At 42.7% G+C, this 71,549-nt stretch overlaps 2 protein-coding genes and 1 pseudogene across 7 annotated transcripts in view; 1 reads left to right on the top strand and 2 right to left on the bottom strand.

Moving 5' to 3' along the window:
- RAB6A (RAB6A, member RAS oncogene family) overlaps window positions 1–24,514 on the top strand; it is an 85,942-nt gene extending 61,428 nt beyond the window's left edge. For both annotated transcript variants that reach the window (XM_040489291.1, XM_040489290.1), the window contains exons 6-8: window positions 3,195–3,288; window positions 20,675–20,741; window positions 22,451–24,514. In XM_040489291.1, the coding sequence (XP_040345225.1) occupies window positions 3,195–3,288; window positions 20,675–20,741; window positions 22,451–22,515 (226 nt within the window). In that variant the 3' untranslated portion in view covers window positions 22,516–24,514. The remainder of the gene's footprint in view (window positions 1–3,194; window positions 3,289–20,674; window positions 20,742–22,450) is intronic.
- Window positions 24,515–35,753: 11,239 nt separating this feature from the next.
- Window positions 35,754–51,000, bottom strand: PLEKHB1 (pleckstrin homology domain containing B1). Of its 5 annotated transcripts, none has more exons than XM_040489282.1 (8): window positions 50,888–51,000; window positions 48,100–48,175; window positions 46,805–46,957; window positions 46,122–46,224; window positions 44,989–45,028; window positions 42,270–42,374; window positions 37,669–37,768; window positions 35,754–37,095 (listed from the first exon to the last, which is right to left on the bottom strand). In XM_040489282.1, exons 1-8 carry the CDS (start codon window positions 50,903–50,905, stop codon window positions 36,959–36,961), a joined length of 732 nt encoding a protein of 243 aa, XP_040345216.1. In that variant the 5' UTR covers window positions 50,906–51,000; the 3' UTR covers window positions 35,754–36,958. The 5 variants fall into 5 exon arrangements, with proteins under 5 accessions (XP_040345216.1, XP_040345217.1, XP_040345214.1 ...); XM_040489283.1 differs by lacking the exon at window positions 50,888–51,000 and adding an exon at window positions 49,419–49,567; XM_040489280.1 differs by lacking the exon at window positions 50,888–51,000 and adding an exon at window positions 48,312–48,332.
- Window positions 51,001–66,613: 15,613 nt separating this feature from the next.
- Window positions 66,614–69,028, bottom strand: LOC121039254 (bifunctional purine biosynthesis protein ATIC-like; annotated as a pseudogene).
- Between the last annotated feature and the right edge of the window lie 2,521 nt (window positions 69,029–71,549).

Below are 71,549 nucleotides of genomic sequence, written 5' to 3'. Positions count from 1 at the left end.
TGGCTGCACCAGCTTGCATTCCCATGATTCCGACAAAATCAAACCACAGTTGGGACAATTGCTATAGCTGACCTTCAACCATTTGATTAGGGTGACTCCTAGTTTTAAAACTAGGAAGAATTTCTCTGGAATCCTTACATGTAGGATAGTCATTCACTCATAATAATCATTCATTCAGAAGTATTTATTGAGTACCACTTATGTTTCAGAAGATGCTACTCTAGGGTAGAATAGTAAACAAAAAAAGCCAAGTCTTCAAGGAACTTTTATTTCAGAAAATGAACCAGGCAAATAAATAAGTCAAAGAAACACATAGTGAAAAAAAAAAAAAAAGCATGGTATGTTTGATAATGATAACATGCTAAAAGTACAAAAGAAAGGGAAAAGAAATATGAAATGTCAGGTGTGAGTTTAAGATATTAGATGGAATAGAAATGGAAGACTTCATTGAGAAAATGGTGAGTTTTGAGTAAATATGCTAAGGAAGCAAGGGAGTCAACTATGCAGATATCCTGAGGAGGAAAAGGTTCTAAGCTGATGGCCCAGAAAATGCAAAATCCTTGAGTTGGGAATACATTTAGTTTATTTGAAGAACAGCAAGGAATCGTATATAGCTGGTGAGGAGAATGATGGAAAGTGTAGTAGGCAATGAGGTTAAAAAATAATAGTTTTTGAAAAAGACAATAAAGACCAGGTCAAGTAGGGCAAAGTAAAGACTCTGAATGAAATTGGAGGATTCATGGGGTGCCTGGGTGGCTCAGTCAGTTGAGCAACTGACTTCGGCTCAGGTCATGATCTCATGGTTTGTGGGTTCAAGCCCCCACATCAGGCTCTGTGCTGACAGCTCAGAGCCTGGAGCCTGCTTCACATTCTGTGTCTCCCTCTCTCTCTGCCCCTCCCCACTCATGCTCTGTCTCTCTCTGTCTCAGAAATAAACATTAAAAAAAAAAAATTGGAGGATTCAAGCAAAAGAGTAACTTTTCATAAATCACTGTTTGCTCTGTGGAAAATATGTAAGAGTAGAAGTGAAGAGAGTAATCCAGGCTGAAATCGAAGCAAGAAATGATGATGACTTGGACCAGGATAGTGGTAGCATGTGTAGTGATCAGTGGTCAAATTCAGATACATTTTGAAGGTAGAACTGTTGAAGATATACTCATGCAATGGATAGAATACATAATGATGGACAGAATATGGGGTGTCAAGAATGATGCCTAGATTCTTGGCCTGATTAACTGTCATTAACTGAGATAGGGAGACACTTCATAAAGAGGTGGTTTAGGATGGAATAAATATTATGACTTCAATTTTGGTCATTTTAAATTTAGAATTGCTATTAGATATTCTAATATGTAATTAGATGTCAGGTAGGCAATTGGATATATGAGCCTGGAGTTCAGAGCAGCAGTCCAGGCTAGATAAATAAGTTTGGGATTAATCAGCATGTAGATGGGTATTTAAAACCATAATACTGCCTGGGATCACCAAGGGAGTAATTATAAATAGAGAACAGGTCCAAAGAGTAAATTTTAGGGCGTCTGATAGAAGTGTTTTAAAGAAATGCACACTGTTGGGACACCTACATAGCTCAATCAGTTAAGCATCTGACTCTTGATTTTGGTTCAGGTCATGATCTCTCATGGTATGTGAGATTGAGCCCCATGTTGGGCTCTGCGCTGACAGCACGGAGCCTGCTTGGGATTCTCTCCCTCCCCCACTCTCTCAAAATAAGTAAACATTAAAAAAAAAACCCACATTGTTGATATATTTAGGGCTAAAGGTCTGCAAATTGTCAACTTACTCTCCAGTGTGTGTTTTTGTTTTTTTTTTTTTAATTTATACACACACACACATACACACACACATACATAAATACATAGAAATGAGAGGATAAAACAAGCAGATGTAGTAAAACATTATTAACAGGTGGATTGCTATATAAGAGAATTTCTGTGCTGTTGTTCTCTTTGCTTAAGAATACTCATTTTCTTCTTTCCTAACTTTTATAGAGAGTGGAGAATTTCTAGAATAATATCTTGTAGGCAAGAAGAGAGTGGAATCTAGTACAAAGGTGAAGTTTGGGGAGTAAGGACAGTTTCCTCCATAGTAGCAGGACTAGAAGTAGAATATAAGGGTACACACACATAGATTGGTGGATAGATGTGAGAGCTTGTGGAAATTCTCTTGCATTGCTTTGGTTTTCTGTGTTGTAGGAAGCTGAGTTTGTCAGCTGATATTTTAGATCCACTTAATTAGAATATTTGCATATTTATTACATATCTATATGCCAGCTAGGCACTAGGAACACCAAGATAAGTGACATAATCTTGTACTTAAAGAACATATTACAATTTGAGACACATTGCTGCTAATTATAATGTGTCACCAAATGCCCTATAAAATGTATCAAGAGAATTTAATATACATGCCTTTTGACTCCACTTAGAGAAATCCACAAAATCTATCCTAAAGAAAAGACCCACAGTGCATAAAATATTATGCACAAAGATATTTATAGCAACATTTTTCACAGTAGTATGAAATTTGAAAAAAAATTTTTTAGCATTTTTAACAGTTTGGGGGTGGTTACATAAATTATAGTAGCAAATTGACAAATTGTCCAGTAATAAAAAATTATTTTACATGAAGTTTTTAATCATAAGACTAAATGCTTATGATCTAATATTAAGAGAAAATAGCAGGCTATTAAGATTTTAAAAATAAAAAAATTACAGGATGAGGTCAGCCAAATAAAAGCAAATCATTAAAAAATGCCTTTTTAAAAAATTTTAGTAAGGTATAACATACACACAGAAGTACCCAAATTTTAAGTGTACTGCAGCTTGATGAATTTTCAAACTATTCTTATCTGTGTAACCAGCACACATACGAGGGAAGTTATTTTCATAGACATCTTGGTGGCTCAGTTGGTTAAGCATCCAGCTGTTGGTTTCAGCTCAAGTTATGACCTTGCAGTTTCATGGGTTCGAGCCCTACATCAGGCTCCATGCTGATGGCATGGAGTCTGCTTGTAATTCTCTGTCTCGCTCTCTCTCTGTCCATCCCCCACTCGTGCTGTCTCTCTCAAATAAATAAACTTAACAAAAAGAAAAGTTATTTTCAGAATCTTGTTTATATTCTTTACAATACCATCTTGCAAAAAGAGGAATTTATCTTTTGAATTTGTTTTACAGGCAAGTATCAATTGAGGAAGGAGAGAGGAAAGCCAAAGAGCTGAATGTTATGTTTATTGAAACAAGTGCAAAAGCAGGATACAATGTAAAACAGGTGAGTGTCCTTAGAGTATGGATAGAGGTTATCAAATTGAAAAGAGATGTTATAAAATAATTGTGGGAGTATTCTCTAGTGTAAGATTTTCTTTTGGTTGGACAGCAGACCTCATGAACTAGTAACATGATAAACAGTGAAAAAAGATAAATGTGACACAGTTTTTGGAAAAAGAGAAAAGGCTTGCCAAACTTTTCAGATTGTGCACAGGACAACTATTTCATTATGATCGCAAGGTTGTAAACTTAACCATACCCTGCCTCCTATTGCATTGTTTCAAGGTAAAAAGTTGTTTTTTTTTTTTTTTAAATTTTAGAGTTTAATGACAAAAGAAAGTACCATGAGAAAATGCCATGAGAATGGTATTTTGCTTGTGGTTGTGAAAGTATATTCTGGTTACTTTATCCTTAATAACTGCTGCTGTTTTAACAGTGTTTATAACAGCAGTGTTTTGGGGAAGCTGGAAAATATGAAGAGACCTCACATTATCAAACTTCTCTAAAAGATGGAGTAGCCAAAAACTGAACTGCTTAATTTTCTAGGGCTGCATATCATACAGAGTAGTGGTCCCAGATTTATAGGATTTTCAAACCAATAAATTATTTTTTTTATTTCTAGGTGATCAGTAGAAGGTTAAAATAAAATCCTATAAACTGAATAAGTTGAGCTTTAAGAAAAATTTTATATATTATTTTCAGTTTTGACACTTTCTTTCCCATCTCTCCTTGTCTTGAGATATATTTAAGTAATTTTGAACTGTTACTAATTCCCTCCTTGTAGCATACTCTTCCATGGCTCTAAATCTTTTTGTTCATGGTGTTCTCTTTGATTAGAATGTTCAGTTTCTTTCTTGACTGATAACGTATTCATCCTTTTAAGTTTCATTTTAGATGTCAGCTCTTCAAAGACATTTTTTTTTCCTGACATTCTTTACCATACTATATCTACACGCTATTCTGTTTAGCAGTAAATGAGTTTTCTGTGTTTTCTCAGGCCCCTGACCTTTGTGAAACCACTGTCATAGAAGTACCACGTTATACTGGAAGTATTTCTCCCATCAAAATTATGTACTCCCAGAGCCTGCCAATGTCTATGGAATTTAGAAAATGATATGTAGGGGCACCTGGGTGGTTCAGTTGGTTAAGTGTCTGACTTCAGCTCAGGTCATGATCTCGTGGTTCATGGATTCCATCACCATGTTGGGCTCTGTGCTGACAGCTCAGAGCCTGGAGCCTGCTTCAGATTCTGTGTCTCCCTTTCTCTCTGTCCCCCTCCCCCGCTCATGCTTTGTCTCTGTTTCTCTCTCTCTCACAAATAAACATTAAAAAATGTTTTAAAAAAAAGAAAGAAAGAAAATGATAAGTAAATGAACCCATTGGAACCACAGATAATTTAACATTTTGAGTAATATTTGGGTGCCTGGTTGGCTCAGTCAGTTAAGCATCCAACTTCGACTCAGGTCATGATCTCGCAGTCTGTGGGTTTGAGCCCTGCATCGGGCCCTGTGCTGACAGCGCAGAACCTGGAGCCTGCTTGAGATTCTGTCTCCCTCTCTGTCTCTGCCCCTCCCCCACTCATGCTCTTTCTCTCTCAAAAATAAATAAAACTTCAAAAAAATTTTTTGAGTAATAGAAGTAATTAGCACAATTATTATCATCTGTCACTGTTCTAGGACAAAGCAGTGGGTAGCCTCATCTAGCTTTTTCTATTACAGACATTTTGATAAGGATATGAGCTAGTTGCTTATATGTCAAAGTATGGCCTTTGGGACATCTTTCAGGCTGGGTTAATGTCTGAAGGGATTGCTGTGGCCCTCTAGTCCTAACCCTGAGAAGTCTCATAGGTTTGGAGGTCTAAAGTCCTCAGCATACATTGGTCACTAGTGACAGCTAGCATCTTGATGATATTTAATTGCTTCTAAGTTTAGATAACTCTCAGGATGTTGAGAAAATGAGGTATGTCATTCATTTGCTATTTTATAAGCACATTATTTCTTAATAGTTTTATTGAAGCATAATTTCCATACCACAAATCACTTGTTTTAAATGAATAATTCAGGGTTTTCTTGCTTTTTTTTCTTCTAATTTTTAAAATTTTATTTAAATCCAAGTTAGTTAACATGTAGTGTAATAATGATTTCAGGAGTAGTGTTTAGTGATTCATCAGTTACTTACCCAGTGCTCATCTCAACAAGTGCCCTTCTTAATGCCCATCACTCATTTAGCCCATCCCTCCACCCAGCAACCTTCCAGCAACCCTGTTTGTTCTCTGTATTTAAGAGTCTCTTATGGTTTGCCTCCCTCTCTTTATCTTATTTTCCTTTCCCTTCCCCTGTGTTCATCTGTTTTATTTCTTAAATTCCACATACGAGTGAAATCATATATTTATCTTTCTCTGACTGACTTATTTTACTTAGCATAATACATTCTGGTTCCATCCATGTTGTTGCAAATGGCAAGATTTCATTCTTTTTGATCGCCGAGTAATATTCCTGTGTGTGTGTGTGTGTGTGTGTGTGTGCGCGCGCGCGCGTGCGCGCGCATATACCACATCTTCTTTATCCATTTATCAATTGATGGACATTTGGGCTCTTTGTATAATCTGGCTATTGTTGATAGTGCTGCTATAAACATTGAGGTGCATGTGCCCCTTCAAATTAGCATTGTTGTATCCTTTGAATAAATACCTAGTTGTGCAGTTGCTGGGTTGTAGAATAGTTAATTTTAAAAGTGTGAGGTGGTATCTCATTGTGGTTTTGATTTGTATTTCCTTGATGATGAACGATGTTGAACATCTAGGGTTTTTTTAGGGAATTTATAGAATTGTGCAACCATTACCTCAATTTGATTTTAGAACTTTTTCAGCATTTGGCACATAATTTTTTCTAAAAGCCTGACCCATACAAACACTAGATATAGCTAGCCAGTGATAACGAAGGGAGAATTCTTTTACAAAGCAATCTTACTCTGAATTCAAAACCTATTTGCTACTTTATTATTTCTCCTTATTTATTTGTTTTATTTTAATGTTTATTTACTTATTTTGAGAAAGAGAGAAAGAATGTGCAAGCATGAACAGGGAAGGGGCAGAGAGAAAGAGAGGGAGAGAGAGAATCCCAAGCAGGCTCCATACTGTCAGTAAGGAGCCTGACCTGGGGATCGATTCCACAAACTGCAAGGTCATGACCTGAGCCAAAATCAGGAGTCAGATGCTCAACTGACGGAGCCACGCAGGTGCCCCTATTTCTCCTTATTTAGATATATCTGAATATGTGATCTTGCTGAAGTGCCTAATTCTACTGGGACTTGATTTTATTGTCTTTTAAATACAAATATGATTAAAATTAATGTTTTCAAATTTGGAAGAGAGCTAGCTGCCTTCGGTTTTGGGTTTTTTTTGTAGCTTCTTTCTTAACTCATGAAAACCATTACTTTGCATTTTATAAGGACTACCATAGTAATAGAATTTTATTTCAATATTTATAGACCTTTGCTTTGTAATCTTGCATAATTTAGTTAAGACAAAAATCCTGGAACCACTCTCCCTCTCCCCCACCAATTAAGACAATGAAACCAAAAAATGAATTTAAATCTTACGTTAATAAGCACATTTAAATAATAGGTTCAGATCTTCCCCTTTGTCAGTGATTAATCATATGGAGTATATTTCTGTCATGTGGGAAAATTACTGGTTGATTTTAAATTTTAGCTAAAAAATACATCTCATTATAATGGGTTGTCTTTTCCTTGAATTCGTTTTTATAAAGGACCTTAAAACTAAACAAATAGGGTATCATTTAAAGTGTTAATTATTTAAATGACTAGAAATGGAAGAAATGTTTTTTTTTTCTTGTGGTTGCACTCACAAACTACCCCGAAGTTTAAAAGTCAAAAAACATATCCTTTGATATCACTTAATATATTGGCCATATGGAAATATTAAAAAAAATTTTTTTTTAATTTTATTTATTTTGAGAGAGAGAGAGAGAGAGAGTGAAGGCAGGGGAGGGCCAGAGGGAGAAGGAAAGAGGAATCCCAAGGAGGCTCCGCACTGTCAGCACAGAGCACTATGTGGGGTTCAAACTCACAAACCATGAGATCATGACCTGAGCCAAATTCAGCAGTGAGTGAGATGCTTAACCAACTGAGCCACCCAGGCAGCCCTGAAATATTCAGATTTTTTTAAAAATAAAGCCTAAGTCAAATCTACTTACTCCTGACTTTGGGCAGTAAACTTTGTGTGGCTGGAGTTCAGTGCCTATTTTGCAGATCTAATGTTTATCATGCCTTTGGAAACGTTGGCAGTAGGGGAAAAAACCTTAGTGACAAGTTTTCCCTAAGACAGATGTTTTTGAAACTCATATAGCATACTGTTGAGATTAGGAATGTGTTTTTCCTCCATCCTATTATCTTTGGTAGAGAGTAGAATACCTGATATCCAAACAAAGGTAAGAAAGTACAGAGGTTTTTAGAATGGCACATTGTCCCCAGGAAGATCTCCTACCATTAAAGAATTGCTTAATGGTCTTAAACTTTAATGTGGATAGTAGTTTCCTGGAAACCTATATAAAATAACAGGTTCCTGGGGCACAACTTCTGCATATTGATTCAGTAAGTCTAGGATAGTGCCCTAAAAATCTACATTTTTGGGGCACCTGGGTGGCGCAGTCGGTTAAGCGTCCGACTTCAGCCAGGTCACGATCTCGCAGTCCGTGAGTTCGAGCCCCGCGTCGGGCTCTGGGCGGATGGCTCAGAGCCTGGAGCCTGTTTCCGATTCTGTGTCTCCCTCTCTCTCTGCCCCTCCCCCGTTCATGCTCTGTCGCTCTCTGTCCCAAAAATAAACGTTGAAAAAAAAAAATTAAAAAAAAAATCTACATTTTTAACACGAATTTCAAGAAGTTTCTCATGCAAACTATACTTTGTAAGAAGATCTGTTAAGCCATGGAGATGGTTCAGCAGGTATGTCAAATTACTCATTTTGATAGGACAAATATTGATTCTCTAACCCTTGCTAGATACAAAAGACAGATTTCCCACACTTAAAAGGCCCTGTCTTGTATACAGCCAAAATAAGGAATTAAATACATATCCCGGTGCCAAAATGTGCCTCCATGCAGTAGGAGAACAAACCTGTGAAACTCATTTCTTTTGACTCATTTGTATTCAAGTCTTATAAGCAGTCATTTAGATACCTACTCTTGTTGATTCTCCTGTATTAAGGCCCTGTTGTCTATTGCCTTGCCTGCTGCCATAGCTTATTAACTGACATCTGCCTTCAGTCTTGCCCCACTTGAGATTACTCTCCATCCTGCTATCACGGTCTTCGTTTTTTGGGTTTTTTTTGTTTTTTTTTTTAATTTTTTTTCAATTTTTTTTTCAACGTTTTTTTTATTTATTTTTGGGACAGAGAGAGACAGAGCATGAACAGGGGTGGGGCAGAGAGAGAGGGAGACACAGAATCGGAAACAGGCTCCAGGCTCTGAGCCATCAGCCCAGAGCCTGACGCGGGGCTCGAACTCACGGAGCGCGAGATCGTGACCTGGCTGAAGTCGGACGCTTAACCGACTGTGCCACCCAGGCGCCCCTGGTCTTCGTTTTTAAATACACATTTGAGGGGCGCCTGGGTGGCGCAGTCGGTTGAGCGACCGACTTTGGCTCTGGTCATGATCTCATGGTTTGTGAGTTCGAGCCCTGTGTCAGGCTCTGTGCTGACGGCTTAGAGCTTGGAGCCTGCTTCTGATTCTGTATCTCCCTCTCTCTCTGCCCCTCCCCCACTCATGCTCTGTCTCTCTCTGTCTCAGAAATAAATAAACATAAAAAAAAATTTTTTTTAAGTACACATTTGAACAGGTTACTTATGAATTTTATCCTGAATTTTAAGCAAAGTCCTTAGTATGCTATGCCCTGCTATTCAAAATCTTGGCCCCCATATACATTGCTACCTTGATATTTGGCCACTATATACCCATACTACACTGCTCAAAGTCTCCTGGGTTTACTGTGTTCCCATATTGCCATTGTATGTTACTGTCCCTCTGTAAAATACTATTTCTTCTCTACCTGCTATTTGTAATTTAAAAAGTCAGTTCAGACATAATCAAATTTAGATTTAATGCCTTTCCTAATAATTGAAGTAGCACTCCTTACTTTTAATATAGAAGTTTTCTTGTCAATTCTGCCTCCCACCATAATGAACTCAATAAATGTTCATTGAATAAGAGAATAATATGCTGTATTTTTTTAACAGATGCTTAGAGCTGCCATGTTATGCCATAAGAAAAAGATCTATTTAATGAGCTTGACTCTGTCTTAAGAATTTTCATAGACTGGACAAGTGTAGAGAATCTAGGTTACATGAGAAATTGTCCTTCATTCAGTATTTTGACTGCAACTTAGATGTAGATACTCCTACATCTTGAGTTTCTTTGAATTCAGGTAAACATATATTGAACTTTTTTCCCATTAATTTTTTTATTGAGCTAAACACTTGTATACAGTGAAATACACATATCTTAAGTTTACAATTAGATGAATTTTGATAAGTGTATATGTGGATGTAATGACTACATCAGTGAAGATACAGAAATATGTTATTTAATTTGCAAAAATTTGAAGCATTTCTAGATACTTATACTATTCCAGCTTCTGATTTAATTCTGTTGTGGTCAGAGAATATACTATGTAACATTTCAGTCATTCATAATTTATTGATATTTGTATTATGGCCTACCATATGGCCTGTCTTGGTGAAGGTTCCATGTATACTGGAAAATAATGTTTCTGTACAGTTGTCAGGTATAATGTTTTTAGATCTCAGTTATATCAAGATGGTTGATAGCATTGTTCAAATCTTGAAGAGTTTACTAATTTTTGTCTGTAGTTCTATCAGTTACTGAAGGGCGAGGTATTAAATGTACAACATTTGTATTTGCCTGTTTTGCCACTTAGTTCTGTCAGCTTTTATTTCATGTATTTTGAAGTTCTGTTATTCAGTGCATACATATTTAGGATTATTATTGTCTTCCTAATGCTTTAACTTTTTAAGTCTTCACAAATGTTCCTCTTTATCTCTAATAATACTCCCTTGTCTCCAATTTTTTTATCTGATCTTAATATAGCCACACTAGCTCTCTTATTGCTATTGTTTGCTTGGTATATCTTTTTCCTTGTAAAGTGGATTGCTTTTAAATGGCATATAGCTGCATCTCACTTTTTTAAAAAATCCAGTCTGAAAAATCTCTACTTCTTAATTGGAGTATTTGGCTTATTTAGATTTAATAAATAGTTGGGTTTATGTTTGTCATTTGCTCTTTGTTATCTACTTGCCCCTCTGTCATTTTTAGTTTAATCAAATATTTTTATATTGTAATTTAATTCCTCTTTATTTTTAGCTAAACCTTTCATAACTTTTTTTTAGTGGTTGCATTAGGGATTATACTAGAGGGTATATACCATTTCATCCTTTGCACCTATGCACCTATCCTTTGTGTTATTCTTGCCACACATTTTATATTTACATACATCATGGCCCCCATAATAAATGTCTTAATTTTTGCTTTAAACGATAATTAAGAGGGGCATCTAGGTGGCTCTGTTGGTTAAGTGTCTGACTTCAGCTCAGGTCATGATCTCACAGTTTGTAGGTTCCAGCCATGCATCAGGCTCTGTGGTAACCACTCAGAGCATGGAGCCTGCTTGGGATTCTGCGTCTCCCTCTCTCTCTCTGTCCCTCCCCCTCTTGAGCTCTGTGTCTCTATGTCTCTCAAAAATAAATAAAAACGCTAAAAATTTTTTAATTTTTTTAATGTTTATTTATTTTTGAGATAGAGACAGAGCATGAGAGGGGGAGGGGCAGAGAGTGAGGGAGACAGAATCTGAAGCAAGCTCCAGGCTCTGAGCTGTCAGCACAGAGCCCGATGCGGGGCTCGAACTCACAGGCTGTGAGATCATGACCTGAGCTGAAGTCGGACGCTCAACTGACTGAGCCACCCAGGCGCCCCTAAAAAATTTTTAAATAAATAAACAGTAATTAAGAGAAGAAAAGGACAGCTTTTTCTGTTTACCCATATATTTACCATTTCTAGTGCTCCTCATTCCTTCTTACAGATAGAAATTTCACCTGGTATCACTTTCCTTTAGCATATATAACTGTCTTTACTGTTTTTTCTTTTAATGTTTATTTATTTATTTTGAGAGAGAGAGTGTGAGTGGAGGGGCAGAGAGAGAGGGAGAGAGAATCCCATGCAGGCTCTACACTGCCATTTCAGAGCCCAGCATGGGGATTGATGTCATAATCCATGAGTTCATACCTGAGCCAAAATCAAGGAAACTTAACCTTATGGTTTTTGTGGGTTTTCTTTTTTTTTTTAACATTTATTTTTGAGAGACAGAGCACAAGCAGGGGAGGGGCAGAGAGAGAGAAGGAGATACAGAATTCAAAGGAGGCTCCAAGCTCTGAGCTGTCAGCACAGAGCCCGACATGGGACTCAAACCCATGAACCATGAGATCATGACCTGAGCCGAAGTCAGATGCTTAACCAACTCAGGCACCCCAACCTTACTGTTTTTTATTAAGGTCTCCTGGTGATGAATTTGCTCAGCTTTCACTTAGACTAAAAGGCCATTTTAAGAATAATTCTATAGGTAATATGTCATTTTTAAGTATTTTTCCTCCATTTTCTTCTTTCCTCTTCTTCTGGAATTCCAATGGCACATCTGTTAAATGGCTTGAGAGACATATTATCCCACTGGTCACTGAGGCTTTTGCTCATTGTTTTTATCCTGTTTTTACTCTTTCAGATTGGATAATATTCTTGATGTGTCTTCAAGTTCACCAATCCTTTTCTTCCGTATCCAAACTGCTATTGAGTCCATCCAGTGAATTTATTGTTTCAGATACCGTACTCAGTCATAGATTTGTCCTTTATTTCTTTATGTTTCCATATCTCTTTTGGAATACCCCAATGTTTGATAATTGTGGCATTGTTACCTTCAAGTCCTTGAACATACCTATAGTAGTTGCTTTGAAATTATTGTCTAATCCAACATATGAGTCATCTCTGAGTCTGTTTCTACTGGCAGTTTTTCTCTTGCCTTTAGGTTAAATTGTCCTGTTTCTTTATGTGTGTAATAAGTTTTGGTCGTATGCTCAGCATTGTGTATAATACATAGAGACTCTGCTTTCTGTTACTTTTCTCTGCAAAATGCTGAGTTTTATATGGCAGTGTTTTATATTGCTGACTGATCACCTTGAACTTGTGGGATCTTAATGTTATGTTTTGCTTTGATGGATCTGTAGAAAGCCTGTAGTATTTATCAAGCTTTTTCTGTTTTTGTGGGATTCAGACTCTAAACTTTATCCCTGAAGCAGGCAGTAACTAAAGTCTGCTCATTTCTTCCTGCCTTCTAGCTGTTGTTTTCAGATGGACTCCTTGTAGTCTCTCCTACATATGTACCATTAAAGAGTCAACTGAGATCTGCAGGAAATTTATATGTAGACTTTAGGGTTCCTCCTCTTGGCTTGTTCCTTTTTGTTATTTCCTTTCTCAGTCCAGCCACACTAGCAGTCCACTGGCACCTCAGACCTTTAAAATTCTAGTTTTCTGCATGAGCTCTCACCACCCCATTTTGTACAGGCCCAGTAGGAATAGCTCTTGGGAAAACCTGTATAAACATGGATCCTACCCAGTGAATGTGAGTTCCCTTCTTCCCAGGATTGAATTCCCCCTAATTCGTATCTGCTTTTTGTTGCTCTTAAGAACCTTTAAATAGTTGTTTTTTTTTTATAGTTTCTCCAGAGTTAATAATTGCTATCTGCAAGAGTGTTAGTCCTATACAAGCTAGACTGCTATTACCAAAACTGGAGTTAATATTAAATTTATGGGGGTAAAACTTAATATATCTGATCAATGTAACAACTATTTAGCATGTACATGCTTAGTTTTGTTTTGTTTTTTTAACATGGAAAGCTAGTTTATTCCTGAATTCTGTATGTTATCTAATAACAAAATAAATAGATTTATTACTTAAATTATATATTCAATAAGTAACACATATTGGCAGAAATTATTATGAAGAAATAATCTCAGACTCCTGAGTTTTTGTTGTGGGGCAGTCACAACTCAGAATTGGTCCTGGTGGTCAGAAATTCACCAGGTAAATTTCACAGTTCAGTCACTATCTTGGAAAACACTAGGGATCACAGTCTTACATGCCTGTTAAGTAAGCATTGTGTGTGTTTGTTCAGCCGTATATGTTTTCAAAAGCACAATTACTTTTGATGTTTGTGCATTGTACTGATTTTGACAAAATCATCATGTGTTTTCACAGGAAGGTACGTAATAGTCTTACCATATAGAGGATATGTTTATCAGTATTAAAGGTACCATCTGGTTGTATTTTCCATGCACAGAGATGTTTTCTAGCTTTCTGCTCATCTGCTAATTGGATTCCTTCTCCCTACTCCCTTATATACTGGATTATAATATGCATAATAAAAGCTGAAAATGGGCTTTCTCTGTTGCTCCATTTACTTTTTAAATAATTTGGGCACCTGGGTGGTTCAGTTGGTTAAGTGTCCAACTTCAGCTCAGCTCATGATCTCATGGTTTGTGAGTTCGAGCCCTGTGTCAGGCTCTGTGCTGACAGCTCAGAGCCTGGAGCCTACTTCAGATTCTGTTTCTCTCTTTCTCTGCCTTTCTCCCTCCCTCTCTACCCCTCCCCCACTTGTGCTCTGTCTCTCTCTCTCATAAATTTAAAAAATTTATAAATAATTCTGGGAGAGATTTTATTAATGCATCATTAGTGTCTGACCATGGTTCAAGTGATTGGGCCTTAATGCCTGTGAATTCTGGCTTAAAATAAAGCAAATTTATTCCTGCACAGTACTGCTCTTCTGTGCATAAGACTTGCTCTTTTTTTTTTTTTTTTTAATGTTTATTTTTGACAGAGCACGTGAGTGGCGGAAGGGCAGAGAGAGGGATACACAGAATCCGAAGCAGGCTCGAGGCTCCGAGCTGCCAGCACAGAGCCCGATGTGGGGTTCAAACTTAGGAACTGTGAGATCATGCTCTGGGCCAAAGTTGGCCACTTAACTGACTTGAGTCACCCATGTGCCCCAGCCCTTTGCTCTTTAACCTGGTTTAAGCATTCAACTCTAAGATCCTATTTATGTCTTAAAGAATATTGTCATAGTTGTTGTTTTTTTTTTTTTAATAAAAATACTATCAGGGCTAGAACTATAATAACTAATAATACCTCACATAATCATTTGTATTATATAAGATATTTAAGTAATATTTTTCATTGTATTCAATTTTATTTCATAAAAAGATAGTCTATGAAAAAAATTTTATCCCTCTTTTTTCTGTTTTTTAAAATGCAGTAATATTGCTTTCTTTTATGAAAGTGGTATGGTGTTTAAATTGCTGAAGGAAATGGTAATGAGAAAGTAATTATTTAAGGCTTCACCTGACTTTTCATCTGAGAATTAGTACATTCTTTTAGTAGAGTATTAAGTGTGTGGGTGTCACCTTTCTTATTATATTCTATAATTTTACAGTACTGGGAAATGGGAAAAGAACAGAAATACTTCTTGATCTTTAACTTCTAAACTCATCAATGCTTGTCAGAAGAAAAACATCTTATATGAAAGAAAGTAAGGACTTCGTGAAAAATTAGTGATAGCTGATGTGCATCAGTGCTAACAGATCACAAGCTTGCATGTGTACAGGGGGGTTGCGCACATACACGTGTGTGTGTAAATTATATTTACCTTACTTTAAGCATTGGTAGGGATAGTGTATTTTCTATACCAGTCTATTCTATGTCTGCCTTAGTTCTTGATCAGACCTTAAACCACAAGTATCAATTACCTACAGTATGTAAGACCATCGTAGGTTCCTTGGAGAACTTAAAGTTACGTAAAATATGATTCTTGATTTCTAAAAAACTTATGATACAGTTGAGAAGAGTCACATTCTCATGAAAACTATATAGTAAAGGGTAAGTAGTACATGATAAATGCCTAGCCAATGCTACAGAGACAGTAAGATCCACAGTAATTATTGAGATGTAAAATCAGTTCTGGCACAAGGAGGTGTATTTGTTGAAGAAATGAATAAGATCACATACAGATAGGATGATCAAGGAAGGCCCCATGCTTAGTCATCTGTGATTCCTAATAAAGCAAGAGCTCTGTTAGCATATCATTGACATTTAAAAAATTGATTTTCCTTTAATGATTATTTAAGACAACTTAATCCTCTAAGGTTTTTTTCATTCCTGTCTTACATATGTTTCTGTAAGGATAGAACTTTGCTTTTGTAAAAAGCTTTTTCTTGGCTCATTTTAAAGATGTCCTGAGTTGAGTTTAGGTTAATGGCATCAATTCTTTTAATCTAATTGAAATATTTTGAGGGAACACTAAAATTTTCAAATACACTGGTTAAAACTATAGATAAATTAAAAAAAATTTTTTTTACTGTTTATTTATTTTTGAGCAAGAGTGAGCAGGGGAGGGGCAGAGAGAGAGGGAGACACAGAATCTGAAGCAGGCTCCAGGCTCTGAGCTGTCAGCAGAGCCTGATATGGGGCTCAAACTCACAGACTGCGAGATCATGACCTGAGCCTAAGTCAAATGCTTAACTGACTGAGCCATCTGGGCACCCCTAAAAACTTTAAGTCCTTGAAAATGGATTAAGTTTTTATGTCTGTGATTTGTGTGTAATAATAGTATTTCACAAAGCAAACTCCTCTTACTCAGGATTGTTAGCTGTTTCTTCACACAGGCCTTTCCACAATGCTTTTCCATATAGAAGAGACTTCTATTTATACTAGGAAACATAAGGTAGTAGAAAAAAATATGAATTTCGGAGTCTTGGCTCTGCTATTTTATTTGGTTATTGTAAATTCTTTCTTCAGCCTTAGATTTCTATAAAATGAGGACACTAATATGTTCCTCATAGGAAGATATTAAAATGAGAAAACATGAAGATTCTACAAAGTAGCCACTCAGTATTAGCTTCTTTCTTGCTTTATTTGATGATTACTTCACACTCCTTACAAATTAGTATTACAGCATTGGTCTTTAACCATTGCTGCACATTAGAATCATCCAGAGATCTTTTAATGAATGGTAAGGGCCCAGTCCAACCCCAAATTAGTTAAATCTATTTTTGGCGGTAGGACCCAAACATCTGGTTTTGTTTTTAGTTTCCCAGGTAATTCTGATGCATGGTAGGTATCAAGAATCACTGGTCTAGAGGGAATGATTTCACACATAACCTTTCAAGGAAATTCCTAACATAACTTTTTTCTAATTATTTTCAAAGGTATAATAATAATAAGTTTAACGTCACAACTGTAGCCCCGTTTTTATTAGAAAGAATCTAAGGATTAGAGAAATTAATATCCTCGAGGACACAAAGCTATAATAACGGAGAAGTTAGTATAGTTTCTTGGCTCAAATTTTATACTCTTTCTAGAAACACATTAAAAACTGTGTTATATTATGAGAATAGGTAGACAGGTAAGAATATAATAATACCCTCTCTGAAAGACCTCATTAGATACGTACTTTTTTTTTTAAGCATCAAAACTTAAAAACCATTTTATTCCATTTTCACAGAAAGTAAATAAATCTTCCCAATGTTTCCTCCACACACAAAAAAAATCCATTTTTTAAATGATTTTTTTTAATGTTTGTTTATTTTTGAGAGAGAACATGTACACAAGTTGGGGAGGGGCAGAGAGAAGGAGTACAGAGGATCCAAAGCAGGCTCCACACTGACAGTCGAGAGCTTGATGCAGGACTCGAATTTGCAAACTCCAAGATCATGACCTGAGCTGAAGTCGGACCCTTAACTGACTGAGCCACCCAGGCATCCCCCGCAAAAAATCCATTTTTAAGCTAGCCTGTAATAAACTTTGACATTCTTAAGAGCTGAAAATGTTGTACATTTTGAACACATAAACAGTTTAATAAATATTTCATGTCAGAAGCGAACTATGAGATCTTAGGAAAGATTTCTAGATATTCCTAAGTAAGAACATTTCATTTCTGCCCTGGTATTTTCAGAAGGTCTTTCCCAACTCCCACACCTTTCCCACCAGTTTTAAATAGCTTCTTAAAGCAGAATTTTACACCTGTTAGTGTTTTGCTGTAGTCCTAGAATTCACTGCCAGATTTCATAATGTGGAAAAATTTTGTTTCCCTAGCCCACAGGGCTAGGCTAGTCTCTAGTAGAAATGGAGCTACTGTTTATTATAGATTTTCTGTATAACATATTGGTTCTCAGCAATTTACCTAATGATTTCCCTTAATTTCCACAATAATCTAGTCAGTTAAGTATACTATTATTTTAAGCCCATTTTATGGATGAGAAAACTGAGGAACAGAAAAAAGACCTGTCCCCTAAGTGGCCTGCCCACAATATAAACTTTGCACTTCACCTTTTAGCTTTTAGGGTTTTGCCATTCCTCCCTTTCACTTTCAATATGTGCTTTGTAGATCTTTGTAGCCATAGTAAAATAAATAGAACCCCTGATAAAATTCCTTATGCAAACTGCAGTTTTTAGTGCCTACTTTTACCTGCAGGACAAAGTTAATATGCTTACCAGAACGTTCTTAGTCTGGTCTTTAATATATACAGCTTCTTTCTAATCCTTTTATATATTCTGTGCTGTAGCCAGTCTGGACTACCTAAATACTCTTGAATATACCTTGTGCTTTTCTCTGAACATGGTTCAGGGATTTGATTGTCTAGCAGCAGACAAATGTGGTGCTAGATCAAACTGTGCATCCTGGAAATTCATTCTATAATGGTGATATTCAGTCTTGGCCTCAGTGATTTTCACACTTAGCTGTGTAGCCATAATGTATAGTCCCCACATTTCTGATTTCAGTAGATTCAGGCACAAGGGGGAATATTGAGGCTAGCCCTTACTTTAGTACATCTCTAAAATGCCACTAAACCTTAAAGAACCAAAACAATTATACTTTTTCTCAAGTCTTCCCTAATCCTATCCCACCAGACTGTTGCCTACAGATGAAAATTTTGTCCTTTTCTGTATTCCTTTCCCTAAACAGATTAGAGTTCCAGTCTTTCATCCCTTTGCTGGCCTTCTATTGTTTCTGTTCCTTCTCACTTTAATTCAGCAACATTTGTGGAACACTTAAACTCTGAGTACTTGGCATAGTGAAATACAACCAAGTGATTTTTTTTTTTTTTTTTTTTTTTTTTTTTTTTTTTTTTAAAGAGAGGGCAAGGGAGAGGGGCAGAGGGAGAGAGGATCTTAAGCAGGCTGCATGCTTAGCATGGAGCCCCATGCAGAGCCAAGTGCCACAGCCCTGGGATCATGACCTGAACCAAAATCAAGAGTCAGACACTCAACCAACTGAGCCACCTAGGCACTCTGGCCAATAAAAACTTTTAACTGCCTTTAAATCCCAACCGAAATGTTACCACCTAAAGATTTTTCCCAGTATCCTGAGACGGGCCTTCTTTTTTTATTTTTTTTTAATGTTTTTTAATATTCTTATTCATTTTTGAGAGACAGATACAGAGCACTAACAGAGGAGGAGCAGAGAGAGAGGGAGACACAGAACCTGAAGCAGGCTCCAGGCTCTGAGCTATCACAGAGCCCGATGCGGGGCCCAAACCCACAAACTGTGAGATCATGACCCAAGCGGAAGTCGAATGCTCAACCGACTGAGCAACCCAGGCGCCCCAGAGCCTTCTTTTCTTATATCTGTGTTCTCATACCATTTTGTACTTCCTTGGTTTTTTGTGTTTTTTTTTTAATTTTTTTTTAATGTTTATTTATTTTTGAGACAGAGAGAGACAGAGCATGAATGGGGGAGGGGCAGAGAGAGAGGGAGACACAGAATGCGAAGCAGGCTCCAGGCTCTGAGCCATCAGCCTAGAGCCTGACGCGGGGCTCGAACTCACAAACCGTGAGATTGTGACCTGAGCTGAAGTCAGACGCTCAACCGACTGAGCCACCCAGGCGCCCCCCCCTTTTTTTTTTTTTTTTTGAGAGAGAGAGAGCATGCGCATGCGCGCCCACAAATGGGGGAGGGGCAGAAAATGAGGAAGAGAGCAAGAATCTCAAGCGGGCTTCACACTGTCAGTGTGGATCCCAATGTGGGCTTGTGAACCGGGAGATCATGACCCTAGCTGAAATCAAGAGTCAGACGCTTGGAGCACCTGGGTAGTTTAGTCAGTTAAGCATCAGACTTCAGCCCAGGTCATGATCTTGGGATTCTTGAGTTCGAGCCCCACATCGGGCTCTCTATGCTACCTGCTGTCAGCACAGAGCTCCCTTTGGATCCTTTGTTCCCCTCTCTGTACACACATGCTCTCTCCGCAAAATAAATAAACATTAAAAAAATAAAAGACGCACTGACTGAGCCACTCAAGTTTCCCTGTACTTCATTGGTTTATAGCACTTATCACATTGTGACATAAAGAATTGTTTGCATCTATCTCTTTCACTAGACTGTGAGCTCCTTGAATTAAAAAACTACATTTTGTTCATTTCTATGTCCTCAAAGAACCTGAGACAATGACTCAAACAAGCAGGTATTTTGTACAAGGGAGTTATATCACATGCGTATTTAACTTCTAGGAATTTTACACTGCGTACCAAAAAAAAACCCCAAAAAGAATGAAATAATCAGGCAGTTTCACCTGCCATTCTACCCAATGAGTTGATGCCTAGTATTGGGCATATGATAGGAGGTATGAATCTGTTGTTCCCACATGTCTCTCAAAGGGACCACCTCATTGGCTTGAGTGTGATTCTTTTGAAGAGATTTTTCATAACATCATACCTCAGACACAAGCCAACCACTTCCACTGGTGCTTTTTCTAGTGATGAAGAAAAGCCGTCTGTGTTGGATATGAGAGGTGGTATGTTAGTCTCTAACATAGTGCTTTCCTAAGGAATTATCCAGGGTAATTTTGACTAGACTTTTACTATATATTCACTGGTTTTAGAAGCTAACCCTTTATAAAAGACAGGAATACCACTATCCAGTTTTCCTAAATGAGCAATCTATCCTTTCTCGGAGTTGTTATAGAAGTTTGTTTTTATGACTCAAATGACATTTTTGCTGCTTGCTTCTTAGCTCTTTGTTCATGTCTGATATCACCAGTTGGAAAGTAAGGATCATATTTTTGTACCTCTTTGTATGTGGCATACTGCACATAGTACTCATTTATAGAATAAATAGACATTTTTATATGTTTTCATTATGCTAAGGTCTAAATGAGAAATAACCCAGAAGCCATATCTTTTAATTCACCATCCAGTGATCATCCACTTTCACATGATACCATTTGCTAAATTTTCCCTTCCAATTATCACATTTCTTTCTTCCACAGCTCTTCCGACGTGTTGCAGCAGCTTTGCCTGGAATGGAAAGCACACAGGACAGAAGCAGAGAAGACAGTATCCTTTTTGTTTCATCAGAAAATTTTATTGTTAACATTAGTCTTTAGAGCTCCTCTTGGTTGGCTAAGGAATATGCCATCACCTTTTACAACCAGGAATTGATGACTTAGGAATGTAGAAGCTCCAAGATTTTCTTTTTTTTTTTTCTTTTTAACATTTTTTAACATTTTATTATTTTTTGAGAGAGAGAGCAAGCGAGCAAAGGAGGGGCAGAGAGGGAGACACAGAATCTGAAGGAGGCTACAGGCTGTGAACTGTCAGCCTAGAGCCTGATGCAGGGCTCAAACCCACGAACTGTGAGATCATGACCTGAGTCGAAGTCAAGATGCCTAAGTGACTGAGCCACCTAGGGACCCTGAAGCTCCAAGGTTTTCTGTAGCACATGAGATCTGGTGGTTCAAGGGCATCCTTTGTAGCCCGCTTCTCACTGCAATTAATCAGTGAGAGGGTTTGTGTTTGTTTACTTGCTTTTTAATGAGCAGGAAACTTAGAATCACCGCCCTCTGCCTCTTAATTTTGAGTCCCATTGGCTCTGGGCTTTTTCCCTACAGTATATATCATGTTTTCCTCCCTTGCTTTTTCTTGAGCTTTCTGCTTGGCACAGGCAAGAAATAATTCAGTCTTGAGTGTTATTGTGGCCTCTGCTTTCAGAAACAGGACATAATGAAGTACATGTAATAATAGTTATTTCAAAGGATTTTGAATCTTAATATTTTAATTGTTTTATATTTAGCGTTTTTCCATATGCATTTTTATTAAGCCATAGAATTCATAGCACTTTGTGTTCAGCTTTTCCCACTGCTAGATGTTTTATGTTTTCTAAGCCTTTATTTTTTTAAGGTTGTTTTTTTTTTTTTAAAGTTTATTTATTTTGAGAAAGAGTGTGCACAAGTGGGGAAGGGGGAGAGAGAGAGAGAGAGAGAGAGAGAGAGAGAGAGAGAGAGAGAGAATCCCAAGAAGGCTCTACTATCAGCAATGGAGCCTGGCATGGGACTTGATCTACTCTAATGAACCGTGAGATCATGACCTGAGCTAAAATCAAGAGTCGGATGCTTGGGGCGCCTGGGTGGCGCAGTCGGTTAAGCGTCCGACTTCAGCCAGGTCACGATCTCGCGCTCCGTGAGTTCGAGTCCCGCGTCAGGCTCTGGGCTGATGGCTCAGAGCCTGGAGCCTGTTTCCGATTCTGTGTCTCCCTCTCTCTCTGCCCCTCCCCCGTTCATGCTCTGTCTCTCTCTGTCCCCAAAATAAATAAACGTTGAAAAAAAAAAAAAGTCAGATGCTTAACTGACTGAGCCATCCAGGTGCCCCTAAGCCTTTATTACTTCTAATAGCATAATGTGTTCTATGGAGTTGAAGTCCCATTATTTATTAAATTCTCTCCCTGAACTCTTTTGTAAGCTATTTTCAGAGTTTCAGATAATCTCATATGGAACATAATCTTTACATGGTTTCTTGCTCCTATAATTTCCTTAAAACAAATTCTCATGAATAGGGCTTAACTTTATTCTGACCCTTGTTGCATATAGTAGATATAAACAAGTTTATTCCCTTTGAGCATCTCGTTATAGTGAGCTAGCTATACTCAAAAATAATGGCTGTATCAGTTCTGAAGCCAGTAGGAATGGAAGGAGCTTGCAAGAGATGTCAGTGTTCAGCAGAATTGGAGTTGTACCTTCCCATTTATAGCTCCTTAACTTTTGTTTCAGTGATTGACATAAAACTGGAAAAGCCTCAGGAGCAACCAGTCAGTGAAGGAGGCTGTTCCTGCTAATCTTCCATGGCATCTTCAACTTTTCTTCAGAAGCTCACTGCTTTGGCCCCCTTACTCTTTCATTGACTGCAGTGTGAATATTGGCTTGAACCTTTTCCCTTCAGTAATAACGTATTGCAATTCATCATTGCTGCCTGTCTCGTGGAGATGATCTATTAGCTTCACAAGCACAAAAAAGTCAGTGTCTTCATTATTTATATTTTACAAAAAGCCAAATGATTCCAACATATTCCAGTGATAACTTTAAAAATTAGATACGTTTTCTCAATTTTTGTTTCCTTTTCAATGTTAGGATAACGTACTTCAAAATGATGGAAATTCCAACAGTCTGTGGCTAGGTTAAGGAGCAATTGTTCACAGCAGCACTTGCCTACCTACTTGATCTCTCTCTGCTTTTCTCACCTTTCCCTTATTGCATTCCCTATTCTTACCATCTCTCCCTCAAAACAAATGAGGTATGACAAAGCAGGAGTTAGACCAAGCCCAATGGAGTTATCCTTCAAATTTAGTGATACCACTTGCTCTAGCCCTTGGGCCAAGATGTCCAAAATTATTCTTGAGCGCTGATATAAATTACTTAGACTTTATTTGAGGTCAAAACTCAACTATCATGGTAGGCAGTGCTTGAATAAGAAAAGGGTTCTGATGCATCTTCAAAATGAGTCCTAATGAACACAGTGAGTACTTACAAATTAAATGAACATAAAATGTATTTCAGACCAAAACAAATGACCCTTTCACATGTTAGTCCCTGGGAGAGAAGAGTTAACAGTGCTTCAGAACATGTTTTTAATACTGAATTCTCCCAGTGAACTATTTCTCCCAGGATTTTAAAATTCTCAACATAGAGTTATTCTGTTTGTTTAAAAAAAGAAGAAAACTTTTGTAAGCAATAGATTTCTCTAGGGTTTTTCTTTGTTTCAAAAAATGCTATGCAGGCCAGGCACTACAGAAATCAAATTCTTTTAAGAAGAACCAGCGGAAGAATTTAAACTTGGTACCGTGATCAAAACTACAATAAACAATGATATCTAAAGCTATCATTGTAGAAACAATGATATCTAAAGCTTAACAACAAAAGAATCCTCAACAGAATAGCAAATACTTTGCTCAGGACATTTGAGGTCAAATTGAAAATGGAAACAGGTTTCTTATAAGCCCCTAGTGGCAGATCTGGAAAAGCATACATAGAAGAGGGAAAGGAGAGAATGGAAGTAAAACTTAATATTATGCAGATTTATGCCTTATTTTTTAGCATTTTTTTTTAATGTTGGGTTTTTCAGGCTGGTTTTGCTTTTTATTAGATCTGTATAGTTTGGTTAATTAACTAGTGATTTAGTTTTATATTTAAGCTACAATTAATCTTTTTTCTTTGTTGATATTTATTTCTTTGCCTTTTTTTTTAAACTACTTTCAGTTTTTAGATGTTTTGTCTGATCTATTTAGAGCTTCATCACCATGGCAATATATATTTCCCTTAAAACACTGTAAACAAATATACTAGGAGTGCACCATTTTAATCTTTACTAGTTATTGTGAGATTGCTGTGTAAGTTAATAAACACATTTGTAAATACATTATTTGCAGGACGAAAATTTCTGAGTTACAGCTCAGGAAAAGCCTGCTGAATTTACGTTGTAAGCATTACTTAACACAGTATAAAGATGAAAAGACAACAAAAAATATCTTCATACTTCCTCATCCCCTCATTGCAACAAAACCCTTAACTGGGAACCTTATTCCCCTCTCTTTCCTCTTCCTTCTCCAGTTCCCACTTATTGTCACCTTGTAATATTCAGAGAGCACTTGGATTATGGGTCTGAATAGAGAAATGCTTTCAGATAATCATTAGCCCACATACCAGTAACTTATACTCAAAGATGGGATGGAGTTGTAAAGTGCTTTTATAATACAATATTATTGTTAAAGGCAAGGGTTGACTCTTTTGTTTTTATTTTGACATGGCATGTCCTGAAATAAATATCAATTCAATATGGCAGATGGGTCATATTCTTTATTTAGAAGAAGTTGTGATTTCTGACATGGGGGTGATTGTCTTCCTACACTGTAGTGTATGATTCTTTTTATGTATCTTTAAAACAGTAATCAGTTATGCTGCTTTTTAATATCGGTCTTTTTATTTGGCCTGGGGTTCTTCAACTGAAGCAGTGAAGTGTGTTCATAGTCTAGATTTTTTTTTTTTAATAAACAATTTTGCTGCCAAAAATATATAAATAAAACACAAACAAAAACAACTATTGACTTGGTTTCTATTCCTGCCAAGGTAGTAAGTTAGTATGAATTTCTTACTTCCTCCTTAGAATTATAAAGGGAACTTGAAATCCAGAAAAATAAAAAAACAGCACTAAGAAACCCCTAGGGAGTCAGAAGACTTTTCAGCTGTTACAAGTGGGGATGAGTGGCTACAACTTGAAAGACAGGGCCACTGGTAGAGGCAATAATATATTAAGAAAAGTAATTTACATTCTGCTTTTGCCTCCTCCTAACCCCACCTTTGCCTAGGGACAGGGACAGCAAACTCCTGCCCTCCCACCACATCCAGCCTGCTACCTGTTTTTAAATTAAATTTTTTTTGGAATTCACTGCAAAGGTGGGGTTGAGTAGTTGTGACAGAATGGCCCCAAAAGCCAAAACTATTTACTGTCTGGCCCTTTACAGAAAAGAGAGCTGGCCCTTGCCTTGGCACAAATGATAGCTATTTCCCTTACTACAGAAAGGGAGGCTACAGGCCAGACTACGGGTACAGGTGTCCACAGGGGTAATATCAGGGCAGTGTAAACTAAGTGAGGAGTTGTTGAAAATAGGTGGAGAATGACCTGCCTGCCTTAGGCCTTTCACTCACTCTCTAGCCTTTCCCTTTTTTTTTAAAAAAATTTTTTTTTTCAACGTTTATTTATTTTGGGGACAGAGAGAGACAGAGCATGAACGGGGGAGGGGCAGAGAGAGAGGGAGGCACAGAATCGGAAACAGGCTCCAGGGTCTGAGCCATCAGCCCAGAGCCCGACGCGGGGCTCGAACTCACGGAGCGCGAGATCGTGACCTGGCTGAAGTCGGATGCTTAACCGACTGCGCCACCCAGGCGCCCCTCTAGCCTTTCCCTTTTAAAACTTGCGTTAATGAGCTGTAATCTAGGTGACTGCCCCCTGCAAAGCTGCTTCTTCCTAAACTAGTTTAAAGGTAAGACTCTGAAATAAAGTGTGGTTTAGTGGGATGTTACTGAATGGGAGCAGCTACATGTATGGTCTTGTGGTTCCTGGAACTCTGTCCCACAGTTTGTCTCCTCCCCTTCTTAAACACGACATTCTGGTCTTTGTCCTTTGCCCAGTATACCTTCCCAGACTTGTAACACATACCCCCAGGAGAATTTGGAGCCACAAGCCAGAGTAGTTGGATACCTGAAACTGCCTCAAAAGAAAAAGTGAATACTGGGGTGCCTGGGTGAGTCAGGAGGGTGAAGCATCTGCCTTCAGCTCAGGTCATGATCTCACGGTTCGTGAGTTTGAGCCCCATGTCAGGCTCTCTGCTGTCAGTGCAGAGCCTGCTTCAGATCCTCTGTCCCCTCTCTCTGCCCCTACCCCATTCACACTCCCTCTTTCTGTCTTAAAAATAAATAAATAAATAAATAAGTAAGTAAGTAAGTTTAGAAAAAGTGAATACCATCTGGAGTAGAAATACTCAAAAAGACTAAAATGGTGTGATAAATATTGAAGAGTGGAGATACTAGCAATATGGAGCAAGAATCATAAAATAACCAAATACAACTATTAAGTGTGAAAAATAGTTGAAGTAAGGAACACATTAGATAAATGGTACATACACTGCATCCCACTGATTAGTGAGAACACTGAATTGAGGAACTCCTTCACTAGAAAGCAAAGAAATAGAAAAGATTAAGAGGGTAATAGTACACATAGCAACTTCTAGTAGCAATTCCAGAAAGCTAAAAAAGCAAGAACTAAAGTACTGAAAATGAAGACAGTATTTATGATAAGCATCTGCATAGAATGCAGCTTCTAAAATAGTTCCTGATTGCTGCCTCCTGGTATTCATGCCTTTGTAGGATCCTTTTCCTCTAAGTATAGACTGGACCTGGTAAGTTGCTTCTAAGGAACAGAATACAGCAAAAGTGATAAGATACCACTTTGAAGATTAGATTATGAAAAATACTTTTGCCAATCTCTCTGACTCCTCTCATTTGCCTCTGTGCAGCAGTCTGTTTGTTATGAGCTCCTATGGAGAGGCCCACTTTGTAAGGAGCTGGCAGCAGCCTCCAACCAGCAGCCAGTGAGGAACCGAGGTCCTCAGTAAAACAGACTGCAAGGAATTGAATAAAAAGCCACAGACAGAATATACTTGTGAATTTCATTCATGCTTCATAAAGGACCAGTATTCAGAATATATGAAGAACTCTCTTAATAGGAAAGCAAGCCAATAAAAAGGTGAAAGATTTGACCAGACACTTCACCAAAGAAGATCTATAAATGGCAAAAAAAAAAAAAAAAAAAAAGACATGAAAAATGCTTGACATCATTAGTCACTGGGGAAATGCAAATTAAAACCACAGCGAGACACCACTACACACATATTAGGCTAAAACTTTAAAAGACACCATATCAAGTGTAGGTGGAGATGAAGAGCAATTGGAACTCTCATACACTGTAGTCTGAGATTTTGGAAAAACTGGCAGTTCCTAAAGAAGTTAAACATACATTTATTTAACTTAGCCATTTCATGCTCAAGTATTTACTCACAAGAAATGAAAGCCATGTGTCTATATGAAGACTTGCACACAAATATTCATAGCTTTACATGTCCAAGAACTGGAAACAACCCAAATGACCATCAAGAGGTGAATATACTGTATAAATAAATTATGAAACATGCATACTATGTAATATAGTATGCAGTGAAGCAGAATAAACTTGATACCTACAATATAGATAAATCTCAATATAGCCTAATTGAAAAAAGTTGAAAAAAAAAGAGTACATATTTTATGTTTTATGTAAAATGTTAGTAAAAAAATTTTTAATGTTTATTTTTGAGAGAGAGAGAGATAATTGTCAGCAAGGGAGGGGCAAAGAGAGAGGGAGACACAGAACCTGAAGCAGGCTCTAGGCTCTGAGCTGTCAGCACAGAGCCTGACGCAGGACTTGAACCCAGGAACCGTGAGATCATTAACTGAGCTGAAGTCAGACACTTAACCGACTGAGCCACCCAGGAGCCCCTGGAATGCAAACTATTTTAACAACTCTCAGTTTTTCCATTCTGCTTTCTGTCTCTAAATTTGCCTATTCTAGATAACTGTGTAAGTGGAATTATACAATATTTGTCCTAGTGTCCACCCATGTTGTAGCTTGTATCAGACTTTTATTCCTTTTCATGGCTGAATAAAAGCCCAAGTTATGTATATACCACATTTTGTTTACTCATTCATCTGTTGGTGGACACTTGGATTGTTCCCACCTTTTGGCTATTTTATTTTTTTAATGTTTATTTATTTTTGAGAGAGACAGGGTAAATGGGGGAGGGGCAGAGGAAGAGGGAGACACAGAATCCAAAGCAGGCTCCAGGCTCTGAAGTGTCAGCACAGAGCCCTACATGGGGCTTGAACTCACAAACCGTGAGATCCTGACTGAAGTTGGACGTTTAACAGACTGAGCCACCCAGGCGCCCCTGGCTATTTTACGTTTTATTTTTTTATAAGCCTAGCATTTTCAATTTTTATTTATTTTATTTTTTGAGAGAAAGAGTGTGTGAGCAGGGGAGAAGGGGGGAGAGAGAGGGAGAGAAAATCTTAAGCAGGCTCTATGAATAGCATGGAGCCTGACAGAGGACTCGATCCCAGACCCTGGGATTATGACCTGAGCCAAAATCAAGAGTTGGATGTTAAACCAACTGAGCCACCAAGGCGCCCCATGGCTATTTAAAATAATGCTGCCAAGAAAATTGGTGTATAAGTACCTGTTTGAATCCGTTTTCAGTTCTTTTTAGTGTATACCTGGGAGTAGAATTGCTGGATCTTACAATTCTGTTTAACTATATTAACGTTTTGAGGAAATACCAAACTGCTTTCCACAGCAGCTGCACCATTTTACATTCCCAGCAGCAATGACTATATGAGGGTTCCAATTTTTACACATCTTCATCAACACTTTTTATGTTCTGATGTTTCTGATAATAGCCATCCTTGTGGGTGTATAGTGGTACCTGTCTCATGGTGATTTTGATCTGCATTTCCCTAATGACTAGTAATGTTAAACATCTTGCTTACTGGCTGTTTATATAATTTATTTAGAGAAATGTCTATTGAAGTCATTTGCCCATTTTTAAATGGGGTTGTTTATTGTGTTGTTGAATTACAGGAGTTCTTTATATATTCTAGATATTAATCCTGTAATAGATACATGGATTTACAACTGTTTCCTCTCATTCTGTGGGTTGCGTGTTCACTTATTGTGTCCTTTGATGCCCCAAAGTTTTAAATTTTGATGAAGTTCAATTACCTTTTTTTTTTTTTGGCCTGTGCTTTTGGTGTCATATGTAAGAAATCATTGCCAAATCCAATATCACAAAGATTTTCTCCTATGTTTTTATTCAATGAGTTTTATCGTTTTAGCTCTGATGTTTAAGTCTTTGATCCATTTTGAGTTAATTTTGTATACTGTGTATGATAAGGGCCAAGCTTCATTCTTTTGCATGTGGACATATTTTCCCCAGCAGCATTTGTCAAAAAGACTGTCCTTCCCCCATTGAATGAATGGTCTTCACACCCTTGTTGAAAATCAATTCTCCATATGTAAGAGTTTATTTCTGGGTTGTTTATTCTATTCATACATTGGTCTGTATGTCTCTCCTTAATGCTAATACTCTACTGTGTTTATTACTGTAGCTTTGTAGTAAGTTTTGAAGCACATTGCATTTATTTACGCCTTTAATTTCTGTCAGCAATGTCTTAGTTTTCATCATACAAGTCTTTCACCTCCTTGGTTGTTAGGTTTATTCCTAAGTATTTTATTCTTTTTGATGCTATTGAAAGTGGAATCTGTTTTCTTAATTTCTTTTTTGGATTGTTCAGTGCTAGTTTATAAAATGCAACTGATTTTTACATTGATTTTGTATCCTGCAACTTTGCTAAATTTATTAGATCTAACGATTTTTGTATTAAATGTTTAGGGTTTTTAACATATAATTGACCCTTGAACAATGCTGGGGTTAGGAGCACTGACCCTGTGCAGTCAAAAATCTGCATATAAGATACAATAAGGGTTGGCAAGGATGTGGAGGAAAAGGAGCCCTTTTGTGGAGGATGCAAATTGATGCAGCCACTGTGGAAAACAGTAAAAGGTTTCTTCAAAAAGTTAAAAATAAAACTACCCTACAATCCAGTAATCACAATACTAGCTATTTAGCCAAAGAATACAAAAACACTAATTCAAAGGGATATATGCACCCCTATGTTTATTGCAGTATTATTTACAACAGCCAAACTATGGAAGCAGTTCAAGTGTCCATCAACAAATGAATGGATAAAGATGTGGTACATATACACAATGGAATATTAGTCCGCTATAAAAAAAGAATGAAACCTTGCCATTTGCAACAACATGGATGGAGCTAGAGAGAATATACTGCTAAGTGAAATAAGTCGGTCAGAGAAAGACAAATAACATATGATTTCATTCATATGTGGAATTTAAGAAACAAAACTAACAAAGGGGGAAAAAACGAGACAAAACAAAAATAGACTATAGAGAACAAACTGATGGTTACCAGAGGGGAGGTGGGTGAGGGAATGGGTGAAATAGATGATGGGGATTAAGGAGTGCATTTGTGATGAGCACTGGGTGATGTATGGAATTGTTGAATCACTATATCGTACATCTGAAACTAATATTACACTGTATGTTAACTATACCAGAATTAAAATGAAAACAAATGTATAACTGGTTTTTGGTTTTTTTAATGTTTAATTTTTTAGAGAGAGTGCATGGGAGGGAGGGGCATAAAGAGAGAGAGAGAATCCCAAGCAGGCTCTGGCATTGCCAGCGTGCAGCCTAACACAGGGCTTGATCCCATGAACCATGAGATCATGACCTAAGCCAAAATAATAGAGCCTGCCATTCAAGTGACTGAACACCATCCTGGCGCCCCTGCATATAACTGTTTAGTCCCCCAAAACTTTACAAATACTATTGACCAGAAGCCATACCAATAACAAAGTCAACACATATTTTGTATGTTATTTGTATTATATACTGTATTCTTACAATAAAGTAAGCAAGAGAAAAGATTTAAAATCATAAAGAAGAGAACGTATCTTTACAGTACCATACTGTATTTCTTGGAAAAAAAAAATCTGCATATAAGTGGACCCATGCAGTTCAAACCTGTGTTGTTCAGGGTCAGCTGTAATAAGATATGATCTGTAAACAGCTGATTTTACTTCCATTCCAATATGGATGCCTTTTATTTTTTTCTAAACTAATTCCTCTGGCTACAACTTCCAGTATATGTTGAATATAAGTGACAAAAGTGGGCATTCTGTCTTTTTTCGGATCTTAAGGGAAACCTTTGAGTCTTTTACCATTGAGTATATTTACCATAGATATTTAAATGTAGTATTTATCATGTTAAGGAAATTCTATTCCTAGTTTATTGAGTGTTTTTATCATAAAAACGTATTAAATTTTGTCAAATGCTTTTTCTGCATCAATTAGGAAGATATGGGTTTTTTCCCCTTTTATTCTACTAATTAGTATAGTATACTGATCAGTTTTCATGTGTAGAACCATCCTTGCATTCTGAGAATAAATCATTGTGTGTATTTTCTGGTCATTGTGTATATTCTTCTCAATATGCCGCTGAATTCAGTTTGCTAGTAGTTTTTTGAGGATTTTAAAATCAATATTGGTCTGTAGTTTTCTTGTATTATCTTTGGCTTTGGTATCAGTGTAATGCTGCTGTCATGGAATGAGTTAGGAAGTGCTTCCTCTTAATTTTTTTTTTTTTTTTGAGAAAAGTTTGAGAAGGACTGATTGTTAATTCTTCAAGTGTTTTTTTTTTTTTTTTAATCTGGTATAGTTAATACAGTGTTATATCAGTGTCAGGTGTACAATATAGTGATTCAGCAATTCCATACATCACCCGGTGCTCATCTTGATAAGTGTCCTCTTGAATCCCTTACCTATTTCACCCATCTTCCTACCCACCTCCCCTCTCATAAGCATCAGTTTGTTCTCTGTAATTAAAGAGTCTGCTTCTTGGTTTGTCTTTTTTCTTTGTTCATTTGTTTTGTTTCTTGAATTCCACATATGAGTGAAATCATGTTATTTGTCTTTCTCTGGCCAACTTATTTCACTTAGCAGTATACTCTCTAGCTCCATCCATGTTGTTGCAAATGGCAAGATTTCATTCTTTTTTATAGCTGAGTAATATTCCATTGTGTGTATGTACCACATCTTTATCCATTCATCTGTCGATGGACGCTTGAGCTGTGTCCATAGTTTGGCTATTGTAAATAGTGCTGCAACAAACCTAGGGGTGGGTGCATCTATTCCTTTGAATTAGTGTTTTTGTATTCTTTGGGTAAATAGCCAATAGTCGGCCTACTGGGTCATAGGGTATTTCAATTTTTTTAACTTTTTGAAGAGCCTCATAACTATTTTCCACAGTGGCTGCACCAGTTTGCATTCCCACCAGCAGTGCACAGGGGTTCCTTTTTCTCCACAACCTCGCCAACACTTATTTCTTCCCATGTGCATCTTTTGACTTATCAGCATACGCTTAAGTCAATATTGTACTACTTCCCATAAAGTACAGAAAACTTTGCATAGTATAACTCTATTTTCCCACTTCCCCTTCACTCATTTTTTTTATTCACTCTCAATTTTACATGTACTTATGGGTAATTTTCATTGAACAGTATTCCATTTTGTGAGTGGAATATACCATAGATCCACCTATTCTAGAATTTAAGTTTTTTCCACTACTTCTGTGATACTTTTATACCTATTATTTTTTGGTAAACATATGTACGCATTTCTCCTTGGTGTACCCTAGGAGTATGATTGATGGGTTATAAGGTATGCATATATTTGTCTTTACAAATTAGTTTCCAAAGCAGTTGTACCAGTTTACAGTCATGTGAGATTTCCATTTGCTTAATGTTGCCAGTCTTTTTCACCTTTAGCCTTTTAGGTGGTGTGTAGTGGTATCACATTTTAATTCAAAACTTTTTAATTTTATTTTAAATGTTTATTGATTTTTGAGAGCGAGAGAGCACAAGCGGGGAAGGGGGCAGAGAGAGAGAGGGGGACGGAGGATCTGAAGCAGGCTCTGCGCTGACATCAGGGAGCTCGAACTCATGAACCGCGAGATCACGACCTGAGCCGAGACTCAACCAACTGAGCCATCCAGGTACCCCTTAATTGAAAACTTTTTAAAACCACTGTACTGACCAAACAAAAGAATGTGTGAGCCAGATATGGTCCATAAGTCAACTCCAGGTCAGACTGTTTTCTGAGAATGTTTGTTTTAATGTATATGTGAACAATTGTCTACTGGACAGCTGGAAGATAAAAAATTCGTGCCACAATCCTATTAGTGGAGAGATTTTGAAGCAAACTACATCTGAAACATCCATTTGTCTTGCCCTGTTCAATGGGGTGAGTGCAAAGAACCAGGTCTCATCCGGGTGATAAATGGTAGTCCTGAGGCTGTAGGGGCACAGAGAAGAGCACTTAACCCAGCTGTGGGAGGTTCTCTATAATATTGCCTCATCTACCATCCCTTCTCACCATGAAATAGACTGTGACATCAGGCTGAACTTCATTGTGCTCTCAAGACCAAAGTCCTCTGAGGCCATTGCTCATGCCATTTCTTCCATGTGTTCTTTGTGTGGAAAGCTCTCCCTCCCTTCCTTGTTTGGCCTTCAAGTTCATCCCTGCCCCAGATCTTTCCCCACTTCCTTTGGCAGAGTTGAATACCTCTTCTCACAGCTCGCACTGTACCATGTTCCTCACTTACCTCATCTCATTGAATCACTGGTGTTTGTTTATGTCTCCCTCTAAGTTGGTGTCTCTGGGAATGTGGCTGGGGCAGACACCTGATGTTTTTGCCACTTATCCAGCCTACTTCTGGGCAACAGTGCCCTAAACGTTCTTTGGGACACCACTCCACCCCTGTTGTAAGCCCTGTTGTTTTAGATCATCTTTTCCAGATCACCATGGACTCTTGGATGACCACAGGACCCAATTTGGGATAATGCTCTTCAGTCCCAGGACTTTTATTCATACTATTAGGAGAAGAAAAGCTCTCTTGGCTAGACTTGAACCCAGAAGGGCATTTGGTCTGGAGCTGCTGAGTATCACTGAAGCCTCTGAAAGGGTAAGCCCAGTGGCTATAAAGATGAAAACGAAGTCTAAGGGACACTGAATTTCTGCACCAAGCAGTTTCTGGACTTCTCAGTTATATGACCCAATGCTTTCCCTTCTTTAGCTTGAATCAGTTTGAGCAGGGGGTCTCTGTCACTTGCAGCCTCAAAAGGTCTGATGCAAGATGGTTGTTTCCTTCCCTGACCACCTGCTTTCTGAGACCAACTCATTGATTCAGCTCTAGAAGGATAAGAACCTACTGCAAAAGACCTCAACACCACTGGACTCTCAGCAGACAGGGCACAGCCTGGATCACTCATTAGTTCAGATGACAGACACCCTGAGGGCAGGGTCTCTCTTTTTTTTTTTTTTTTTTTATAGTTATTTTTTAAATTTTTTTTAAATATGAAATTTATTGTCAAATTGGTTTCTATACAACACCCAGTGCTCATCCCAACAGGTGCCCTCCTCAATACACATCACCCACCCCCCATCAACCCTCAGTTTATTCTCAGTTTTTAAGAGTCTCTTATGTTTTGGCTCCCTCCCTCTCTAACCTTTTTTTTTTTTTTTTTTTCCTTCCCCTCCCTCATGGTCTTCTGTTAAGTTTCCTAGGATCCACATAACAGTGAAAACATATGGTATCTGTCTTTCTCTGTATGACTTATTTCACTTAGCATAACACTCCAGTTCCATTCACGTTGCTACAAAAGGCCATACTTCATTCTTTCTCATTGCCATGTAGTATTCCATTGTGTATATAAACCACAATTTCTTTTATTTATTTATTTATTTATTTATTTATATGAAATTTATTGTCAAATTGGTTTCCATACAACACCCAGTGCTCATCCCAAAAGGTGCCCTCCTCAATACCCATCACCCACCCTCCCCTCCCTCCCACCCCCCATCAACCCTCAGTTTGTTCTCAGTTTTTAACAGTCTCTTATGCTTTGGCTCTCTCCCACTCTAACCTCTTTTTTTTTGTTTTTTTTCCTTCCCCTCCCCCATGGGTTCCTGTTAAGTTTCTCAGGATCCACATAAGAGTGAAACCATATGGTATCTGTCTTTCTCTGTATGGCTTATTTCACTTAGCATCACACTCTCCAGTTCCATCCACGTTGCTACAAAGGGCCATATTTCGTTCTTTCTCATTGCTGTAGTACTCCATTGTGTATATAAACCACAATTTCTTTATCCATTCATCAGTTGATGGACATTTAGGCTCTTTCCATAATTTGGCTATTGTTGAGAGTGCTGCTATAAACATTGGGGTACAAGTGCCCCTGTGCATCAGCACTCCTGTATCCCTTGGGTAAATTCCTAGCAGTGCTATTGCTGGGTCATAGGGTAGATCTATTTTTAATTTTTTGAGGAACCTCCACACTGTTTTCCAGAGTGGCTGCACCAGTTTGCATTCCCACCAACAGTGCAAGAGGGTCCCGTTTCTCCACATCCTCGCCAGCATCTACAGTCTCCTGATTTGTTCATTTTAGCCACTCTGACTGGTGTGAGGTGGTATCTGAGTGTGGTTTTGATTTGTATTTCCCTGATGAGGAACAATGTTGACCATCTTTTCATGCTGAGGCAGCCTCTCCTTATGAGCCCTCAGGCATGGCCAACTTCAACCTACCACCTTATGGATGGGAAAACCAAGATCCAGACAGGTTAAGTGAATTGCCCCAAATTGCTCAGCTAAGATGCTGTCTCCAGTTCTACTTGCCCTCAGAATCCACACACTCTTCTTACTATACCAAAGAAGGCACAAGTAGGTGCTGAGTCCCAGGGAGACAAGTACCGTGGCGGGGAGGGGGAGGTGGACAAAAGAGCCAGAGCCAGGGCTAGAGCCAACCATATCTTTATTAGTCTCTGCAGCAGGGCCACTAGGGCCCATACCTACAAGGGAACTTTAGCAGGCTACTCTGGCTACTGGGTAGGAATGTTAGCACTTCTGTTAGGACAGGGTGGGAGAGGAAATTGTAAAGGAGCCAAATGGAGAGATTGCTGGGCCACTTACAGGGAGGCACACATGGGGCTTCCCACTGGATCAGGCCCTAGAGGTGAACACTGCCATCTCCCCCAGAGTGAAGGAAGAGACAAAGCCTAAGATGGTGACAGCCACAGTTATGGACAGAGGGCCAAGTTCCTGGGGACCAGGAATTCATTTCCTGATGGAAGCACCATCCTAGGGCTGGAGGTCCTGAACAGAGCTTATCTGCCCCCCAGCAAGGGGACCCCAGGTTCAACTCAATTGCTGCCCCAGGCACCCCTAACATGGGGAACAAGTGTTTTCTGAGCACTGAAGGAACAGGGGACCCTGGAAGCTGATAGTGGGAAGGATGGGGCTAACCTCAGAGAGTGTTTTGGATTTCAGTATGTGTCAGTATTAACAGGCAATATATTCATTATAGGCGCAATCATGAAACTTCCCTCCAAAAAGCTCACATCTCCCCTTTACCCAGCAAGCTCTTTAGCCTGGAGGGCCATCATGATCTTATCCCAGTCCCCACCCCAACCTAAATGAACTTTTAATTCCTTGGACATGTCCATGATAATCATTGCTCTGCACTCTTGCAACAACCCTACTCCTAGCCTACCTTCTGTTCTTTACCCTCATGTGCCAAAGGATTGATAACTCTGTCCTGTCAAGTGTTTGTTTACTTCTGTTTTTCCCAGCAACCATGGAGGTGCTGGAGGAAAAAACCTGACTCCTCGGTCTCCAGTACCTGGGAACTTTAAGTCACATGAGTCGTTTTCTGTGTCCTGGTGTATTGGAGGGAACCATGTCTATATGTGTCTATAACAAAAGTCTGGGGTGTCTGGCAATAGATACAAGGATTTTGAGCTATGTTTGTGCCTGGGATGATAGCTTCTAGCAACGCAAGGGGTGAGAGTGGGGGAGTGGGATATGGATGATCCAAGTCCAGGGGGACTAGTGGAGAAGGAGGAGCCGAAGTACAGCAGGACTTAAGTCGTGGAGGGTGGGGTCAAGGAGGAAAAGGGGTCTGTTGCTCTAGGCGCAGGGTCCACACTCCCAGTCCCAGGGCTCAGAACCAACAGGGAGACCACATGAGCGAGCCGAGCGCGGCACCTGTGGCGGCCCCCGCGAGCATGCCCATGGCCAGCGGAGCGCCTGCACTGTAGCAGGGATCCTCCCGCACTACTACGTGCGTCACGCCGGGTCCTGTGGAGAGAGAGCGGTGAGGGACGGGGACTTCAGAGTAGGGAGAAGAGAGATCTTCACTCCTCTCCTCCCACTAGACTCATGCCCAACCCAGGGTAAAGAGCTGAGCCCACTCTTCTGCACCTCAATCGGAGAAACTGAGGCCTTGATGCGGAAAGGACTTGTACTCCTTCTCCAGGGCTTACTGGCCTTGTATCTGCTGGGACCATGGGGCTAGAGTGGAACAGCGAGGAAACCCAGTATCTCTAAGAACCTCCAGGCCACACCAGAGGATGGGCGTTCCCAACCGCCAGCCCCTGGGGCTGAAGGAGGCGGCCGCTCCCGCGTTAGCCACCAGGGGTCGCCAGCAGCTCAGAAACGGGTATTGCTGGTCAGACAGCCTAGAGAAGTGAGGTCAGTTCTGGAGTGTGGAGGTACACTGGTTCAAGAGATATTCCGAGTTTCGGGATGGGGAGGGCCCAGTGGTGGGTACCGCCTGGAAAAATCCGTGGTCCCCACAAGAGTGGTTTCTGTCCCAGCTGCAGGGGCCTGGGGCTGGATCTGGGCAGGGGGCGGGCCAGGCTGGAGACTTACCTGCATAGGGCGGTCCGTAGTAGCTGCGTACGTATGTGGCTTCATGAGCATTGGGAGTTACCACCTCATAGTAGTCCTGGTACGGGCTGTAGACACGCACCTGGGGAGCCCCACTGGGTTACTGCCCAGAAACTCCCTGGCCCAGGTTTGGGCCCCTACCCGCCACACCCTGCTTAGGTTCTTCTGGGCCTACAAAACCACTTATTCAAGGTTAGAAATGGATCCCCAGGAACCAGCAAGCTCCTGGAGAAAGACCCTGCCTGCCCACATGGTCCATGGTCCTTGTCCTCTAAAACTGTAGCCCCTACATCCAGATCCCATTTTCTCACCCTACCCTCCTACCTATCACTCCCCTGGTCAAAAATCCTCCACAGTGGGGCACCTTGGTGGCACAGTTGTTTAAGTGTGGGACCCTTGATTTCCATACAGGTCATGATCTCATAATTTGTGAGCTTGAGCCCCGAGCCCGAGTCAGGATCTGTGCTGTCAGCCTGGGATTCTCTCTCTCTCTGTCTCTCTCTCTCTCTCTCTCTCTCTGTCTCTGCCCCTCCCCTGCTCATGTGCTCTCTCCACATAAACATTAAAAATATATAGATTTTTAAATTCCCCATGGCTCCCAACTTCCCTATGTAATCTAATATTTGCTAGCTGCTCTCCAATGGTCCCATTTGGAGAAAGCCAATGGATTTTTCTACTCTCCTAGTCACTGGGTAGGGCATCTGGCCAGCCCCCAGGCCCAGAAGTAAAAGCAGGCTGGGGAGGAAGGAAAAGAAAGGAGGGGATGGGTGGAAAGTAACTAAAGTATTATCAAGCATCCACCATGTACCAGGTTCTGAGGGAGGTGTTCATATGTATTACTTCCTCTAATCCTTACTGCAGGCATTATTATCTCCACATTACCACAGAACTGGGGGTGGGAGGCTCAGAGAAGAATGGTCATTTTTCTCTCTCTGAGGGAGGAAAGCAGTCTCCCATTAGAATCAACCCCTCAAAGCCTAACTCAGAAATCATCCACTCCAGGAAGCCCTTTTGGTTTCAGAAAGAATTCTTTCTTCCTAAGTTCTCTATGGACTATCTTTCCTCCTGGACTTTCCTGCCTGTACCCCAAATGTGAGCTACTTATAGACATGGACTCTGATTAATTTCTGTTACATACGGGATCTAGTGAATAGCAAGAACCAATAAATATACGCTGAATTAAATAGAAACTCCTAATCCATGCCCCTCATTTTACCCATGAGGGAGTAGATCATGAGGGAGAGAGGGAGCAAGATCCCCTAGTCTCCTGGCTCCTTCTTCTTAGCCCCCTTCTACTCTATATCTCTCTCAAACTAGGTGTCGCCCCTGAATGGTCCAACTCCTCTTAAAAGTCAGGTGTCTTAAACTCCACCTATCTCGAAGGGATTTCATCACCTTTCTATCTCCTGAACCTGCTCTTCCACAAATGCTTTTCTCTAAATGCCACTACCATGTACTCAAACCAAGGCATCAGGTTGGCACTCTCATCTTCACACGCTTGTCTTCCATATCACACCAGCCACCAAGTCTCATGATTTTATCTTCTAACTATGCTCTTCTGTCCATCCTTTTGGCCAGTGCCAAGAGAATAATAAGCCATTGATTTGGCAACTTGGAAGTTGTGGATGACCTTGAAAAAACATTTTTCAGAGGAGTGGTTGGGGGGGAGAATCCAGACTATGGAGAGTTGAAGAATGGTTGAGAAATAAGGGATGGAATCAACATGTCATGACATCCCTTTCAAGAAATTTGGTTGTAAAGAGGGTTTCTCTAAATACATACCTGTGATTTCAAATCTCCATGCCATTTCTTTTTTTTTTTTTTTTAATGTTTATTTATTTTTGAGAGAGGGAGGCAGAGCACAAGCAGGGGAGGGGCAGAGAAAGAGGGAGACAGAATCCAGAGCAGGCTCCAGGCTCTGAGCTGTCAGCACAGAACCTGACACGGGGCTTGAACTCACAAACCACGAGATCAAAACCTGAGCCAAAGCCTGGCCCTGAACCTCCTGAGCCACCCAGGCACCCCTCCATGCCATTTCTCTTTGATGAGGATGCCTTTCTTCCCTTTTTTCATTCAATTACCTAACTTATCTTTCAGACTGAACCCAAGTATTACTTTCCCTGAACCTCCCTGTTCTGTTGGGAGAACAGACTTAGCCCTTAGACTCTCCTTATCACAGCACCAGTCACTCTGCAGTGTCATTGTTTGTATCCCTTTGAGTGTGTGTCTCTCCCATCAGACTTGAGACCCACAAGGGGGTCTAATTAGGCCTCATTGGAACATGATAGCTGCCTAATGTACTGAATTTATCTCAAGTGAGACAAATATAGAGCCAGACTGAACTAAGGTCACCCAGCTCTAAGTCCAGCCTCAATTTAGGGACAATGACCAGTTCCAGGGTAACACAGTAGGCTCAAACAATGCTCAGTCTCAAGTGACTTCCCTCACTGTGCTCTTCCCCTAAAAGTGATCCAATAGAGCTTTCTGGTGGTGGGTAGCCAGGATCTAAGCTCCATGCCTGGAAGGGTCTAGAGAGATCCAAGCACTCAGATCCCCATTTTTATTTGTAGAGACTTTAGGATCTAGAGCCTGTATCTGCACGGCAGCTGCACAGTGAGCCTGTGGCCTCATCTGGCCTCAGAGAGAATGGAAAACACCAACTCATGCCCCTTGGCGGCACCTGTTTCTACCCTCTAGGTCTGGGAGGCCCAGAGGTAAACTCATATGGGTCACCTGGCAACGAGGCAGGTTTTCCTCCAGGGACCTTAGGGACAGAACCTAAGGGCTTGATCCTGATCCTCTCCCTTTCTGCAAGCCCAGCCCCTTTTGCAAGTGCAGGGTCAGCCAATCAGGAGGCCACATACAAATAAGTTCCCTTCCCTCAGAAAAGCTGTTGTTATAAGGTTTACAGCTTTTTAAACCCCATTTTTAGGCATCCCCACTTTAAACAAACTTACATCTTTGGGGTGCCTGGGCGGCTCAGTCGGTTAAGCGTCTGGCTTCGGCTCAGGTCATGATCCCACTGTTTGTGTGTTTGAACCCCGCATCTGGGTCTGTGCTGACAGCTCAGAGCCTGGAGTCTGCTTTGGATTCTGTGTCTCCCTCTCCTTCTGCCCCTCCCCCGCTTGTGTTTACTCTCTCTCTCTCTCTCTCTCTCTCTCTCTCTCAAATAAACATTTAAAAAAAAAATCTTTAAACAAACTTGCATCCTCATTTGGGTAGGGGGGATGTCTCAGAATGCTGGGATGGGAATCCTAGTCCTGCCACTGAAGAATCAAGTGTCCCGGTCAAGTTATGTAGCCTCTCAGAGCTTCAGTTTTTACATCTGTTAATAGGGATAGTCTTTCCTACAATGTCTTTCCTACAATGCCCACTCCCAAGGCACAGTGAGAATCCAACTGAGCCACGTCTATGCACCTGGACCTAGGTAGACCTAGCCTTCTGGGTTCAGTGGTTCTGCACATCAGAATTACCTGAATAACTTTTTTAAACCACAGATTTCCAAGGCCCTACTCCAGACCTACAAAATTAGAGCATCCAGAGGTAGGATATGAACGTTTAGATTTTTTTTTTTTTTTTAAGTCCTGAAGTGATTCTAACTCACAGCCACATCAAACACCACTGTACTAGAAAAGGAGTTCACAGTTGACTATAAGACCACCAGCACTCGAAGATAGGCCCCCACTGTACCCACCCCATGCCCTGCTGAGCACTGGGGACAGAGATAGGATTCATCCCCCAATCGTGCTTTCCAGAAATTCTGGGGTAGGAGGAAGGGAGACAGATGTGGACTAAATTATGATATGTGACAGTGATGCCATTAACAGAGGTTTTTCACTCCTCCTTCCTCCCTTTAGTCATTCACTCATTTGCTCATTCGGTGAACACTGCCTCAGGCCCACCTGTGCCCCAGCTCCATGCACCGGGAAGAAGGAGGGTCAAAACAGACTGTCCCTATCACTGAGTACTCATTGAGCACCTGCTGTATACTCAGCACTGAGCCAGGCTCCATAGAGGCAGAGCTGATCAGACCCAGTCTTCGCCTTGGAGGAAGTCCCAGGTCTCATGGGAGAATAGAGACCGAAATAAAGGGACTTGAAAGAGGCCTAATAAGATGATACTAAGCATTAGTGCAGCAGGCTGTGAAGGGAGTGACAATACCTGGAAGTCTGGGAAGTCCTCCCTGAGGAGGTGGTAGCCTTTGAAGTGGCTCTTAGAGGCTAAGCATCAGTTTGTCAGAGGAATAAGGAAACTAAGAGTCTTCACGGCAGAGAACAGCATCTGCAAAGCCTGGGAAGAGGCAAGAGGTCTGGTGCAGCTGGGAAGCTGGAGGAGCAGCTACAGCACAGGGGATGAGGGGATGTGGTAGGTGAGATTGGCTCAGGCTGGATCCTGAGAGAATGGGACATGAGATCCTTGAGATCTCAGGCTGGATCCTTGAGAATGGGACTGTGGTTGGTGTTCTGTGAGTGATAGGTAGCCATGTAATGTTTGTGAGCAGAGAAGGGATGTGACTGGGCCCAGTTTTGGAGGCACATCTTTGTGGCCAGAATGGAGGCAGGGAGGGCTGAGCCAGCACTTACCCAGATCCGCCTCTCAACCTTACAGGGGCTCCACGAGCGGGTCACACACCTGACCTTGGGGCAAACCCGGCGGCTCCTGGGAGGGACGGTGGCTCCGGTTGGGGCCTGCTCAAGCCACAGAAACCCAAGAAGGGGGAGGGAGGGAGGTGTCAGTGGTCCTCTACATCTGGAGAAACTCAGTTTTTAACAGGCCCAACCTGAGCCCTCTGCCAGCTGGGCAGTGGAAAGAGTGGTCCTCTTCCTCCTCAGCCCATGGTAATGGAGGGAGGCTCAGAGGGGGACACTTTGCCAAAGTTACCCAGGAGAGTATCAGTAGTGTCCCTCCATAATTAGCCCACCTTCACCGGTTTTAGGCTGCTGAGGCTCTCAGTCTCCAGAAAGAACAGAACAACTCTGATCCGCCCTCCCACCTACCTGTCCTCCCCTTCACTGGCCTCCCAGCCTTGTCCTTGGCTGTGACCCTGGCCCTATATTCCCTGGAAGAGCCTCTGTCCAGAGTGGGGTATAAATCTGCAGGACATGGAGGGACAAAGCGCAGGTCACTCCTACATAGGCACAGAACAGAGAGAAGTCACGGACACAGGCGTGAACACTCAGAGACAAGCAGACACTGGTACAAAGACTGAGGCACAAACACATTCCACTCAACCAAGCCCTGGGATCAGACAGGTGTGTGTGACGGTGGACAGTGGGAGGGGGAGTAGAGGGTCAGAGCAGAGACTGGTAAGCAGAGCAGCAGGAAGGTGCACAGGCAGAGGAGGAACAAGGCAGCTTCATAGAGTCACAGAGTGCAGAACAGAACGGTCAGCCCTCACCTCCTTCTGCCTCTTTTGGGTGGGACTCCTTTGCTCTGCATATGGGGAATTTGGAGCTCAGAGCCAGGTTAGCCAACAGGGGTGTCTCCGCCTTGTAGACCACTGCTCCAGCCTCCTCACTTCCAGCTTTTTCTAATCCAGTTTCCACCGAGAAGCCTGAATCTGCTCCCCAAAGTCTGGCCAAGTCCCCCCTTCTTAATGCCCTTTGTCATTCCCCACAATGCTCCTCAGAGGTCATTTCCCCCATTTCTTTCCCTCCATGTATTATCGTCCAGCCAGGACAGACTCCTGGCACTTACACACACATACACACACATGCACATCTCACCCCTCACCTCTGCTCATGCAGTTCTTTCTACCAGTAATGCCCTTCCCTCCAAATCTCACTGACCTAGGCTCCAATACAGGCTCTTCTGCTGACTTAAGACTATGAGGCTTTGGACAAGTCACTTCCTCTCTGAACCTCACCTTCCCTATCTGTAAAATGGAACTAAAAGTACAGCCCTACCGGAGCTGTTGGAAGATTAAATGATATAACTGATGGCAGGTACTGAGCACAATGCTCAGACCTCAGCAGGTGCATGTCTAAGAAGGGTTCTAAATGCAATCCAGTCTTCTCTGCTACTTTCCAGCAGAGTCTCTCTAGGTGAGATTGGGCTCCACTGCACCACACATAGAAGGAGCAAGCACACAATGTGGAGTCAGGCAGATGGGGTCAAGGCCAAGCTGGGCTATCATTGAGCTGGGGGCCTAGGGCAGCTCCTCAAACCCACACCTCCATCAATCACTAGGCTCTGTTGACTCTACCTCCTAAATATGTCTTATCCTCATTAGCAAGGCCTTAGACCAGACCTCCAGCCAGTCAGTAGGACTCTGTCCCAGCCTTCTAACTGGTCTCCTGGCATCCACTCTTACCCTCTACAGGCCATTCCCTACCTACCAGCCAGACTATATTTTTAAAACACAAATCTGGTCTGATCTGTTCATATCATCCCACTGCTTAAAAGCTTTCAATGACTTCCTGGTGTTCTTAGCAGAAACCAACATCTTAACACATCCCATAGTGCCTGGCCCTGCCAACCCTCCTTCTCCCTTGCTCTCCCTAACTAAGCTCCAGCTGCCCCAGCCTTCATTCTGTTCTTAAACTTACTGAAGTCTTACCCTTTCTCAGGGCCTTTGCACATGCAGTTCCTCTGCCTGGAAAGCTGTTCCCTTTACCCCACCCCACCCCTTCTACACAGTCAATTTCTGTTTATCCTTCAGGGTCTCACCTTTAGCCTTGTCTGAACTCCCATCTGGACCAGGCCACCAAGGTGGTCACACATTGAATGCACGGTGCACATCTCTGTCAAAGCAGTTACCACCGTTGCAACAGAATCATTAACTGTGTGATTAGTTGCTTCCTCACACCCGGCTGCCCACTAGATTGAATCCAGGAGAACAGGGCCAACATCTCTTTACTTAGTTCACCTCTGATCCCTGCCCTTTGTCAGAGTGCCTGAATATAGTAGGAACTCAGTAAATACTTGTTGTGTGGATGAATGAAGCTCAATCTTATTCTTTGCAGAGAGGTAATAATAATCCAAGCCTCACAGGACTGTTGTCAGGAGTAGGTGGAACTACACCTGTGTCACACCTAGCACATAATAGTTGCTCAATAAAAGATAGTTTCTTTGCCCCAGCTTACATGCCACCCCCTACAGTCTCTCTCTCTCCTCCAAGCACCAGTTGTCTGTCTCCTGTCCTTTTACACTTGGACTCACAGTCTCTGAGTCCACACAAGCCTATTCACCCACATATATGGGAATTGAGAATTCCTGGCAGATGGAGACCGAGTCTGAGTCACCCATGATTCCATGGCAGGAAGGGGTGGGGAGGGGAAAAGGAGGGAATGGGGGGCTCACCGGGGTAGAATTCGCCTCCAGTAACGCCGTCTTCCACGCTCTGCAAAGCAAACCCATCAGACCTTGAGGAGGGAGTTTGGGAGATTGGGCCCCTAGCTGTTAAGACTTTCGTCCTCAACACAGCCTCAGCCCCAGTCTCCTGTAAAGGGGGGAGGTCCCCTTGACCCCCTTGGGTAGACAAAACCCCTCTCCCACCCCAGTCACACAGACAGAGCCCTCATTTGAGCTGGAGGCTCCTAATTCATTCTTAGTCCACAGTCTTCCCCTCTTCCAGCTTCCCCGTCTAGACACAAGACAGCTGGGCTTGGGTGGTCTCTTCGGGGCCTTCGGATTCTGGCATGCTTGGGCTGGTTCTCTAGCTGCAGCTCACCTCCACACCCCAAACCTACACACACACAGTTCCCCAACGCTCTGACCCCAGAGCCCTGTGAGGGCCGAGTGGACACAGGACAATCAGGCCTTTGTTGGTTGCCATGGCACCTGGCTAGGGTGGACAAGGCGGCTCTGTGCTTTGTCGGGCCAGAGCTCAGCTTCCCCCACTCCCACACGCCCCATCTCTTTCACTCTCCTACAATGCAAAGGCCTACTGACTCCACGGCCCGAGGGTAGGAAGGGAAAGAATGTGAGTAAGCAGACACACCCGGCCTCACAGTGTGGATCTGCATCGGACACTGGCATGTCTCTGCAACACAGTGGGCTGCCTCTGTGAGGCGGGGCAGGGTCTCCACCTCAGATCAAAGGCCACCCACTAAGGCATCTCCTCAGGAGGCAGTGGGAAGGGAGGTCCTTTACGGATGCCACAGGGCTGTCTGTTCCATATCACCCCCAAGTGAGCACTCATCTCAGAGCCTGCTAAATACACGACCCTGTATGATCAAGGACCACACACCTGAGGCCGGTGTGCCCAGTCCTCCCTCCATAGTCCCGGGTTCCATCACAGGGTGATGTGAGGACTTTTCTGGGTACCACACCAATCACCACGAGCCATTCAAATCCACTCTGCCCAACCTCTTCCCTGTTGACTGATCTTTGTCCCCTCTTCCTACACTTTGGGAATCAGAAGGCCCAGTGAGGAGGAGGCATCTGGTTACGTTCCCCAAGATCTCTCCCTATCCTCTCCTGAGAGGACTTACACGGCATCGTCCTTGGTCTCTGCACACAGATACAGGCGGGAGCCCTCCCGGAGGTTCACAATCAGCAGGCCGTCTCGGCTCCGGCCCTCTGGAGGCTGCACATCTAGAGACAGACACACACATATGGGGTTTCCACAGGGCACAGGCCCCAGTAAACCAGAAACAAGAATAGGGACAGACTTCTGGGTCCTGTTTATTGGCCATTGCCAACCTCCTCTGATCTCACACACTTTCTCTGGGATTCTGCTTTACTCTTCAGAGCCTTTCAACCTTTCCACGTTGCCTATTGCCATAGTTAGACATCTATCAGTTACCCTGTTATGACTGGGGCCTGAGCCCTGGTTGAGGAGATTTGCTCTGTGACTCTGGGCCAGTCACTTAACCTCCCTGATCCTCCTTATCTCTTTTCATCTTTATCCAGTTTCTAGCACCCAGAGGGCAGGAACCTTGTCTGACTTGCCTCTGTGACCCCAGCATAGGACCCAGGCCCAGCACAGGGTAGGAACTCAATAAGGAACCGCTATCTTAATTCAAACCCACATGAGTTGGAGTTGAGAGACCCAGAAGCAATGTCTATGGAAGCCCTCTGAAGCTGGCAAGAGCCTCATGCAGATGTTATCAGACAGACACAATGGGAGGGCCATGGACATAGTCACAGTGCCAGAGGGAAAAGGGCTTCTCACCGTGGCACTCTTGGCCGATCTTTATGCTGCGGACATTGAACTGGATGAGCACACGATCCTCCTCGTCCTGTGCAGTCTCATCATGGTAGTAGCCCAGGGTCCCATCCAGCCACAAGGCAAACCAGTTTCGCTTCCAGCGGCGGAGGATGGAGCCTGTGCAATAGTTCACATTTGCTAGGCAGGCTGATTTCAGAGCCTGCTAGGGGGCAGAAGCACTGGACGGGCTCCCAGAATCCCCTCACCCACAGCCCCCAGTGTTATAACATGCCTTTCTTGTCTATCTACCCCCTGAAATGATGGCAGAGCCTCTTTCTGCCTTGCTCACCCAGTGCCTCCCATTGTGCCTAACACATAGCAGAGGCTCCATAAATGTGTTGAATGGTAAATGAATGACCAGATTTCTTCCTTGGGGGCTTCCAAGGCCAAGCCCCAAGTTTCAAGGGCAAAGGCCTCTTCCTACCCTGAGCCTCCATCTAATCCCTTATCTTGCACTTGTGTGACAGTTGTTTCTGTAGTGTCAGCCTCTTCTACCAGACTGGGGTGTCCACAGCTCCCCACCCTGGACTTGGCACCCAGCAGGACCTGGGTTCAGTGTTTGCTGAATTGAATGAACTGAGAATGGGTCATGGGGTGTTGGAGAACTCCTAACCCAGGAGAGCTCTTCTTCAGATCATGATTCTGGTCAGAGGTGGGTCTGGAAGCCTGAGCCCTACCTTTGGACATTTTACGACTGCAAATCTTAACAGAAAAGGCAAAGTCATAAAGAAGCTTCTTAAGGCTTTACAGATCCCAAAGCATAGAGGCGTTTTCATATTATTCTGAGCCTCGTTCCATGGCCAGCCCTGGGCTAGTGCTGTGGATATGCAGAGCATCAAACCCAGTCCATGCCCTCAAGGAGCTCACAGTCTGGGGTCAGTATGGAGTGGGGGAGTGGTAAGACCCATAGATGAAGGCAGTTACATTATAGGGGGATCCATGCTATAACAGAGGTATGCATAACGCACTGGGAACAGTGTAGGGAGCCTCTAACCCAGCTTGGTGCTACAGCAGAGGCGGAGTGGAGGTTAGAGGAAAAGTCAGAGAAGGCTTCTCCCAGAAGGGGACATTTTCCAAGCAGTCAGGAATAGGAAGGACACTCCAAGGAGAGGAAAGAGTATAAACAAAGGAGAAAGGGTGAAAAGGGTCTTGTTTCTTGGGAGAAGGGTTCACTGCGGCACACCTAACAAGCCACTTCCTTCACCCCTGTCCCTGGACAAGGTACACAATGGACAAGGATTTGGCCCAAGGTTACTTACTCTGTCTCCACAGCCAGCCGCCCCTCACCAGGGCCATTTCTTCAAAAGGACTTTCCAGGGTGGAGTCAGGCGGAACCTGTCAGGGGATTCACAGGACACACAAGCCTCATCAGCAGCTCCGGGGCAGCTCTCCAAAGAGAAGCCCTCAGCCCTGCTCTCCCTGGGGAAGCCACTGAGGAAACGTGGAAACGTTTAAGGGAGTGTTAGTAAACAAGGGCAAGCCTGCCGGTCTCCTTCTCCTTCTCGGTCTCCTTCTCCTTCTCGGCTCTAGAAAGATAATGGGAGCACTGTCCTCGTGGGGTCAGCAGGGCAGCCACCCGTTGTGTGGGGGTGGGGGTCAGGAGCCTGGATTCCAATCTCAGCTCCATAACCTTTGCCATGTCCCTTCTCTCTGGCTTCTGTTTCTAGATTTGTGTCTATGAGGCAAGTAGAGGCTGGAGTGGGGAACAGTTAACAATGTTGGAAACCCTGGGATTTTGAAATGCTGGCAGCGCAGAATATTAGAATCATGACAATGAATGAGGGACTTTCATGATAAAAAAAAAAAGCTTCCCTCCCATTTGAATCTCACCTGAGCCGTTTACAAAGTGTGTAAAATAATAGTTCAATAGCTTCTATTATTGACTGAGCATTATATGCTGGATATGCTTCTCAGTGCTTTTGTCTATTATCTCATTGAAACTTCACGAAAATCCTTGTTACTCCCAGAAAACAGTCCTGGAGAAGTTCAACCACTTACGCAGATCCCCTCGATTAGTAAACAGAGGAGCCAGCATTCACACCCAGCAGTCCCAGCTGCTAACCATTACAATAGTAGGAGCTTTTAAAACTCTCAATACCCAGGTCATACCCCATAACAATTAAATCAGAAGGTCTGGGGCTGGGACGCAAGCATTGATAGTTTTTAAAGATCCCAGGTGATTCTAATGTGCAGCCAAATTCTGAAACCACTGCGTGTACTATACCACGTCACCTTGTCCCCACTGTAACTCTGTTGGATGGGTAGAATCTTGACTCCTATTTTACAGATGGACAAACTGAGGGACAGCAAACGACTTGTCCGTGTATGTGATGGAGCTTGGACTGGAATCCAGGTTCCCTCTGTTCCTGAGGGCGACTTACTTGCGAATAGGTGGCTCTGCCCCTCCCCCACCTGCTTACACCTGTTGCTGCGTAGCAAGAGCTGGAACACCTGAGCTGGAAGGCCTGGCTTTGTCCCTACTTCTCCTGCCCCTCCCTCCCCTCTCCAAGCCCTACCCTGGTCAGACAAAGAGGGTCAGGTGCAAACTCCCTCTCCAGCCTCCCCTTGATGCACCCACCTGTCTACACCTGTGGCGGATGCTGCTGCCAAAACGGCTGCTACTTGATGCTTGCTGTTACCCAACCTGCTGCGCCTGCGCTTTGTGTGCCCCAGAGAGCCTGGGGCATTTCAACACCCGGGCTGCGCCCCGGGCCTGGCTGCCCCTGGGCCCCGCCCCCAGGTCCCGCCCCATCTCCTGGGAGGGGATGGGGCGGGGAGAGATGCGCGATCACGCGGCATTCTGGGACTTGTAGTCTGAAGCCCTAGAGCTGGATTGCACAAGGCCTGTCCTGGGTGGAAACCCTGTGTTGACCTGGAGCACAGGTGAGGAGATGCACCTGCAATTTTATTTTGCCAAGACATCTGTGCACTCATTTATCATGAATTACATTTCCTAAGAATCATTAACTCATTCTGTAGAAAAAAGTAAGGTAGTAAGTAAGTAAGCCAGGCTCCTAGTCTTGTCACGTTTTTTCAATACTCGGTTTGTGCCTGGCACTGTTCTGGATGCTAGTGGAGGGCACAAAGGAGCATCTGACAAGGCCTTCCCTCCTTCCTTCCCCAGCTTCCAGTCTGGTGGGGTAGACTAAATGGAAACACAAGTAGAGCACAGGGTATGATTTAACAATGGGAGAAAAGAGTCTGACTTTGCCCAGGAGGTTCAGGAAGGCCTCCCAAGGAGGCTAAAAAGGGTTCTTGAGGGATGAGTAGTTTCCCAGGGGGTAGACCTAAGAGAATCATATGAGCACTGATCAGAAAGTTCAAAAGATAGGGCAGCTGGGTGCCCCAGGCAGTTAAATATCTAACTTCAGCTCAGGTCATGATCTCACGGTTCATGGGTTCAAGCCTTGTGTCGGGTTCTCCTGACAGCTCAGAGCCTGGAGCCTGCTTTGGATTCTGTGTCTCCCTCTCTCTCTGCCCCTCCTCAGCTCGTTATCTGTCTCTCTCTGTCTCTCAAAAATGAATAAACATTAAAAAAAATTTTTTTAAAGGAAAGTTCAAAAGAATATGCAGTATTTCAGTGTGTTTGGAAAGTACAGTGCAGGGGTGGGGAGGGCATGGGGAGTGGAAAGGGATGAAGCTACAGGTTTTGCAAGGACATAACATGAAGCCTGGGATGACAGGCTCAAGACTTACTTGGGTATTATGACATAGTGACTGGAGCTTTGGGGGTGGGGGTTTCAAGATGGAGAGTTAGGTGGTTTGATTTGTGGGTAGAAAAGATCTCTCTAGGGCATAGTCAAAAATGATTGAAGGAGGCCCACTGGAGAAAGAATATTGTTTCTGTATCTACAACCTGGGCTCCTCTTCCAGGATCATTTCCTGAATAGCTTAACCCCACCAAACCCCAACTAAGAGCAGATCCAGGATGTCATTCAGAGAACAGGGATGTCAGGGCCTGAAGGGCTCTTGGTCCTAAACCCCATCTGAGAGGGGCACCCACCCTGCCCTGGACCCTTCTTCCTGTCCCAGAGACCTGTTCCTTACCGGGGCTGCAGGACTCATGGTTCCTGGGCGGCCAGGGCAGCATTTCCCAGAAGGTTCCTGCAGGGGGTCATTTTCCTGAGCGCCTTAAGAGATAAAGGGATCAGGAAGATGCTACCAAGTGAGAGCCGGAAGGGGGAGGTAAGAGGAGGCATACAGATCCTAGAGAAAAATCGTCCTCCCTCTCCAGTCACTCCCCAAACCTCCCGGACTGATCTCATCTGCTGACCTTCATTCAGTTCATTGGGTAACAAATCATCGGTAATTTGGTTGTGGTCTTGGCCTAGTATCTCTAAGATTCCCGAAGCAGGGGCGGGCCGGGCCTCCTCCCACGGTCGGGGCGTGGCTAAATCTGCTTTCTCCAGCCTGGCTGGACAGTGCCATCACCCCAGTCCTGGCTGCACAGCCTGGCTCTTTAAGCTTTCTCTCGCTTCTGAATTTCTGTAATCCTGACCTTGAGCCACCCCGGCGCTTCGCCCCTTCGTGCTGTGCGCGCCTTGCTGAAGGATTCGCCATGACCAATCCTATTAGCCGCTGAGCTCCTACGTCTCCGTGCATCCCCAGGAACCAGCTTTACCAAACCACAGTGCCTTTCTGACCCTGAAACGTCCCCCCCCCCCCCCGCCTTCTCCTAATTAAATATCCGCCTCACAGTGCAAGGAAGGAAGGGAGAGAGTAAGGGAGGGAATACAGACGGTAAGGAGGGGAAGGAAGAGAAGGAAGTGGAGGAAGAAAGGAAGGCAGGAAGAAGGAAGGAAGAGAGGGAAGGAAGGTAGAAAGGTGGTAGAGAAGGGAAGGAGAAGCAGAAAGGAAGGATGAACGGAAGGAAGGAAGGAAAGGGTGGAGCTGGCCTCAGGAAATCTAGACCTGGATTCTGCCCCTCTCCCCAACTCTCCTTGCTCCCCTCTGTGAGGGGCTGTTTGGTGTCCTTCATAGAGGAGTGGGGGAACAGGGCAGACAGCTCCTAGATTACATACTCTGGATTTAGCAACTATATGAAAAGGGAAGATTCTCCTGCAACAGTGTGTAATTCAGGGGGACGAGTCCTCCACCACCCTCCCAAAGAGGGGGTGCTATGACAAGAAAAAGGAGAATGGTGAGTGGCAAACTAAAACCACGGGTACCTGTACAGAATCTAAATGCAGCCCCATCTGGCGTATGTGTCTAAAATGTTGGTCAATGGCCCTCTTTGAGAAGCTGACAAAGGGGCGCCTGGGTGGCTCAGTCGGTTAAGCGTCCGACTTCGGCTCAGGTCATGATCTCATGGTACGTGAGTTCAAGCCCTGCGTCGGCCTCTGTGCTGACAGCCTGGAGCCTGCTTCAGATTCTGTGCCTCCCTCTCTCTCTGACCCTCCCCCGTTCATGCTCTGTCTCTGTCTCAAAAATAAATAAACATTAAAAAATTAAAAAAAAAAAAAAAGAGAGAGAGAGAGAGAGAGAAGCTGATAAAGGAGCCTGGAGCCTGCTTCAGATTCTGTGCCTCCCTCTCTCTCTGACGCTCCCCCATTCATGCTCTGTCTCTCTCTGTCTCAAAAATAAATAAACATTAAAAAATTTAAAAAAAAAATAAGAGAGAAGCTGATAAAGGGTGTAGATTCTGCTCGTGGGAAAAAATGCACACACATACACATTTTACATTTTGCATGTAATTCCTGGGAGTTCATAGACCCTGAAGCCATGACGATTACTGCTGAGATTGTCTTTAATTTCCAGAGCTGTGTAGACTGTTGGAAAGAGTGTGGGTCAACAGGTGAGAGATGCTGAAAGCATAGCAGGAGTCCCAGCTCAAAAGTCTTGGCTTTGAGAGACTGTTTAATCTACTGAAATGTATTGAGACCAACAAGCTAACAAGTAACTTTCAGGTTTCTCTTGTAACTGTGGTGCATAGAACCATTGGCAGAGAACAAGTATTTGGCTATTTCAAATGTCTCTAGTGGGTGAACAGTTCATATAATATATTGTTTAGAGAATAGTGAACTAGCTCATCAAGTTAAAATTTACCACTCATATTTTCAAGACAGTATGATATAATGCGAATAACACACTAGCTCTGTTTTAAAATTCTGAAATTTACTTTAAGGTGCAATTTGATCGAAAGTAAAAAGTTATGTGAAAGGTTTTTCATAATAATCTAGTGACATATATACCATAAAATTCGGTCTTTTAAAGTGTACAATTCAGAGGCACCTGGGTAGCTCAGTCAGTTAAGTGTCAGACTTCAGCTCAGGCCATGATCTCATGGCTTGTAGTTTCGAGCCCCACGTCGGGCTCTGTGCAGACAGCTGAGAACCTGGATTCTGCTTCGGATTCTGTGTTTCCCTCTCTCTCTGCCCCTCCCCTGTTCATTCTCTGTCACTGTCTCTCAAAAGTAAATAAACATTAAAAAAAAGGTGTACAATTCAGTGTTCTAATATATCCAGACTTGTGCAACCACCATCACTAACTAATTTCAGGACATTTTCATCACCCCAAAGAGAAACTCTATACCCTCTAGTGGTCATTCCTTTCCCCCTACCCCTGGCAACAACCACTACCTACTTGGTCTCTATGGATTTACCTCTTCTGGACATTTTGTTTGAGTGGAATCATGCAACATGTGGCCTTTTGTGTTGGAATTCTTTCACTTAACATGATGTTTTCAAGGTTTGTCCACATTGTGGCATGTATCTGTATGTGTATTTCATTCCTTTTTTTTTTTTTTTAAGTTTATTTACTTATTTTAAGAGAGAGAGAGCATACACACAGGGAAGGGGCAGAGAGAGAGAGAGGAAGAGAGAGAATCCCAAGCAGGCTCCGTGCTGTCAGCACAGAGCCCTATGTGGGGCTCAGCCTCATGAACTGTGAGATTATGACCTGAGCTGAAATCAAGAGTCAGACACTTAACCGACTGAACCACCCAGGCGTCCCCAGGGTACTTCATTCCTTTTTATTGACAAATACTATTAAACTGTATGTATATACCATATTTTATTTATCTACCAGTTGATAGACATTTGGGTGGTTTCCACTCTTTAGCTATTGTAAACAGTGCTGCTATGAACATGTGTGTGAGAACTTTTGTGTGGATATATGTTTTTATTTCTTTTGGGTGTGATATTGTTGGATCATATGGTAACTCTATGTTTAACATTTCATGCTATCAACCTGTTTTTCAAAGGGGCTACACCGCTTTACATTCCCACCAACAGCGTATGAGAGTTCCAATTTTTCCATATCCTCATCAACTTTGTCATTGTCCATCTTTTTTATTATAGCCGTCCTAAGTAGGTGAAAAGTATTATCTTGTTATGGTTTTGATTTGCATTTCCTTTAATTTTTTTTTCAACGTTTTTTATTTATTTTTTTGGGACAGAGAGAGACAGAGCATGAACGGGGGAGGGGCAGAGAGAGAGGGAGACACAGAATCGGAAACAGGTTCCAGGCTCCGAGCCATCAGCCCAGAGCCTGACGCGGGGCTCGAACTCCCGGACCGCGAGATCGTGACCTGGCTGAAGTCGGATGCTTAACCAACTGCGCCACCCAGGCGCCCCTGCATTTCCTTAAATAGCCAATGATGTTGAGCATCTTTTCATGTGCTTATTAGCCATTTGTACATCTTCTTTGGAGAAATGCCTATTCTAATCTTTTGTCCATTTTTAATTGGATTATTTGTTTTTTATTGTTGGGTTGTGAAAAGTTTTTATGCTAAAAAGTTATAGATAATTCAAAAATAATTTTGAAGAAAATTAAGTGAAATGGTATAGGGCCCTTCTTGTGTTTCAGGAGTTTGAGTAGAAGGGTTATGTGGAGGCTCAATGGACCCGGAAGGTGACATACTTCCCATTTCCTGGTTGGGAGTGTCCAGAGAAAAACCCAGCCCATGAGGGAGTATAAAGAGCACAACTTCTTGCTGGAAAGCCGTGGGTTTGGGGCGGGGTGAGGGATGACCAGTATCCAGGCTTCCTGGGGCATAGGGAATCAATTTTCTGTGTCAACCTGGCTAGGTTATAGTACCCAGCTTTTCCATCGAAAGCTAATCTAGGGGCGCCTGGGTGGCGCAGTCGGTTAAGCGTCCGACTTCAGCCAGGTCACGATCTCGCGGTCCGTGAGTTGGAGCCCCGCGTCAGGCTCTGGGCTGATGGCTCGGAGCCTGGAGCCTGTTTCCGATTCTGTGTCTCCCTCTCTCTCTGCCCCTCCCCAGTTCATGCTCTGTCTCTCTCTGTCCCAAAAATAAATAAAAAAAAAAGTTGAAAAAAAATTTAAAAAAAAAAAAAAAGAAAGAAAGCTAATCTAGGTGTTGCTGTGAAGGTATTTTGTAGATGTGGTTAACCTCTACAACCAGTTGAATGTAAGTAAAGGAGGTTATTCTCAATAATCATCCAATTAATCGAAGGACCTTAAGAACAAAACAGAGATTTCCCTGAGGAAGAAGACTAGTCAGTCTATAGACTATAGTCTCAGCCCCTGCCTGAGAGTTTTTAGCCTACTGGCCTGCCTTACTGATGTCAGACTGGCCAGCCCGCACTGTCACATAAGCCAATTCCTTGAGATAACTCTTTATATATGAATATGTAGCCTACTGGTTCTGTTTCTCCGGAGAACCCCTACCGATACAGGGGGGAGGTAGATGTCTTGTCATGAACTTCCCATTTGAATCTATTGTAAACACCAGATGTGTCTGACAGAAGGGGAACTGAGACCCTCCTATCTCAGAAGAAACAGCATCCCATACCAGAGATGGGGGGCAGTGCAACTGCTCCCTGAAAACTGCTCCATCTGGATCATCATCTAGAAGCTCAAGTTTAATTATGGCTCCCATTGTTCTTTGTTTCATGTTTACAATCTCTTTTCTTGAGATAAAAAGGTTCCTTTCAGCCTCCTGTGCTCTTGTCCAATGGTCATGATCTTTTAGTTCAAGGCAATAAAAGGATAAATGATGCTTTCCAGATTTTCTTCAAGGTCTTTTTTTAATGTTTATTTCTTTCTGAGACAGAGAGAGACAGAGCATGAGCAGGGGAAGGGCAGAGAGAGAGGGAGACACAGAATTTGAAGCAGGCTCCAAGCTGTCAGCACAGAGCCCGACGCGGGGCTTGAACTCACAGGCCGTGAGGTCATGACCTGAGCCAAAGTCGGATGCTCAACCGACTGAGCCACCCAGGCGCCCCTTCAAGGTCTTTGACTTGCACTCTGAAGGTCTTCAGCTCTTCATTTGCATGCTCATCTTGTCATTTGCTTCAGAACTTTCCTCTTCTTGCTCCAAGTGATAATCTTTCTGGACAGATAATTTTGCAAGAGACTCCATTTCTTTCTCTTGATAAAGTTTATCACTTCACGTCCTCTCCCCTGAAGATTTTGATCTGTACTTTTTCAGTGGAGGTTTGTTCAACCTGAAGACTTTTTTTTAAATTTTTACTTAAAAATATTATTTTTTAATGTTTATTTATTTTTGAGAGAGAGAGACAGAGTGCGAACAGGGGAGGGGCAAAGAGAGAGGGAGACATAGAATCCAAAGCAGGCTCCAGGCTCTGAGCTGTCAGCACAGAGCCCGACACGGGGCTCCAACCCACAAACTGGGAGATCATGACCTGAGCCAAAGCTGGACACTCAACCGACTGAACCACCCAGTCGCCCCTCAACCTGAAGGCTTTTAAGATGATCTGTCCTGTTGGCTTTTCTGTTCCCTTCTTTAGCAGTGTTGATGTAGAATTGATGTCTCTCTCCATCTTGGATTTTTAAATGCGCACTCGACTTTTCAATATCAGCCAGTGTCCTCCTGGCTCTTCTTGTCTGGTCATAAATACTGTCTCCACCTCCTGATTCCAACTTATTATGTATGTTGCCTTCCCCAAGGGAAGCTGTTAGGTCTTTCATCTTTAGCCAACATTCCTCCAGAGACTTGATCTGACTCTTCACACAGGCCATGGAGTTCTGTATGAAGGCCCTAAACAAAAGGTGCTTTTGTTACCCGTATGGTTTTAAATTTGCTTTTGCTTTTTCCACTTGTACTTTTATAGATTTGGTTTCTTTTTATGGATTTGTGGGTTTTTTTCTTTTTTTATTTATTTGAGAGAGAGACAGAGAGCATGAGCAGGGGAGAAGGGCAGAGAGAGTGAGAATGCCAAGCAGGCTCCACACTCAGTGTGGAGCCCCACGTGGGGCTCGATCCCATGACCCTGGGACCGTGACCTGAGCCGAAATCAAGAGTCAGACACTCAACCAATGGAGCCACCCAGGCTCCCCACAGATTTGGGTTTTTTTATGGATTTTGGATCTTTCTCATGAAAAAAGAGATGGGCTTATCTTGATCTAAATATTGAGGATTTTCTTTTCCTGGCTGGTTTGCTGTTAAGCAGAAGATGATCCAAATCATGGGGTTTGATGTATCAGGTTGTCAGTCACTTCTGGGCTTTTATCTTCTTTCACCTCAGGGTGAAACTGACAGGAACTTTCACTTTATGAGAACTATGTTGAATTGTTAATGGTATGCTCCTTGACTCTTGGTATAGAAAAAAATTTTTTTCATTGACTGAAAAATTCTGCCTAAAACCAAGAGAACTGTTAACATACCTACCATCACTGCACACATGACTCTCTCCCTTGACTCTGGGAGAGTGACACTGGTCTCGTTCTGCATAGAACTCTACGGCATCTCCCAGTTTGCCAACGGCGCAGATTCAAGGCAGGATGAAACCCCTCCATGGCACCCAGGCTGCACAGAGCCCCTTGCTGTCACCGAGTCCTGCTGTGCCACATTGTGGAGAACACCGAGCAAGGTTCCTTCCAGAACCAAACCTGTCTGGCAACTGGGCAGACCAGAGTGAGAGGGTCAAGGGGGCACAGCCCTGTGTCAAATACCCTGATACCTTCAACCTTGTGCAGGGCTCCTTCTTTTCTCCTGCTTCCTTTTCCGCTGTGGCCCCCAGGAGGACTCATTCTATTCTCTGTGCACACTGCTCCCTCTGCCTGAAAGCACTTTCTCTTGCTGCCCATCCTGTAGTCACTGGGCCTAATCATCCCTGTGTCCCCAGTGCCCAGTGCAGGGCCTGGCACAGAATAAGTGCTCAATGCTCCACACATGTTCATGAAGAGAATGAATGGGTGAACGGATGAAAGAGGGACAAAGCCATCATTTGCTCTCCCTGCAGATTTACACATAACGCTCACTGTGTTGCCTCAGCAGATGGTTCCCTTAGGAGAGCTTAAAACTCCTTTCAGAACCGAGTGCCAGATGGTGGAGAGAAGGGGAGGAGGTGGCAGCCCTGTCCTGGCTCCCCATTCCCCCTGCCACCCCCAGTAAGAGACTTTGAACAGGTTAGCTAACCTCTCTGAGTGTCCTTTCCTCATCTGTAAGCGGGGAGAGCAAAGCCTGCCTCCTGCCATGTTATGAGGATTAACACAAGGGCGGATAGAAAGCCCTGCAAGTAAGGAGTTCAAAACATTTTAGTGAACTTTTTGATTCCATTATCAAGGTATTTAGCAACTCTTTCCATTCATCAAGTATTCAGTTATTCCATGCAGGTTTAGCAAGAGCCTCATGGTAAAATCGCTTATAAACTTAAGAAAAAAAGAGATAGGGGCGCCTGGGTGGCGCAGTCGGTTAAGCGTCCGACTTCAGCCAGGTCACGATCTCGCGGTCCGTGAGTTCGAGCCCCGCGTCGGGCTCTGGGCTGATGACTCAGAGCCTGGAGCCTGTTTCCGATTCTGTGTCTCCCTCTCTCTCTGCCCCTCCCCCGTTCATGCTCTGTCTCTCTCTGTCCCAAAAATAAATAAACGTTTGAAAAAAAAATTTTTTTTAAATAAAAAGAAAAAAAGAGATAAAATTCTCTTTACTGTTAAGATTATATACCGAGTAAACATAAGAGACTCTAGTAAAAACTACTAGAAGTAATGAGAGAATTGGAAAAAGTGACAGCATATAAGATAAACATAGAAAGCAAAAAGAAAAAAATTTTTAAGAACATTTTATGTTGAGGGGCACCTGGCTGACTCAGAAGAGCATGACTCCTGATCTTGGAGTCGTGAGTTTGAGCCCCATGTTAGGTGTAGAGATAACTTTAAAAAATAAAACCCTGGGGTACCTGGATGGCTCAGTCAGTTAAGTGTCTGACTTTAGCTCAGGTCATGATCTCATGGCTCTTGAGTTCAAGTCCCACATCAGGCTGTGTGCTGACAGCTCAGAGCTGGAGCCTACTTTGGATTCTGTGTCTCCCTCTCTCTCTGTTCTTCCCCTGCTCATGCTCTCTCTCTCTCTCTCTCTCAAAAATAAATAAATATTAAAAAATAAAAATTAAAAAAAAACCCTAAAACAAAAAAGAACAAAAAAAACTTTTATGTTGAGGTATAAAAAACAGCAGCAGATTTTTGGCTCCCCTTTCCGCCAGTCCCTCCTCCTCCAGAAGCTTAGTGCCCAGGCCTGGTTGGTTGAGAAGTTCTTCACCCCCTTTACACATTTGTTCTTGGGTGGACAGGGAGGCTATTTCATCTAGATTTTCCAGTTGTTCTCCGCGGGAGCACCCACTGCTAAAAGCTGCTGTCTCGTACTTGGATGCAAAGGTGTCAGTCTTTTCTTCTACTCTTCGAGTGAGGACTCAGAAACAAAATTGGGAGGAAAACTTCCTCTAGAGCAACCAAAACTATGAAATACTTCAGAATACACTTAAGAAAAGTATAGAATCTATAAAGGGAAAACCATAAAATTGTATTAAAAAATATAAAATGAGATTTGAATGAATGAAAAGACATGCCATGTTCTTGGACAGGAAGATAGAAATTCATAAAATTGTCAATTCTCCAAAATTACTATGTAAATTTAATTTAATTCCAACTGTAACACTAACAAATTTATTTCTTCCCCCTTCTCATCCTCTTTCTCCTTCTTCGTTCTCCTTCTCCTCCTTGCCCCTGCTCCTGCCACTCCCCTCCCCCATCCCTTTCCCCTCCCCTCCCCCTTTTCTTTCTCCGTTTTATTCTTCTTTCAGAGTTGACAAAAGGAAGTATGAAAAATGAGAACAGAGGAGGAGCCTTGCTCTCTAGAAAACAGAATTGACTAGAAAGCCAGTGTAATCAGAGCACTGATTGCTAGTTTATCCCCAAAATTCACTCTTCTTCTCCTTCCTTAGTAGAATCCTAGATTTACATTGGGACACATAGCCACTTGGAATTAGGACCACCTCTCTCAGCATATCTTCCAGCTTATTGCGGCCATGTGAGTAAGTTCTGGCAAATGAGATATAAGAGGTGTCCTGTGCAACTTCAGGAAATGTCCTTTGAGGGAGAGACATATCTTTCTTCGTCCCTTTCACCTTCTGTTGATCGAAAGGCAGCCATATGGCTGAAGCTTGAGTGGCCATCTTGGACCATGAGAGAAAAGTCATGTGTTGAGGATGGTGGAACAGGAGAAAAAGAGCCTGGGTCCCTGAAATTGTGGAGGGTCAAGCCAGCTCTAGATTACTTATCTCTGGACTAAATCTATGTGAGAGAGAAATAGATTTTTATTTAGTTTAAGCCACCATGACGTTAATTTTTCTGTCATAGGTAAACCTATATCTTTTTTTTTCTTTTTTTTTAACGTTTATTTATTTTTGAGACAGAGAGAGACAGAGCATGAATGGGGGAGGGTCAGAGAGAGAGAGAGACACAGAATCTGAAACAGGCTCCAGGCTCTGAGCGGTCAGCACAGAGCTCGACGCGGGGCTCGAACTCATGGACCGCAAGATCATGACCTGAGCCGAAGTCAGCCGCTTAACCGACTGAGCCACCCAGGCGCCCCGGTAAACCTATTTCTAATTAATGTTGAATTTGGTATCTAGAAATAGATCACTGCAAGTAACAAAACTGAGGTGCTTAATTAATGAGTTCATTGGGTTGCAGATGGCAAGGACTCAGGCACTGCAGACTGGAAAGCTTGCGACTCTTGTTATACAGTAGTAAAACATTTGATCCAAAAATTGTGTGTTACTTGCCTATTACTGTGAGGCAAACCATCCCCGAACTTAAAGGGTTAAGACAATGAACATTTTACTACCTCTCACAATTCTGTGCATTGAAGGGTGATGGTTCCAACTGGGTGGCTCTTCTGCCGGTCTCACAAGGGTGTTTGATGAGTCAGATGGTGGCTGGGGAGGGAATATCCAAGATGCCTTCACTTATGTGTGTGGGTGGGATGGCTGGAAGGGCTGTGACCTCTTTCTCCATCCATGTGATTTAGCTTGGGCTTCTTTACATGGCAGCTGGATCCCAAGTAGACAAAAGTGAAAGCTGCCAGACCTTCTTAAGGCTTAAAGTTAGTCACAGGACCAGCCCAGATTTCAAGGGAGGGTACTACACAGGTTGTGAATACTGGAAGGGGTGATTCATTGAGTGGTAAGCTTCAAATACTAGCTACCGCATCTTGAAAGGCAGATCATAGGCTACCTGAGGTTGTGGCAATGCAGTGTAATAGTGTAGAAAGTTAGGGAAATTTAGAATGTTGATGTTTTCCAGCTCTTTCTTGCTACTTCTAGCAAAATCCTGCTGGAGAGAAAGAAATAACGAAACTCAAACTAGAGCTAGCCACTCTGTACAGCTTTACTAAGGGAGGAACTCTGCTATTACCTATAATCTGGGTGGACCAAGAATCCTTTAATTTTGAGTATTGTAGAGTTTAAAAAGCCAATTGCTTCTGCACTGAAGCACTTCGGTTTGTTAACTGCACAGTGGCAGCTTTAGGAGGAGATAAGACAAGTACCCTCTTCAGAAAAGCAGTGAGCCTGTTGGCAAGGAAGGATGGTGCTTTCCCACCCACGCGTATTGTTTCAAATGGTCTGAAGAGAGCCATCATCCAGCTGGAGGAATGAGTGATAAGGAAAAGATCAGAGTCTTCAGGCTCGAAAACCGTGTCTAGATGAGGTCTTTGGCTGTGGTTACTCACACTGAAACTGACCAGAACCAAATAGACCAAAGGTCTACTAAATTTTTTAAGGAATTGTGCTATCAAGGAAACCCCAAACCCAGCCTGCAGAAGCCTCTGGTTGCTCACCCCTCACCATACTCCTTGGGCCCTTGAACCTGCACCAGCAGGAAGTGGACTTGGATGACTGAATTTTTCAAAAAAGGGCGTGTTGTCTTATGTCTTCATGGATATGGCTCTCCAGCCTTGCGCTTGTATGCTACTTAGAAATGTGGCCTATCTAGGAATTAAAGGAGGGCTACTGATTTACCTATTAGTTTAACCAAATTTTACCAAATGCTTCTTTGTGTCAGATATTGGGTTAGTGCTGGGATGCAGTTGTGAGGGAAAGGAGAGGCAGCTGAGAATCTAGAAGGCCTGGTAGGACCTGTACTCACTCAGATTCATCATCCACAGCTATGTCTCCTCAGTGAGGGCCTTTTGAAGGACTCCAGAAGTTTCCACATCTGTCCCTGTTGCTGATTCCAGTGATGTGTATCTTGGTCGCACCAACTTCCTTGGTCAGTCTGGTTGGATTTTTCCCCGCCATCAACATTTCCAATACACTGGTTAGACAGTGTGCAGAGGTTAGGACTCATGGACCTGGTGCCGTCAGACTGAATATCCCTAAGACCTGACTGTGCAAGGCAGTGGCTTGCAATGCATTGTACCATGGCCCTTTTACACACATATCCTGTCTAGGCAACCCATTCCACTTCCAAAGGGGAAGAAAGCCTGATGATAACAGAAAGTATTTTGGGGATTACATTTTAGTGTTATGCTTTAGCAGTAGGGGTACGGGTACTTTCAATATGAACTCTAACACATTTGTCTTCTGGTCATAAAAAATGGCATACATCCCAGTCCTTTACAGATAAGTGTGCCTGATCAGGAGGAACTTTCAGAAATGGCCTGTATTAGGCAGTTTCTTGTTGTACATGCAGAAAGCTGGCTCTAGCTTAAGCAAAAAGTATGTTCTCACTCTTTGCTCCAGGCTCTGTGTCTATTGCATTCTTTCCTACCCGCCAGCTCCAGGAGGAAAAAATCCCAGGGAAGGATTCTGACTGGCCCAGCTTCTGTCATGTGCCCATATAGGGCAAGTTCTGTTTCCAAAATGAAGAGGTAGGAGGGGAGGAAGGGCTGCTGGGAACAATAGCCAATACATTTGGGTTTAGACAACAAGACTCCTGGGAACAGAACTTTATTTAGGAAGAAGTCGCTTGAATGGCTCCTTTGATGAGGTAAATGTAGGGTAAATAGATAACAATATTCTATTTTTTTTTCAACGTTTATTCATTTTTGGGACAGAGAGAGACAGAGCATGAATGGGGGAGGGGCAGAGAGAGAGGGAGACACAGAATCGGAAACAGGCTCCAGGCTCTGAGCCATCAGCCCAGAGCCTGACGCGGGGCTCGAACTCACGGACCGCGAGATAGTGACCTGGCTGAAGTCGGACGCTTAACCGACTGCGCCACCCAGGCGCCCCGATAACAATATTCTAAGTAAAGGATGACACTGGACTCTGGTGTCTTGAAAAAGACATCCCATCTTCACACCCCTTGATCTGGTTTCTGGGGAGGAAGTGGGAAAATTTGCTAGAGCCTCCCAGAAGCAGTGAGGTCACACTGTTACAACATTCTTGGTTGGTGGAATCTTACTGAGTGAACTCTGCCTGCAGGAAAAGACACCAAGGCCCCAGTTCCCCCACATGAGCAATACCAGAACACAGGGCGCGGTTCTGCCACAGCTCGTGGCTGGAGTTAGAGCTCTGTACTCCACCTCTCCATATAGAAAATATTTATGTTTCGAGAACAGTAACTGAACACAAGAGGGAATGCAAAGAACTCAGTGCCCATCAAGTTCAGAATGATGCCCACAGGAGGAGGGCCTGACCCCTTGGAAGGTCCCTGTGGCCTGTGCAAGGATCTGAATCAGCACGAGTGTCATGCGAGCAACAATCAAGGGTGCCTTCACAAGCACTAGAACAAGATGGCGAGAAGTGGATAAATTTTGCATGCACTTTGGAGTTTTTAATTAGCTGGTTGATGGACTGAGTGTAGATCCTGAGGGAAAGGGAGAATTTAGGAAAGGCTCTTAGGTGTCTAACTTGAAGTGGAGGCATTTGCATATATATGAATTTTATATAAATATTAAACACATATACTTATGTACATATGCATTTGTTTAAACACGGACAAAATATTTCTAGAGGGCTATGTAAGAATTTCCATGGGAGATGTGATAGATTGCAAAAAAATGGTCACAAATTCCTCCCAGTCCTTGTGTGTGTAGCCTTTTGCAATGTGACTGTGCTGTTCTCCCATCAAGAGGTGGAGTCTGTTTTTGCCCACTCTCAAAGCTGTCTGGCCGGTTACCTGCTTTAACCAATAGAATGCCACTGAAGTGATGTCAGAGCTCTGGGCCTAGGAAGCCTTGCAGTTTCCGTTCTTACCACCACGCAAAGAAGCTTCCTTGAAGATGAGAGTGATCACGGGGAAAGAGAGGCCCCCAGACAGCCGGCCTGAACAGTCACACCTGTGAGTGAGGCCATCTTAGGCCTATAGCCTCAATCCATCAGCCAAAAAACTGAAGCAGCATGATTCACCCCAGGCAAGGCCAGCAGAAGCCCTGCCCAGCTGGGTCCAGCCCAAATCACTGACCCACAGAGTCGTGAGCAAATACAGTGGTTGTTGCTTTAAGCCACTGAGTTTGGACCAATTTATTGCACAATAATAGATAAGTGTTATAGCCGGGAACTGAGTGCCTAAAGAACAGGAGGAGGGGAGATTTTCATTCACCCTTTGGTATCATTTGAATTTTGAAACTTGTGAATAGATTACCTATTAATTCTCAAAAACTTGTTGTCATTTTTGCATAAGACTCTTATTTTGAACATAAAGAGTATAGTTTTTAATTGATCATTGATTTTTTAAAAATGTTTATTTTTGAGAGAGAGAGAGAAGGAAACAGAGCGAGCTGAGCAGGGCAGAGAGAGAGAGAGAGGGAGACACAGAATCCAAAGCAGGCTCCAGGCTCTGAGCTGTCACCACAGAGCCTGACGCAAGGCTTAAACCGGACTATGAGATCATGACCTGAGCTGAAGTTGGATGCTTAACCGATGGAGTCACCCAGATGCCCCTGACCATTGATTTTTTAATAAACTTTTCTTGAGGCACAGCATACTTACAGATAAGTACACAAATCATAGTACAGTTTGATGGACTTTCACAAAATGAACCCTACCTTGTGTAACTGGCACCCAGATCAAGAAACACCACCAGTCTCCTTTATGACCCTCCTAGTTGCTACCCACAAGGAGTATGTGTATATATGTTTATTTATATTGTATTTACATACTGGGGGTACCTGGTGGCTCAGTAAGTTGAGCGTCTGACTTTGGCTCAGGTCACGATCTCACAGTTTGTGAGCTCGAGCCCTGCACTGGGCTCTGTGCTGACATTCAGAGCCTGGAGCCTGCTTCAGATTCTGTGTCTCCCTCTCTCTCTGCCCCTCCCCGGCTCACACTCTGTCTCTCTAAAAAGTAAATAAATAAACATTAAAAAAAACTATATTGTATTTACATACTTATATATGTATTTACATATATAATTTTTTAGTTTTTTATTTATTTAGAAAAGCAGTTTCTTTTCTTCCCCATGAAATACATTTGAGCAAGTATTTAAAGAATGTCATTTTAAAGGCACATCAGGTTATCTGCCTTCACAGAACACCCGCAGATCTCCATCTGGCCCTTCTGCTTTAGCAGGGTGAACACATCTGAGCTGTTCCTGGTGGAAGCCAAACCCCTGCAGTTGGGAAGATGCATTACTTCCCTCTTGTGGCCATATTTGGTTACTGCACCGAAGCTGGGCTCGGGGGGTCAGTGCAGGACTTTTCCAAAGCTTAAGCCAAGGTGCAGAACCTGATAAAGTGGCCTCTGTTCTGGGCTGGCATTTTTAGAGCACTCCTTATAGCCAACGTGACTGACCTTCCCGAGCATGGGTAGTACCTATAAAGTTAGCCCTGTGGTTGGTAGATGATTTCCACTAGCAGTCTGTCCTTCATGGGGAGGAGATAGTTAGGATGGGGAGTGGGGAGGGGCAACTGAAGGTTCCTCCTAAAGAACAACCATTGTTAGAGATTGTGGCCTTGGAATTCTCAGAACACAGTATGTGGGAGGACACTAGACGTGTCTATGTGGCTGAAGCCATGATGCCCCATTTCTCTGGAGCTTCTCCCTCCTCTCAGGTCCTGTGGGAGAAGGTGAGGTGTGTAGGAGGCTTCAATAAAAACTGGGGGCTCGTCCCGGATCCTCAGATTTCTGGGGTACCTCCCACCCAGGTGAGCAGACAGGAACGAACACATACCAAGTCCCATGGAAAGCTGTGGAGAGCTTCCGACAAGGAAATGGTGTGATGTGATTTCTGTTTTTAAAAGTTCACTCTTGGGGCACCTGGGTGATTCAGTTGGTTAAACTCCCGACTCTTGGTTTTGGCTCAGGTCATGGTCTCACGGTTGATGGGATGGAGCCCCACATCTGGCTCTGGCTCCTGGCCCCGAGCCTGCTTGGGATCCTCTCTTCCTCTCTCTGCCCCTCCCCCACTTGTATGTACCCTCTCTCTCTCAAAATAAATAAAATTAAAAAAAAAAAAAAAGGTTCACTCTTTGGGGAGATGGAAGGAACTGGTGATTTCTTGAAAGAAGACCTGGTAAAGGAAGGGCCATGAGGAGTGGGCCCACTGGGGAGGTCTCCATAAGTAGACCTGGCCACTGCTCTAAAGACCTTGACTCTCACCTCTCACACCTGGCGCTTAATCAACATGCAAGTTGAGGTGCAGGCTGGTCCAGAGGACAGAACCGGTTGCAATCTGTAAATAGTGACATCGGTCAATTTTAGGTTATGTCTGCTTCACTGTCGCTATCTTTCCGTTTCCTCCTCGTGTGATATTTTGTCATGCAAAGAGGTTATAGGACACTTACCACTAGCCCTACTCAGCAGTGCAGATATTAAATAGGACATGAAAAGGGGAACCATACAGGCAGAGAGTAGGGGACAAGCAGCCCCTGGAACGCACTTCTCACTGCCCTGTCGCCAGAGTCGCAGTAGAAAGGGCCCTGTTCCAGTAATGTTGAGATGGAGGAGGAACACACTTGGCTGGCATGAGTGATTAAAAAAGAAGGGATTTTTTTTAAATGTTTATGTATTTGTTTTGACTAAGACTTACTATTTTAATTTTTTAAAAATGTATTTGTCAAAATGTCACATGCGATTTATGGAACAAACCATAAAATGCTGTGCAATGAAGTCAATGATGGAAGAGCCGAAGATTCGTATGTGCAAGAATGATTCCCAGTTCATCACAAGCCTCAATCACAACTTTGTCAGCAGCGGAGCCGGAAGGAGCGGCTATGCCACAGCACTCCTGTTTAGCTCTGTCTACGTTACCCCTGAAAGGAAAGAAGGCATCGGAGCTGATAGAAACTTCATTAGGTTTCTCAACCCATTCCTTCTTCTCTGCTTCAGTTAGTAGTAGTTCAGGCACTTCCTCAAACAGTACCTTCCACTTTACCAAATCTTCATCCTCACCTATGGTTCTGGTAACACGTTGATCAATGGCATTGGAGATTTCTGCTCTCTTCACTCCAGTTTTAAACTTCATTGAAAACACTTGTGGATAATGTCTAAGCCACCAATAGTTTGCCTTATCCACTGCAAGGTCGTGCAGTGTATTCGGGACTGCTGTCCTGCTCCAAAACCGATAACCTGACCATTCCTGGCATAGCACACGGAGTTAGACTGCGTGTACTTCGCAGCATTGGTGGCTACAATGAAGTCTCTGAGCGCAGATGCTGGCAAATCTTTATTCTCGATCACAACATTGCTAAACGATGACCTGTCGATGACGCCATTATTTCTCTTCTGACTTAAACGAAGACCCAAGAGGGTTGGAACTTCGTTTTCATCTGGATGGTGAGACTGGTCCAGCTGAAGAACACAGTAGTTCCCACTTTTCTTTTTGGAAAGTATTTTCAGAGCTTCATCTTCATATCCTAGGGCAACAATACCATCCGATACCTCTCCGGAGATAATTTTGGCAGTAGGGACATCACAAATATCAGATAATGCAACAAAGTCACCAAATGAAGACATCCCGTCAGCCCCTCTTGCTCTTGCATATGCAGTTGATATGAGCGTAAGGGTTGTTGTTGTTTTTTTAAATATTTTTGAGAGAGAGAGAGACAGAGAGAGAGAGAATCCCACGCAGGCTCCGCACTGTCAGCACAGAGCCCAACACGGGGCTTGAACCCACAAACTGTGAGATCATGACCTGAGCTGAAGTCGGATGCTTAACCAACTGAGCCACCCAGGCGCCCCAGAGTGTAAGGGTTTTATGCAGATCGTAGACCATGCAGACTTTGGCCTCATCTTCACTTGTTGGAATTTCCAACAGCAGTACCTGATGGGCTGACATGTTTGAAAGAGGCAGCAGCAGGAATGTCTAAAGCTTCTTTGAGTTCCTTCACTATATACAAATTTATAAATCCAGGGGCTCCATTTAGAACTGTGATGGGAAGATTGGGCTTCAGCGCTTTTGATGAGAAGGAGTTTGGTGAGCATTCATTCCATACCTCAAGGGTATCTGAGATATTCCTTTACTATACTGTGTCCTGAAGTAATCTGAAATTGCTTCCTCATATTGTGCCGTACGGGTGAAAGCCTTCAAGGCTCAATGGCGTCTAGTCTCCAAGCAGGTGTCTTAACTGTCGGAGTTCTGCATCTCTGCGGACGTGGCCACATAGTCCTCGGGTTCACATACTACTGTCACTCGAGCGTGGTTTTCGGCTGCTGCTCTCAGGAGGGTTACTCCACCAATATCAATCTGCTCAACAGTTACATCTGGAGAAGCCACTGTCTTCACAAAGGGATACAGATTACAGACGACAACCCTGATAAGATTGAAGTCAAGTCTGGCCATGTCAGCATTATCTTCTGGGATATTATGAGCCAAGATACTGGCATGGACTGCAGGATGCAAGGTTTTCACACGGCTCCCTAACATTTCAGAAAATCCCGTCAGCTCAGAGACATCTCTGACTGCCAGACCAGCATCCCTGAGAGCTTTTGCAGTCCCTCCAGAAGCGATCAGATTCACACCAACAGAAGTTAGGTTTCTGGCAAATTCCACGAGGCCCGTTTTGTCAGAGACACTAAACTAGGCGAGCTGGCCTGGTGCCATGGCTGCGGGTGGCAGGGTAGGGAGTGAATGAGGGCAGCTGTGGCGATGCCAAATGCAGAAGGGCACAGAGTGGCCAGAACACGCACGATCAGGCAGGCTAATGTTTATTTATTTTTGAGAGACAGAAAAAGAGAGAGAGCACGAGCAGGAAAGGGATTGAGAGAGAGGGGACAGAGGATCCTAATCAGGATCTGTACTGACACCAGTGAGCCCGATGCAGGGCTCACACTCATCATGAGGTCATGACTTGAGCCAAAGTCCTCTGTTTAACCGACTGAGCCACCCAGGTGCCCAGGAACTTTTAAAAAGAATGGGTATGGGGAGAGAACAGCTATGTGACTATGTCACATTGGAAGTACCTCTGTCAAGGAAGTAGCCTAGTTAGAAAAGGGGAACTCCTATGGGGCACCTGGCTGGCTCGGTTGGTAGAGCATGTGACTCTTGATCTCAGGGTTGTGAGTTCCAGCCCCATGTTGGGTGTAGAGATTACTTAAATAAAATCCTTAAAAAAAAGAAAGAAAGAAAGGGGGAGCCCCTAAAATCCTGTAGCTGAGATCATGAGGCTAGCTGTCTAGGGAGATGAATGAATCTCTAAGGCCATCAGATGTATCTCACCTTACACTTGAAAAAACATTCTGTGTCAATTAGGATGTTGTCATTGTAATTGAGTCTTCCTAACCAAAAGTAACTTAAGGGGTACCTGGCTGGCTCAGTTGGAAGAGCATGTGACTCTTGATCTCCAGGTCATGGATTTGAGCCCCATGTTGTGTGTAGAGATTACTAAAAACAAAACAAAACAAAACAAAACTTTAAGCCAAAAGCAACTTAAGCTGTAGAATTTTCATAATCTCATTTAACAAGAAGTCAGCAGAAAAGTCCCTAAATTGACTCAGTGCGTAACCTGTCCCACAGGACCTTGCCATCTCTCCCCTCAGCCACCCACCTTGGCAACATCTCCCCTCAAGGTTGCAAGATGGCTGCTACAGATCCAAATATCACGCCATTATGCAACAACATCCAAAATCTTCCCTCCTTGTCTATCCTCTTTTTTATCACAGAGAGAAAGCTTTCTCAAAACTCTGCCCCCACCTCCCACCAGGGGACATCCCCTTTCATTTCACTGGTCAGAACTGGGGCACCCAGGCTCCACTGACCCAGCCACAGGGAACAGGGAAATGTGACCATGGCTGACTTGGACCATGATTCATGCTATCAACAGGGAAGGAGAGAATGCCTGCTGGGAAGTGACCCCCTGCGTCTCCCATTACATTTTTGTTCTTTTCTCTGATTACAAAAGTCACATATGTCCATGGTAGAAAATTTGGGAAATCCAGAGATGGATGAAGTAGGAAGTAAAATCTAATATTCTACCATCTGGATCCAAGCACACTGTCTTTTCACCACTCTTGCCTATCTCTGCACTCGGCTCCGTGCAGTTCCCACCATCCTCCTCTTGCACCAGCGCTTCATATCTGCCCACCCACTCCCAAGCCACCTTCCATTCAGCCCAGAAATGCTTGCTGTAGGCCTTGGCCCCACCCTCCTCCCTCACTTTTTTTTTAAGCTGTGAAAAAAAAAATTGTGAATAACAGAGTATGTATAATAGATGTGTATAGTTTAAATAACGATGTGAGGGACACTTGTAAGCCCACCACTCAGCCTGAATACTTTGAAGCCCTGATCACCTCCCTTCCTTTCCCTTCCCGAAATGGCTGTTGCTCACTGTGTTCATCAGTTGTTGCCACAAAAATGCCACGTATTGCCTCACAGCTCAACAAGCCTTTGCCTCACTCTCACGGTCTGCAGGTTGCACTAATCTAGGTTGGGCTTGGTGGGATGTCTGGGTGGGGCTCCAGACTGCAGAACTGGACCCAGGTCTGCCCCACCGTACTAGGATCAGAGTCTACCTGGTGCCTATTCTCCTCCTGGCAGCTCACTGAAGTGGGAGAGCCACGGCAAACAGCAGCACAAGCACGTTTAAGGCACTGCTCATCTCGTGTTTACTAATATTCGGCTGGCCCAAGTAAGTCATATGGCCAAGCTCAACCTCAGTGGGGCGGGGGAGTCTACTCTCTTCACAGCCGCGGGAGGTACCGAGAACACTTGCCAACCCATAACCCAGACTGCACAGTCATGCCTTTGGTTTTCTTTATGGGTTTACCCAAAAGGGGATGTATCCCTGAGGAATATATGAGTTGTTTTCCTCTGGTTTTGCACTTTATATATCTGAGTGGATAGATTTTGTCTGAGTTACTTTTTTCCTCCCTTCTCCTTACTTTGTTTTCTCCCTGTTTTATCAGCCAGGATGTTTGGTTGTGAACACAGACGCCAGTTCTGGCTCACTTAAAGAAAAGGAATTTATCGGAAGGGTGTTGGGTGGTCTACAGAATTGATGGGAAGGTTGGAGAAGCAGGCTCAGGAAGTGGACAGGATACAGATCAGTACTTGCCTTGGGCTGGAGGTGGAGCTTCCCTCTACAGGGAACTAACTCTCTGTAAAGGGGCATAGAGAAACTTCTGGG

The sequence above is a fragment of the Herpailurus yagouaroundi genome, unplaced genomic scaffold, assembly GCF_014898765.1.
Source record: "Herpailurus yagouaroundi ecotype Mexico unplaced genomic scaffold, PumYag 180, whole genome shotgun sequence".
In the NCBI taxonomy this organism is placed as follows: Eukaryota; Metazoa; Chordata; class Mammalia; order Carnivora; family Felidae; genus Herpailurus; species Herpailurus yagouaroundi.
Note: the sequence above shows the minus strand (reverse complement) of the source record. Positions and strands in the feature narration are given on the sequence as shown.

Coding starts and splice junctions, on each gene's coding strand:
- PLEKHB1 (XM_040489282.1), bottom strand. Junction 46,225..46,804: donor GATCGGCCAAGAGTGCCACG/GTGAGAAGCCCT, acceptor GTCTGTCTCTAG/ATGTGCAGCCTCCAGAGGGC. Junction 37,769..42,269: donor AGGTTGAGAGGCGGATCTGG/GTAAGTGCTGGC, acceptor GGGGCTCCCCAG/GTGCGTGTCTACAGCCCGTA.